This window comes from Lactuca saligna, chromosome 4 (assembly GCF_052625555.1).
Source record: "Lactuca saligna cultivar CGN05327 chromosome 4, ASM5262555v1, whole genome shotgun sequence".
Taxonomy (NCBI): Eukaryota; Viridiplantae; Streptophyta; class Magnoliopsida; order Asterales; family Asteraceae; genus Lactuca; species Lactuca saligna.
In genome coordinates, this window is record NC_136420.1 from 188,576,392 (window position 1) to 188,648,480 (window position 72,089).

The window sequence follows — 72,089 nt, forward strand, 5'->3', positions numbered from 1 at the left end:
GGTGGCGACCGGCGACGAGACACTATCCGGTGAGATGGCGGCGACCAGCAATGAGGCAATATCCGGTTGTAGATGAGACAATGTCCGTCTGCGTTTTTTTGGGTATGGCCTCTGTGTTTTTAGGTCACGATGGAACAAGGAAAGAAGAATAAAGAAGGAGGGGTAGAAGTGTCCTATTTCCAGTCAGCAATGTCTATTAATCTGACTGGGTAAGCAATTTGAGCCAGCTGTCTTACCGAGAAAGCCACAAATCAAACAAAGAATGTGTGACCGAGTCAGCCCAATTCGCTGATTCGACCCAGTTAGACGGGTTTCAAACACACCATAAGATATAAAAAAAGTAATAAATAAATAAATAATGAAATGACACTTCAACTTAGCGTATAATGTTAAATTACTTTTGTTGTTAAATAGTCACTTTTGACCAAAGGAATGGTAACCCAGTTATCCCTTTATATCAGCTCATTTAATTGATCTGATTATTTATTTGTTTATCATAAGAGTGGAGGGAGTCCTTCTCTCCCAACTCATTCAACCCACTGCCATGTCAACATTTCTCTCTCCTTTCTCTTCCATCTTTCTCAACCCACCATACATGGAAATCCTATCTTTCTCAACCCACTTAATTTTTTGTTTTAAAATAAACACAAACTAATAAAAATTATACAAAATTAATTTGCATAATATTAAAAATATACAAAATAATTTAAAAACTAATTAAATAGCATACAAAATTGATTTGGTACAAGTTTTGATACATAATGTACAAGTGATTAGTGCATGAGTTGAAATGATATATACGGGTTAGTGAAGCCGCATATGTAACCCACTCAACCTAAAAGTGTCAACCCGCTCAAGAAGGTTTCATACATTGGAGGTACTGTCGGTACCTCCCACAAAATTTTCCATGATACCCTCCTCCCTAAGAGAAATGACAATCTCTCTCTCTCCCTCTCTCTCTCATGGCCCTACATCGAGACATTCACCAAGGATGTCGTGAAAGAAGTCATCACCGAGTTGTAGGAAATCCAATTTGATCATCAGAAACTAAGGTGAAGGAAACATTGTCGCATCTTTGCTCGCTCACAAATTGCGTGTCTCTTAATGTATAATCACTCATGCCCTCAAGAAAACCAAATACTCTGATTTCTATAACTACTTCATATACCTACCGGAAGAACTTAGATGAGAAATATCAATTCTCCTCCCAGTTAATTTACTGCTGATCTTATCACCATTAATCACATCGACTTCATCATCACTGGTACCTTCCAAGAAATCACCACAAGGTATGTGTGTGTGTGCGTGTATATATATATATATATATATATATATATATATATATATATATATATATATATATATATATTGTCACACCCCAAAACCAGGAACGGCGGAAACGTTCTGGGGCGGAGGGCGTCATCTACAGTATCACAACAATGAAAAGTAGTAAACAAGCAACAACATCATCCATTTCATTAATAATATAATTATTATACAAGTGTGTTCTGTCAAATTATTATAGACACTAAAGCATAAATCAAAATGAAAGATGAGTCTTGAACAAGCTCCATCTTCTCTATACCTTGCATTGGTACCTGTCTATAAATGACCTGAGGATACAAGTAATTTTGAAATCGAGTATCAGCTTTGAAGCTGGTGAGATCATAAGTATTTTAGTGTCTTAATTTGTAAGTAAGTATTTGTATGTATGAATTTATATGTAAGAATTTGTAAGTATATGAATCGTAAGTATTGAAAGTGTATATGAACTGTAAGTATGAAAATGTTTGTAAAACAACTGTAAACGTTTGAAAAACCCTAGAAATTCCTATGATTCCTATTAGTAATAAAAGGAGTCTTCTACCAAGACTTAACTGTTCTCATGTAGTCTTCTACCAAGACCTAACTGTTCTGAATGTAGTCTTCTACCAAGACCTAGTTGTTCTGAATGTAGTCTTCTACCAAGACCTAACTATTCTGAATGTAGTCTTCTACCAAGACCTAACTGTAACAGTATCACCCTTTGGTACTAGGGCAAATAACAATGTTAACTGAAGACATCCGTAGATGTACATTTACCTCTGTTGCTAACAGCTGGGTATAGGAATAGTCAGTCCCCAAAAGTATACTTGTAATGGTATCAACCGTTGACATCCGTGGATGTGCTTTTACCTCTGTAGCTAACAGAGATTCTAGGAATGGTTAGTCCCGCAATGTATCCTTGGGTACTAGGATATTAAATCCAATCTATCTCATCGATTATGTGATTGAATCACAAGGTAAAGATAAGAATGAGGATTATATAACAGAATCTATACATATAAAATGTACTAGTAATTCCTGTAAGTGTACTCATGTACATGTGATCATGTGACCATATCTATGTAATAGTATGGTAAGGTACTGTAATGTTCTAGCTGTAGTGTACGTGCTCTCTATCTAGCAAGTATAGTAATATATTGTAATGTTCTAGCTGTAGTATACGTGCTCTCAATCTAGCAAATATAGTAATGTACTGTAATGTTCTAGAAAGTATGACTCATTAATGAACTGACTCATTGTATAGTATTGCGTTCTAGTAATAGTTCTATTATCTTCCTAAACTACCCATATGGTAGCTTACTAGTAATATAATTGGTACGTATGAACATGGATGTATACCCTTGCTACCCAAGGGCATTGGATGAACTGGAAGGGCCTTTATGACTTTATATGTACATATGATATATAACTAATATTTAAACGACCTTCAGACGGATACCCAATATCCCACCAGACCACATCTCAAGCGCGAAAAGGAAATAGGGTGGATAGCCTTCTTAAGTCTTTTAAACATTTCTCATATAACTATACATATATAGGCATGCAATTTATAATATAAAAGCATAAAGTAAGTTTTGTAAAACCTTTGAACATAATTATTATCTTAAGAAAAGATCGACTTGATGTCAATCTATAAAACAATTTGAAGTAAAAACAGTTTGAAGTAAAACGTTTGAAGTAAAAGCAGTTTGAAGTAAAACGTTTCGATAACAACTTGGAGTAAAACAGATCGGAGTAAAATGGTTTGAAATAGGATCATACAGTGTGTAATGAACCGTTTAATAAGGATTTTTAATCATATAAAACATTTAAGAAAATCATTTGAGGAACCTGTTTGGTAAGAACGGTTAAAGTGAAGTAAATCATTTGAATGCTCCATATTAATCACATGTGACTGATATAATAACTAGCATAATTCTACTTATTAATCACATGTGATTGATACAATAATTAGCATGATTCTACTTGTATCCACCCCCCCCCCCATAAAACATTTAAAAACATTTAAAACATTAGTTAAGGGGTATGAACTCACCTGTAGTAAGTGGATCGGAAAGAAGTGTCGGATAAGTGCTTGGTGTCAAGTGAAGACTTAGACACGCACAAAGATCCTAATAACATATAAGGATATATGTATATACTCAATTAGTCTTTAAACAACTAATAAACAAAGTCAAAACACTCTAAGACATGTTAAACACTTTATACAAGTGTTAAAAGTCTCAAGGGTTGCATCTAAGTGTTGTAGGGAAAGGCTAGTGTGTTTGGGGTTCAAGGGTAACTCTTAAAATGTGTTTACTCCCTAAGGATCAACACCCCTTGAGTTTACGGTCGTAAACTCTTGAGTTTACGACAGTAAACTCCTAATCTTTTGATCATTTGGTGATTTGAAGTCTTCTAGGTTATGGCCTCTGTGTTTTTAGGTCACGATGGAACAAGGAAAGATGAATAAAGAGGGAGGGGTAGAAGTGTCCTATTTCCAGTCAGCAATGTCTATTAATCTGACTGGGTAAGCAATTTGAGCCAGCTGTCTTACCGAGAAAGCCACAAATCAAACAAAGAATGTGTGACCGAGTCAGCCCAATTCACTGATTCGACCCAGTTAGATGGGTTTCAAACACACCATAAGATATAAAAAAAGTAATAAATAAATAAATAATGAAATGACACTTCAACTTAGCGTATAATGTTAAATTACTTTTGTTGTTAAATAGTCACTTTTGACCAAAGGAATGGTAACCCAGTTATCCCCTTATATCAGCTCATTTAATTGATCTGATTATTTATTTGTTTATCATAAGAGTGGAGGGAGTCCTTCTCTCCCAACTCATTCAACCCACTGCCATGTCAACATTTCTCTCTCCTTTCTCTTCCATCTTTCTCAACCCACCATACATGGAAATCCTATCTTTCTCAACCCACTTAATTTTTTGTTTTAAAATAAACACAAACTAATAAAAATTATACAAAATTAATTTGCATAATATTAAAAATATACAAAATAATTTAAAAACTAATTAAATAGCATACACAATTGATTTGGTACAAGTTTTGATACATAATGTACAAGTGATTAGTGCATGAGTTGAAATGATATATACGGGTTAGTGAAGCCGCATATGTAACCCACTCAACCTAAAAGTGTCAACCCGCTCAAGAAGGTTTCATACATTGGAGGTACTGTCGGTACCTCCCACAAAATTTTCCATGATACCCTCCTCCCTAAGAGAAATGACAATCTCTCTCTCTCTCTCTCTCTCTCATGGCCCTACATCGAGACATTCACCAAGGATGTCGTGAAAGAAGTCATCACCGAGTTGTAGGAAATCCAATTTGATCATCAGAAACTAAGGTGAAGGAAACATTGTCGCATCTTTGCTCGCTCACAAATTGCGTGTCTCTTAATGTATAATCACTCATGCCCTCAAGAAAACCAAATACTCTGATTTCTATAACTACTTCATATACCTACCGGAAGAACTTAGATGAGAAATATCAATTCTCCTCCCAGTTAATTTACTGCTGATCTTATCACCATTAATCACATCGACTTCATCATCACTGGTACCTTCCAAGAAATCACCACAAGGTATGTGTGTGTGTGCGTGTATATATATATATATATATATATATATATATATATATATATATATATATATATATATTGTCACACCCCAAAACCAGGAACGGCGGAAACGTTCTGGGGCGGAGGGCGTCATCTACAGTATCACAACAATGAAAAGTAGTAAACAAGCAACAACATCATCCATTTCATTAATAATATAATTATTATACAAGTGTGTTCTGTCAAATTATTATAGACACTAAAGCATAAATCAAAATGAAAGATGAGTCTTGAACAAGCTCCATCTTCTCTATACCTTGCATTGGTACCTGTCTATAAATGACCTGAGGATACAAGTAATTTTGAAATCGAGTATCAGCTTTGAAGCTGGTGAGATCATAAGTATTTTAGTGTCTTAATTTGTAAGTAAGTATTTGTATGTATGAATTTATATGTAAGAATTTGTAAGTATATGAATCGTAAGTATTGAAAGTGTATATGAACTGTAAGTATGAAAATGTTTGTAAAACAACTGTAAACGTTTGAAAAACCCTAGAAATTCCTATGATTCCTATTAGTAATAAAAGGAGTCTTCTACCAAGACTTAACTGTTCTCATGTAGTCTTCTACCAAGACCTAACTGTTCTGAATGTAGTCTTCTACCAAGACCTAGTTGTTCTGAATGTAGTCTTCTACCAAGACCTAACTATTCTGAATGTAGTCTTCTACCAAGACCTAACTGTAACAGTATCACCCTTTGGTACTAGGGCAAATAACAATGTTAACTGAAGACATCCGTAGATGTACATTTACCTCTGTTGCTAACAGCTGGGTATAGGAATAGTCAGTCCCCAAAAGTATACTTGTAATGGTATCAACCGTTGACATCCGTGGATGTGCTTTTACCTCTGTAGCTAACAGAGATTCTAGGAATGGTTAGTCCCGCAATGTATCCTTGGGTACTAGGATATTAAATCCAATCTATCTCATCGATTATGTGATTGAATCACAAGGTAAAGATAAGAATGAGGATTATATAACAGAATCTATACATATAAAATGTACTAGTAATTCCTGTAAGTGTACTCATGTACATGTGATCATGTGATCATATCTATGTAATAGTATGGTAAGGTACTGTAATGTTCTAGCTTTAGTGTACGTGCTCTCTATCTAGCAAGTATAGTAATATATTGTAATGTTCTAGCTGTAGTATACGTGCTCTCAATCTAGCAAGTATAGTAATGTACTGTAATGTTCTAGAAAGTATGACTCATGAATGAACTGACTCATTGTATAGTATTGCGTTCTAGTAATAGTTCTATTATCTTCCTAAACTACCCATATGGTAGCTTACTAGTAATATAATTGGTACGTATGAACATGGATGTATACCCTTGCTACCCAAGGGCATTGGATGAACTGGAAGGGCCTTTATGACTTTATATGTACATATGATATATAACTAATATTTAAACGACCTTCAGACGGATACCCAATATCCCACCAGACCACATCTCAAGCGCGAAAAGGAAATAGGGTGGATAGCCTTCCTAAGTCTTTTAAACATTTCTCATATAACTATACATATATAGGCATGCAATTTATAATATAAAAGCATAAAGTAAGTTTTGTAAAACCTTTGAACATAATTATTATCTTAAGAAAAGATCGACTTGATGTCAATCTATAAAACAATTTGAAGTAAAAACAGTTTGAAGTAAAACGTTTGAAGTAAAAGCAGTTTGAAGTAAAACGTTTCGATAACAGCTTGGAGTAAAACAGATCGGAGTAAAATGGTTTGAAATAGGATCATACAGTGTGTAATGAACCGTTTAATAAGGATTTTTAATCATATAAAACATTTAAGAAAATCATTTGAGGAACCTGTTTGGTAAGAATGGTTAAAGTGAAGTAAATCATTTGAATGCTCCATATTAATCACATGTGACTGATATAATAACTAGCATAATTCTACTTATTAATCACATGTGATTGATACAATAATTAGCATGATTCTACTTGTATCCACCCCCCCCCCCCCATAAAACATTTAAAAACATTTAAAACATTAGTTAAGGGGTATGAACTCACCTGTAGTAAGTGGATCGGAAAGAAGTGTCGGATAAGTGCTTGGTGTCAAGTGAAGACTTAGACACACACAAAGATCCTAATAACATATAAGGATATATGTATATACTCAATTAGTCTTTAAACAACTAATAAACAAAGTCAAAACACTCTAAGACATGTTAAACACTTTATACAAGTGTTAAAAGTCTCAAGGGTTGCATCTAAGTGTTGTAGGGAAAGGCTAGTGTGTTTGGGGTTCAAGGGTAACTCTTAAAATGTGTTTACTCCCTAAGGATCAACACCCCTTGAGTTTACGGTCGTAAACTCTTGAGTTTACGACAGTAAACTCCTAATCTTTTGATCATTTGGTGATTTGAAGTCTTCTAGGTTATGGCCTCTGTGTTTTTAGGTCACGATGGAACAAGGAAAGATGAATAAAGAGGGAGGGGTAGAAGTGTCCTATTTCCAGTCAGCAATGTCTATTAATCTGACTGGGTAAGCAATTTGAGCCAGCTGTCTTACCGAGAAAGCCACAAATCAAACAAAGAATGTGTGACCGAGTCAGCCCAATTCGCTGATTCGACCCAGTTAGATGGGTTTCAAACACACCATAAGATATAAAAAAAGTAATAAATAAATAAATAATGAAATGACACTTCAACTTAGCGTATAATGTTAAATTACTTTTGTTGTTAAATAGTCACTTTTGACCAAAGGAATGGTAACCCAGTTATCCCCTTATATCAGCTCATTTAATTGATCTGATTATTTATTTGTTTATCATAAGAGTGGAGGGAGTCCTTCTCTCCCAACTCATTCAACCCACTGCCATGTCAACATTTCTCTCTCCTTTCTCTTCCATCTTTCTCAACCCACCATACATGGAAATCCTATCTTTCTCAACCCACTTAATTTTTTGTTTTAAAATAAACACAAACTAATAAAAATTATACAAAATTAATTTGCATAATATTAAAAATATACAAAATAATTTAAAAACTAATTAAATAGCATACACAATTGATTTGGTACAAGTTTTGATACATAATGTACAAGTGATTAGTGCATGAGTTGAAATGATATATACGGGTTAGTGAAGCCGCATATGTAACCCACTCAACCTAAAAGTGTCAACCCGCTCAAGAAGGTTTCATACATTGGAGGTACTGTCGGTACCTCCCACAAAATTTTCCATGATACCCTCCTCCCTAAGAGAAATGACAATCTCTCTCTCTCTCTCTCTCTCTCTCTCATGGCCCTACATCGAGACATTCACCAAGGATGTCGTGAAAGAAGTCATCACCGAGTTGTAGGAAATCCAATTTGATCATCAGAAACTAAGGTGAAGGAAACATTGTCGCATCTTTGCTCGCTCACAAATTGCGTGTCTCTTAATGTATAATCACTCATGCCCTCAAGAAAACCAAATACTCTGATTTCTATAACTACTTCATATACCTACCGGAAGAACTTAGATGAGAAATATCAATTCTCCTCCCAGTTAATTTACTGCTGATCTTATCACCATTAATCACATCGACTTCATCATCACTGGTACCTTCCAAGAAATCACCACAAGGTATGTGTGTGTGTGCGTGTATATATATATATATATATATATATATATATATATATATATATATATATATATATATATATATATATATATATATATATATATATATATATTGTCACACCCCAAAACCAGGAACGGCGGAAACGTTCTGGGGCGGAGGGCGTCATCTACAGTATCACAACAATGAAAAGTAGTAAACAAGCAACAACATCATCCATTTCATTAATAATATAATTATTATACAAGTGTGTTCTGTCAAATTATTATAGACACTAAAGCATAAATCAAAATGAAAGATGAGTCTTGAACAAGCTCCATCTTCTCTATACCTTGCATTGGTACCTGTCTATAAATGACCTGAGGATACAAGTAATTTTGAAATCGAGTATCAACTTTGAAGCTGGTGAGATCATAAGTATTTTAGTGTCTTAATTTGTAAGTAAGTATTTGTATGTATGAATTTATATGTAAGAATTTGTAAGTATATGAATCGTAAGTATTGAAAGTGTATATGAACTGTAAGTATGAAAATGTTTGTAAAACAACTGTAAACGTTTGAAAAACCCTAGAAATTCCTATGATTCCTATTAGTAATAAAAGGAGTCTTCTACCAAGACTTAACTGTTCTCATGTAGTCTTCTACCAAGACCTAACTGTTCTGAATGTAGTCTTCTACCAAGACCTAGTTGTTCTGAATGTAGTCTTCTACCAAGACCTAACTATTCTGAATGTAGTCTTCTACCAAGACCTAACTGTAACAGTATCACCCTTTGGTACTAGGGCAAATAACAATGTTAACTGAAGACATCCGTAGATGTACATTTACCTCTGTTGCTAATAGCTGGGTATAGGAATAGTCAGTCCCCAAAAGTATACTTGTAATGGTATCAACCGTTGACATCCGTGGATGTGCTTTTACCTCTGTAGCTAACAGAGATTCTAGGAATGGTTAGTCCCGCAATGTATCCTTGGATACTAGGATATTAAATCCAATCTATCTCATCGATTATGTGATTGAATCACAAGGTAAAGATAAGAATGAGGATTATATAACAGAATCTATACATATAAAATGTACTAGTAATTCCTGTAAGTGTACTCATGTACATGTGATCATGTGACCATATCTATGTAATAGTATGGTAAGGTACTGTAATGTTCTAGCTGTAGTGTACGTGCTCTCTATCTAGCAAGTATAGTAATATATTGTAATGTTCTAGCTGTAGTATACGTGCTCTCTATCTAGCAAGTATAGTAATGTACTGTAATGTTCTAGAAAGTATGACTCATGAATGAACTGACTCATTGTATAGTATTGCGTTCTAGTAATAGTTCTAGTATCTTCCTAAACTACCCATATGGTAGCTTACTAGTAATATAATTGGTACGTATGAACATGGATGTATACCCTTGCTACCCAAGGGCATTGGATGAACTGGAAGGGCCTTTATGACTTTATATGTACATATGATATATAACTAATATTTAAACGACCTTCAAACGGATACCCGATATCCCACCAGGCCACATCTCAAGCGCGAAAAGGAAATAGGGTGGATAGCCTTCCTAAGTCTTTTAAACATTTCTCATATAACTATACATATATAGGCATGCAATTTATAATATAAAAGCATAAAGTAAGTTTTGTAAAACCTTTGAACATAATTATTATCTTAAGAAATGATCGACTTGATGTCAATCTATAAAACAATTTGAAGTAAAAACAGTTTGAAGTAAAACGTTTGAAGTAAAAGCAGTTTGAAGTAAAACGTTTCGATAACAGCTTGGAGTAAAACAGATCGGAGTAAAATGGTTTGAAATAGGATCATACAGTGTGTAATGAACCGTTTAATAAGGATTTTTAATCATATAAAACATTTAAGAAAATCATTTGAGGAACCTGTTTGGTAAGAATGGTTAAAGTGAAGTAAATCATTTGAATGCTCCATATTAATCACATGTGACTGATATAATAACTAGCATAATTCTACTTATTAATCACATGTGATTGATACAATAATTAGCATGATTCTACTTGTATCCACCCCCCCCCCCCCCCCATAAAACATTTAAAAACATTTAAAACATTAGTTAAGGGGTATGAACTCACCTGTAGTAAGTGGATCGGAAAGAAGTGTCGGATAAGTGCTTGGTGTCAAGTGAAGACTTAGACACTCACAAAGATCCTAATAACATATAAGGATATATGTATATACTCAATTAGTCTTTAAACAACTAATAAACAAAGTCAAAACACTCTAAGACATGTTAAACACTTTATACAAGTGTTAAAAGTCTCAAGGGTTGCATCTAAGTGTTGTAGGGAAAGGCTAGTGTGTTTGGGGTTCAAGGGTAACTCTTAAAATGTGTTTACTCCCTAAGGATCAACACCCCTTGAGTTTACAATCGTAAACTCTTGAGTTTACGACCGTAAACTCCTAATCTTTTGATCATTTGGTGATTTGAAGTCTTCTAGGTTATTCCAAGCATTCCTACTTCACGAATTAGCCTTAGGAAGTGATGTGTGGCATCAAAACACTCATAAATGGAGTTTACGGTCTAAGTGTTGGAATAGTGTCTAAGGCTGCAACTATATTAGGCAAGTATTTGACCCGGTTGTGCATGGTCCTTTTGGGTTGCCTTCACCATAGCAACTTGATGGGATGATTTGTTAAGAGAGAGTAAATATTATAAAGAATAATATATAGTTATTTGATTAATATAAGTCATAGAATTAATTGGAATTAATTTGGTGACTTAAAGAGATTAATTAAATAAGAGGGTATAAACTGTCAATTGTTTGATAGTTAAACTTGAGACTGTAAATCCATATAGATATGGATTGGACGAATTCTAGGAGCTAAACGATAGCTCAAAATCGTCCATGATGTTATCTAGGAATGGATTTGGATAGCCTTAAGAGAAGATTATCCAATTAGGGTTTAAATTGTAACCCTTAAGGAGTCTACAAGTATAAATAGACCCCATGGATAAGGGAAATCGGCATCTCATCTAAAGTAAGAGAACTCTAGCCGATTTCCTCCCCTCTCCTCTCTCCTAAATCATCTTCCTTGCTATTGGTGTTTGTAAGCCATTAGAGGAGTGACATTTGTGACTCTAGAAGCTCCAAGACAACAAGATCAACAAGGAATTCAAAGGTATGGTTCTAGATCTATTTCAATGTTGTTATTTAACCTAAATAGTCATTAGAAGTCTTGGATTCAAAGCATGTTTAATTAGAAAGCCTAGATCCAAGCATTAGGGTTTTGCATGCGCACATAGGAAAGTTCTTATGGTTAAAACCCATCAGTGGTATCAGAGCCTAGCTTGGTTTTCTTTAAATTGTTGCTTGATTAACTGAAACAAACCTGCAAAATTTGAATTTTTGGGTTCTGAGTCATGGACTCGGCGAGTTCCAAAGTGGACTCGGCGAGTTGGCCTTACTTGGCGAGTCCCTTTGTGTACTCGGCGAGTCCGGGCGTCAGGATTAGCCAAAACCGGGATTTTTTCATGTTTATCTTATGGAAACTTACCTTAATCATATTAGATCAACCCTAATCCGATTTTTTGATATATATGACTATAATCGTGATCTAATTAAAGATATTTATCATCTAATAAAATATTTAATTTCTTTATATGATAATTAATTAATTATTTTGATTATTTTGGTAATTATCTTAAAAGAAATCTTGGATAAATCAAATATAGATAATTAGGATATTAATTGTTAACTGGAATTATTTGTTGTTTGATCCTCCATGTTTTAAATGTTTAAAACTTGCCCTCACGTTTTGAAATTTATATTTGTGATTAAAAGTTTTAATTTAGACAACTTAAATTTCAAACCCTACGTTTTAAAAGGTTTAAAACACAACCCTATACTATTATGATATTACTAGAATAATATATATATGTATGACTAAATGCTAGTCTTACCGTTAGTAGGCCTCATTCACGAAGCCGATCTATAAGGTGGGTATAAGGTTGCAGCCTATAAAATGGCGCTTAATGGGTGTACACTCACATCCACCGCTTGCTTGATTGGTGGAGGGTCGTTAGCCGAACGGGTAGGATAGGGCAACCTCATCCTCTCATTAAAAGTATAATAAGTAATACAAAGTAACTACATGTTTTTAAAATTTCCCAATCTTAGTTACTTTAGGAAAAGTGAATTGATGCAATCCCATGAAATTACACTTTGCACCCTTGCTAAGAAGTTAGTGGAGCGTGTGTGGTTTACCGGCACACTAATTCGTTATAAGCAAAGGTGGCAAAGGGTGATTCATTGTTTATCATAGTTCGATGGAGCGTGTGTGGTTTACCGGCACATCGAATAGGTGATCGTTACAATGAAGGCACCATGTGAATTTGCATGGTAATTCACACCCGCTTTGTGATCCTTGGTATCCCAGTCACAAACAAGAGGGGCATATCGAGATTTAAACATGCCATTGAATAGTTTCAATGAATCTCATCCGAACCTAGGAATTCTCAATACACTTAGGACTAATAGTTTAGGTTTTGTGATGGAGAATTAGTGAATCGTCATTCACTTACCTTCAATTTATTTGCATGTTAGATTACGGCATCCCTTTTCTAGTATGTAAATGTTATTGTTGGATCCTAACCCTAATTTTTCTTATTGGGTGATAATTAGGGATTCTTATTCTAATCTATCTTTGTCCTTTCTATAGATGTCAAACGCAAACAACGTTGCTGCTAGTTCTTTCACGTTGATGAGCCTTTGCCAAAAGGTCACCTTCGATGGAACGAACTTTAGCGAATGGATAAGATACATTCGCACCATTGCTCGCTATGAGGATAAGGAGTATGTCCTCGATGAAAAGCTTGAGAAGATCAACCCCGAAATCGCTACTCCGGCCGAAATCACCGCTTTTGAGACTCATGAGCGAGATGCAACGAAGGTACATTGCATCATGATTGCCACCATGAACTCCGAATTCCAAAAGTCCTACGAGGACATGTACCCATACGAGATGCACCAAGACATATTGGAAAGATACCACCAAAACGCGAGACAAGAGCGTTATGAGATTTTCACTAACATGATTTCCGCTAAGATGGGTCATGGAGAATCTCTTACCGTGCACCTGCAAAAGATGCAAAGGTATGTCGACCGCCTTCGCAAGTTAAATGTTGACTTTGGGGAAGACTTGGTGATCGACATGGTGCTTCACTCTTTGCCTCCGATGTACAACCAATTTAGGATGACCTACCACATGACCAAAGAGGAGGTCACCCTAAGCAAACTCCAAGGTCTCTTGAGGGTCGCTGAGAGCAACTTCAAAGACAAGTCTGCTGCACCTACTCCCAATCCGCCTGCTGCTCCTGTCTTGGCAATTGGTCAAGGGAAGGGAAAGAAGAGGAAGGCTTCATCGAAGAACTATCGCAAGGTTAAAGCCTGAGATGGTGCCTCTTCTAGTGGGACCAAAGTTGATCCCACTAAGCCCTGTCCTAACCCGAAGGAGGCAGAGTGCCACCACTGCCACAAGATAGGACATTGGAAGAGAAGCTGCCCAGAATACCTGCAAGCAATCAATGAAGGAAAGATCAAGCCATCTTTCGCAGGGACTAAGAAGAAGTAGGGATGTGGAGCAAGGAAGGATCAATCTAATCATGGGGAACAGAAGATCGTCGCCTGTGACCATGATTGGAGTGTATTCTTTAGTGCTTAGGAATAATTTATGTTTAGATTTGAACAATTGTTGCTATTCGGCAGAAATGGCTAGAAACATCATTTCATTTCATGGTTTATATAGACAAGGATTTAGATTTTCTTTTAATAATGAGAATGGTTCTATTTTGGCTTATTTAAATGGTGTCTTTTACTTTGAAGCTATACCATGTAATGGAATATATGAAACTGTTATGATTGTTGATAACTTAGGAAATGATGTTTTGAATATTGATTCTTACACTAGTATGGATAAAGCATCCTTGTGGCATTGTCGTCTTGGACATGTCAACAAGAAACGCATAGCCCAACTCCAAAAGGATGGAGTGTTGGAGTCATTCGACCTTAGGGAAGATGACACATGCGAGTCTTGTTTACTTGGAAAGATGACTAAGTCACCCTTCACGGGTACTTGTGAAGGAGGTGAGGGGCTATTGGACCTAATACATACCGATGTATGTGGACCCTTTAGATCAACCACGAAGGATGGGAACCGCTTCTATGTGACTTTTACCGATGATTATAGTAGATATGGGTATATCTATTTAATCAAGAAAAAGTCAGAAACCTTTGAAAAGTTCAAAGAGTTCAAGAATGAAGTGGAGAATCAAATTGGGCAGGAAAATCAAGATGCTTCGATCCGATCGAGGAGGAGAGTACCTAAGTCTTGAGTTCCACGATTATCTCAAGGAGTGTGGAATAGTTTCGCAATTGACGCCCCCTAGGACACCGCAATTGAATGGTGTGGCAGAAAGGCGTAATCGAACCTTATTGGATATGGTTCGTTCTATGATGAGTCGTGCTTCACTACCTATCTTCTTTTGGGGGTATGCCTTAGAGACTGCCGCCCATATCCTTATCTGAGTCCCTACTAAGAAGGTTGCCAAAACACCTCACGAGATGTGGACAGGGAAAGCTCCCTCGTTGGCACACATCAAGGTTTGGGGTTGCGAGGCTTTCGTAAGACGAGATACTCACGACAAGCTTGAACCTCGAAGTGAGCGATGTATTTTCATCGGCTACCCGCAGACATCCTTTGGATATCTCTTCTATAGACCGAAGGACAACGTTGTCTTTGTTGCGAGGAGAGGAGTTTTCCGAGAGCGAGAACTCATAAGCCAAGGAGATAGTGGGAGGCAAATCGAACTTGAAGAGATTCAAGAGTCGATAGATGAAGGAACCTCTACCGCTAGCACTCAACCCGAGGAGGAAACTACGGTTGAACCGATTGACGAGTCCTTACCTCTTAGATGTTCCGATAGAGTTAGAGTTCATCCCCAGTTTTATGGTTTTCATATTACTACCGAGGGGGACACGTATATTAGTGATGGTACACTAGTAAATCTTGATGAACCTAATAGCTATAAGGAAGCCATGGCAGGCCCGGAGTCTGCGAAATGGAAAGAGGCAATGGATAGCGAGATCCAATCCATGTATGATAACCAAGTTTGGAGTTTGGTTGATTATGTGCCCGAACGTAAGACCGTTGGGTGCAAATGGATCTTCAAGAAGAAGACCGACGTGGATGGGAACGTACACACATATAAAGCGCGATTGGTTGCGAAGGGCTTTACTCAAACTCCAGGAGTTGACTATGATGAGACCTTCTCACCAGTTGCGAAGATTAAATCTATTAGAGTGATGCTAGCAATTGCCGCATTTCATGATTATGAAATTTGGCAAATGGATGTCAAGACCGCCTTCCTTAACGGAAAGTTGGCTGAGGATGTTTACATGGCTCAGCCAGAGGGGTTTGTGGATCCGAAGCATCCAAATAGAGTGTGTAAGCTTGAGAAGTCCATTTATGGACTTAAGCAAGCGTCTCGCAGATGGAATCTTTTCTTCGATGAGAAAGTCAAAGAGTTTGGATTTGTACGAAGCGAAGATGAATCGTGTGTATATGTCAAAGCCAGTGGGAGTGTAGTAAGCTTCCTCGTTCTATATGTCGATAACATATTACTCATAGGAAACAACATCCCGACTCTGCAGGAAGTCAAGTCCTGGCTCGGGAAGTGTTTCGCTATGAAGGACCTCGGAGAGGCTTCTTACATTTTGGGAATAAGGATAGTAAGAGAAAGAAGTAAGAGACTAACTGGACTTAGTCAGAATACTTACTTAGAGAAGGTACTAAAACCTTTTAGTATGGAAAACTCAAAGAAGGGAGAACTACCGATACAAGGTAATGCCAAGTTGAGTAAGACTCAAAGTCCGAGTACCGAAGCTAAAATAGCATAAATGAGCCGACTACCATACGCTTCCGCAGTTGGCTCAATCATGTACGCTATGACTTGTACTCGCCCTGATGTAGCCTTCGCTTTGAGCATGGTTAGCAGATATCAAGGGAACCCTGGAAAAGCACATTGGATTGCGGTGAAGAACATCCTTAAGTACCTTTGGAGGACAAAGGAATGGTTCTTAGTACTTGGAGGGAGTGATGACTTGAAGGTGCGAGGGTATAGTGACGCTAGTTTTCAGACCGACAGGGACAACTACCGGTCGCAGTCGGGCTGGGTCTTTACCCTGAATGGAGGAGTAGTAACTTGTAAGAGTTCCAAGCAGGAAACCGTAGCTGATTCAACGTGCGAATCAGAGTACATCGCAGCGAGCGAAGCGTCGAAGGAGGCAATATGGCTAAAGAACTTCATCGGTGATCTTGGAGTTGTACCTGCCATAAAGGAGCCCATGGAGATTTTCTGTGATAACGAAGGTGCAGTTGCCTTGACCAAGGAACCGAGGGATCATGGTAGATCAAGACATATCGATAGAAAATATCACTTCATTAGACATTGTGTAGAAGAAGGACAACTCATAGTTAAGAGGATATCATCAGAAGATAACCCAGCAGATCCGCTTACGAAGGGACTAAGTAGGGTTAAGCACTTGCAGCATGCTAGGAGTATTGGGCTGAAGGATGATATTAGTATAGATTAGATAGTATTAGAAACGTGTAATAGATAAATGTTATTAACATTTGGCGATTAAATAAAGGAGTTTTATTTATGAGTAATGTTACTGTCTTATGTTAATCGTTTAACTATTGTTTCACTTTGCATGTTTTGACTTCCAGAATAATTGAGTTTATTAGGAATAATCGAATTGTTCAAATTGTCCACAATCGTTCATATGTTGGAAGTAGATATGAATGAAGATTGTCATGAATTGGTGTGTAGATTGTCTAAATGGTGTTAGACATAGCAAAGGGTTGCTGCAACGTTCATAAGTGCTTATGAACTAGTTTTGAGCATTGGAACAAACCCGCGCTTGCTGGAATCACTTTATGGAATACGATATAAAAGGTGATCGCGAGATGATAATATTATATGGTCTTAAAACCTAGATATATGGTTCATTATTTGTTAATTGATTGTACATTGATAATGCGAAAACGCATCAGTAACTCGGTGTTATAAAACGCATTGTTGTGTATAGTTGGTTAATGAATAAGTAAATGCATATAAGTCGAGGTTTATCTGTAACTTTTATCCAAAGAAGGAAAAAGTGATATCTCGGCCGCTCGATGATTTGATTTGACTTATGTGCCGGGCCCGGTCAGAACTGAATTGATGTGTTCGATTAAGTTCTATGTCGAATAAATCGGAGATCGAGAAATCAAATGCTAGACTAACCATTCCATAGGATTGTTAGCATGATATCTAACAGAGGACTGTACGATCCCTTATCTAAAGGACAAGATTGATTAGATCAGAGTTTGACAGCGTCTTTGAGAGCTACGATTGCAAACCAAATTGTACTTGTATAGTTACTAGACTTATCCAAGTGGGAGACTGTTGGAATAGTGTCTAAGGCTGCAACTATATTAGGCAAGTATTTAACCCGGTTGTGCATGGTCCTTTTGGGTTGCCTTCACCATAGCAACTTGATGGGATGATTTGTTAAGAGAGAGTAAATATTATAAAGAATAATATATAGTTATTTGATTAATATAAGTCATAGAATTAATTGGAATTAATTTGGTGACTTAAAGAGATTAATTAAATAAGAGGGTATAAACTGTCAATTGTTTGATAGTTAAACTTGAGACTGTAAATCCATATAGATATGGATTGGACGAATTCTAGGAGCTAAACAATAGCTCAAAATCGTCCATGATGTTATCTAGGAATGGATTTGGATAGCCTTAAGAGAAGATTATCCAATTAGGGTTTAGACTGTAACCCTTAAGGAGTATACAAGTATAAATAGACCCCATGGGTAAGGGAAATCGGCATCTCATCTAAAGTAAGAGAACTCTGGCCGATTTCCTCCCCTCTCCTCTCTTCTAAATCATCTTCCTTGCTATTGGTGTTTGTAAGCCATTAGAGGAGTGACATTTGTGACTCTAGAAGCTCCAAGACAACAAGATCAACAAGGAATTCAAAGGTATGGTTCTAGATCTGTTTCAATGTTGTTATTTAACCTAAATAGTCATTAGAAGTCTTGGATTCAAAGCATGTTTAATTAGAAAGCCTAGATCCAAGCATTAGGGTTTTGCATGCGCACATAGGAAAGTTCTTATGGCTAAAACCCATCACTAAGGACCATTTCTCATGAGTTTACTACCTTAAACTCATGAGTTTACTACCTTAAACTCCTGAGTTTATGGTATTTGGGGTTTTCAAGTCCTTAGTTCAATGATGGCACTAGTCTAGGTTAGATTTAGCCATAAGAACCAAGTATGGGACTTTAAATGGACATTTACCCACTTTTTGGGGTGTTTACGGTTTTGGAACATCCCTAAACCGTGAACACATAAAATTGGGGGTTTTGGTGTTTACGGGATTTTTTAGTATCTTAATTTTGAATTCTGGTTATTTTAATTGATTCAATTTTAATTATGTCATAATGTTATTTTATTATAATTATGTAAGTATTGAAAATGTAAATGAACTGTAAGTATGAAAATGTATATGAATTGTAAGTATGAACATGTTTGTAAAATAATTGTAAACGTTTGAAAACCCTAGAAATCCCTATGATTCCTATTAGTAACAAAAGGAGTCTTCTACCAAGACTTAACTGTTCTCATGTAGTCTTCTACCAAGACCTAACTGTTCTGAATGTAGTCTTCTACCAAGACCTAACTGTAATAGTATCACCCTTTGGTACTAGGGAAAATAACAATGTTAACTGAAGACATTCGTAGATGTACATTTACCTTTGTTGCTAACAACTGGGTATAGGAATAGTCAGTCCCCAAAAGTATACCTATAATGGTATCAACCGTTGACATCCGTGGATGTGCTTTTACCTCTGTAGCTAACAGAGATTTTAGGAATGGTCAGCCCCACAATGTATCCTTGGGTACTAGGATATTAATCCCAATCTATCTCATCGATTGTGTGATTGAATCACAAGGTAAAGATAAGAATGAGGATTATATAACAGAATCTATACATATAAAATGTACTAGTAATTCCTATAACTGTACTCATGTACATGTGATCATGTAAACATATCTATGTAATAGTATAGTAATGTACTGTAATGTTCCACGTGCGCTAGCTGTAAAGTGTGTGTAACGTCATAAAATTCCAACCAAAAATTTTCATTTTTACAATCATCAAAACATGAGTAATAAGTTTAGATTCCAATGTAACAATTTAGTCACCACCGATTACATAACAAAAGATACCAAAATGATTTCCCCGAGTGTGTGTACGGTCACGCTGGCGCCTTCCCACGGTCCTCGCTAGTACCTGAAACACATAGTACAACAACTGTAAGCATAAAGCTTAGTGAGTTCCCCAAAATACAACCTACGCACGTACACCTTTCCAGGCCTTGATCTTCCGGTCCATGTGTCTCAGGGGACTTCCGTCCCGACTGGGTAAACCTTCCGGTCCTACCCACGTCAACCTTACAGTCCATATGACCACGCCTTCCGGCCCATATCATGTTGCCTTCCGGCCCAAATCAAACATATCATACATGACACATATAACGAATAACTTACACACATAAGGCATATATCTCATATCATATTCGACCTTCCGGTCACACAGTCAAAACCCTTCCGGGTACAGTATAGTGAGAAGACTCACCTCATATGCCTCGCTAAGTCGCTAATCGTGAATCCTGGAATCACTCGGGCTCGAACCCTCGAGCTGCAATCCTCCTATGATATTATAAATCTATAATTATTACTTGTACCACAAAGGTGGACCATCCTTATCAAGTCAACACAGGTTGACTTGGTCAACAGTCTTTAGTCAATTTGGACCGGACTCGACGAGTGCACAATAGTGACTCGGCGAGTCTACGCATTTTAACCAACTCTCAAGGTTTTCCCCTTTGACTCGTCGAGTACTCCCCCGACTCGACGAGTTCCTCCTAGGCCTGAATCACAGGGCCACCGCGACTCAACTTGCTGAGTCGAAGGTCAACTCGACGAGTCCCAACCTGACTCGGTCCACCTGTCAAAACCTTTCCAACTCTCTGCGACTCACTGAGTCGCCCATAGCTCGGTCCGGACTACACACAGGGTGGTCTCAAGTACAATCTTCAAGTGACTCGTCGAGTCTGTTCTTCAGACTCGGTGAGTCCATGCCATGCACCAGCTAAAACTGGCCTTTGCGGTCAGATCCGTTCCATACATACATAGATCTGGCCTTCCCAAGCTTATTTGTCACGTAAAGTCTCAGTCTTGGTTGCCATGCAATGCATACAACGCTTATTTTGAAGAAACAACCTCTAATATGGCAAGTTAGCTTCTAACTCAAAAGAATGGACATAAAGCTTGACATATGGGGTCTCCTGGACCTGCTAAGGTCCAGATCTAGGTTCCATATCTCCATGGGACCTCTCATACTTCCAATTCAAGCCAAGAAATGCAAGAAGAAACCCTAGATTTGGCACATCAACACAAAACACGAAGTTTGGCTCTAAAAATTACCTCAAGAAGACTCCCTTGATGAAATAGCAACAGATCCAAGCTCCCCAACTCTTCAAGCTTGATCCTCTCCCTCCTTTGCTTGCAATATCCCACAAAATGATGAACAAAAAGCCTCCAAACACACTCACAAGGGCTTACAGACGTATGGGGGCTCTTAGGGTTCAAGGTGGCCGCAAATGAGGGCCATAAGGTCCTTTAAATAGGGCTTAGGACTGGGAAATTAGGGTTTCATTAAACAGCGTGGACTCGCCGAGTCCGGACGCGAACTCGCGCCGAAAACCGCGACCCGACTCGGCGAGTTCGTCCTCCAACTCGCCGAGTCCCCTCACAGAAAGTCAAAAAAATATGAAATGAAGGTACCTGGGGATCCGGGCTGTTACAATTCTCCCCCACTAGAATAAGACTTCGCCCTCGAAGTCCCGCTAGGCAAAAAGCTCCGGATGCTGCTCCCGCATCTCACGTTCCGGCTCTCAGGTCATCTCTGATCCCTTCCGATGCTGCCACTGAACCAATACCAGGGGTACCTCCTTGTTTCTCAAAACCTTGATCTTCCGATCTCTGATGGCTACAGGTCTTTCAGCATAATTCAGGCTTGCATCCACCTGAATATCCCCTAATGGAACCACCGTTGATTCGTCGGCTATACACTTCCTCAGTTGCGACACATGGAAAGTATCGTGAATCTGTCCCAACTCTGCTGGCAAGTCTAAATGGTAGGCTACCCAGCCCACCCTCGCGATCACACGGAAAGGACCAATGTATCGGGGCCCCAACTTGCCCCTCTTCCTGAACCGAATCACTCCTTTCCAAGGAGAGACCTTCAGGAGTACGAGATCACCAACTTGGAACTCAAGCTCGGACCGTCGCCTGTCTGCATAACTCTTCTGTCGGCTCTGAGCGGTCAACAACCTTTGCCTGACCATATGAATTTGCTCGGTCGTCTGAAGCACGATCTCCGTGCTACCCATAACCTGCTGTCCCACCTCTACCCAACAGATGGGGGTGCGACACCTCCGCCCATACAACAGCTCAAAGGGCGGCATACCAATGCTCGAATGATGGTTGTTGTTATATGAGAACTCTGCTAAAGGTAGATAGGTGTCCCAGCTCCCTCCGAAGTCCAACACACATGCCCGAAGCATGTCCTCGAGTGTCTGAATTGTTTGCTCACTCTGACCGTCTATCTGAGGATGATATGCCGTACTGAAATGTAACCTAGTACCCAACTCCTCATGGAACTTCTTCCAGAACCTGGAAGTGAAACGCACGTCGCGGTTCGAAATAATCGAGATCGGCACCCCGTGCCGAGATACTACTTCCCTCACATATAACTCGGCCAACTTCTCCGCAGAAGAGCTCTCGCTAATGGCTAGAAAGTGAGCGCTCTTTGTCAGCCGATCCACGATCACCCAAATCGCATCGACTCCTCTCACCGTTCGCGGTAACTTGGTGATGAAATCCATAGAGATTTGTTCCCACTTCCATTCGGGAATCTCTAGCGGTTGCAGCTTACCGTGCGGTCGCTGGTGCTCGGCCTTGACCTGCCGACAAGTCAAGCACCTCTCGACAAACCAAGCGACATCCCTTTTCATACATGGCCACCAGTACTCCTTCTTGAGATCCAAATACATTTTCGTAGCACCAGGATGAATCGAGAATTTCGATCGATGTGCTTCCTCCATCAAAATAGCGCGCACACTGCCCACAAACGGCACCCAAATCCGTCCGTGAAAAGTCATAAGCCCTCGACCATCCGTAACAAACCCTGATACCTGACCTACAACCCGTTCCTTCTTCTGGTGTTCCGGCTTTGCAGCCTCCACCTGAGCCCCTCGAATAATATCCAGAATCGGGGTCAAAACCGTCAATCTCATACAAATATCTCGGATCGGGGCGCTATCCGCCCAACGGCTCAATGCGTCGGCTACCACATTAGCCTTGCCCGGGTGGTACAGGATCTCACAATCGTAATCCTTCACCACATCCAACCACCTCCTCTGTCGCATATTTAGATTTGGCTGATCCATCAAGTATTTCAAGCTCTTATGGTCCGTGTAAATCGTACACCGAACCCCGTACAAATAGTGTCGCCAGATCTTGAGGGCAAACACCACTGCCCCCAATTCCAGTTCGTGCGTGGGATATCTCGACTCATGAGGCTTCAACTTTCTCGAAGCGTACGCTATCACATGACCCCTCTGCATAAGTACCGCCCCCAAACCCGATATAGAGGCATCACAGTATACCACAAAATCCTCCATCCCTTCCGGGAGTGCAAGCACTGGAGCCTCGCACAATTTCTGACGAAGCGTCTCAAATGAAGACTGCTGCTCCGGTCCCCATGAAAACGTAACACCCTTCCGGGTCATCCTAGTAAGTGGCACATCGATCTTGGAAAAATCCTTGATAAATCTGCGGTAATATCCAGCCAAACCCAGAAAACTCCTGATCTCGGTGGGCGATCTCGGTACCTCCCACCTCAACACCGCCTCAATCTTGGCCGGGTCGACCAATATCCCTTTCCGGTTCACAAGGTGACCGAGGAACTGGACCTCTCGTAACCAGAAATCACACTTGGAGAACTTGGCATACAGTCTCTCCGATCTCAAAACCCCAAGAATCTCCCGCAAATGTTCCTCATGCTGGTCCCTAGTCCTCGAATACACCAAAATATCATCGATGAATACGATCACCGATGAATACGATCACCGATCGATCCAGCATCGGCCGGCACACCCGATTCATGAGATCCATGAACGCGGCCGGGGCATTGGTGAGCCCAAAAGGCATCACCGCAAACTCGTAATGTCCATAACGAGTCCTGAAAGCAGTCTTTTGGATATCCTCCTCGCGAACCCTCATCTGATGATATCCCGACCTCAAGTCAATCTTGGAAAACCAAGATGCCCCCTACAACTGATCGAACAGGTTGTCGATCCTAGGTAACGGATATCGGTTCTTCACCGTCAACTTGTTCAACTCCCGATAATCGATACACATCCGATGGGAACCATCCTTTTTCTTGACGCACAAAATCGGTGCTCCCCAAGGCGAGCTACTCGGTCGAATGAATCCCTTTCCCAACAGCTCCTAAAGCTGCAAGGATAATTCCTGCATTTCCGGCGGAGCGAGACGATAAGGCGCCTTGGCGATGGGCGTCGCTCCCGGAACCAAATCGATACGAAACTCCAATTGCCTCTCCGGAGGCACACCTGGTAACTCTTCAGGGAACACATCCGAAAACTCACATACGACCGGAACGTCATCAATCGAATTGGGCCTCTCCGCGGTCACACGAGTATCCATCACATAGGCTATGAATCCATCACAGCCCTGCGGCAAACTCTGCCTCGCCCTGGCAGCCAAACAAAACGCCGACCCACACCGGGTCCCCTCGCCATAAACCATGAGTACTCCCCTACTAGGGTCTCGAATCATCACCAGCTGCCTCTCGTAGTCAATGACTGCTCCAAACTTGCTCAACCAATCCATGCCCACGATAATGCAAACATCCCCCATAGCTATAGGGACCAAGTCTATAGGAAACTCGACCCCAAAAATCTCGAGCACGCATCCTCGAATCACTTCGGTGGCGTATACCGCTCTCTCATTCGCTATAGCAACTCGCAGGGGATGACTCATCGCCTCCCGATCGATATCGATGTGTTGGCTAAAAGCCAACGAAACAAAGGACCGACTCGCATCCGAGTCGAATAATACCAAAGCAGGCACATGATTCACAAGAAAAGTACCTACGCATATAATAATATAAGCATAATATCTCAGTATAAATGTAAATACATGAAAGAATACATACCGGCCATGACATCAGGCGCCGCGCGGACCTCCTCCGCAGTCAATTGGAAAGCTCTCCCACGAGCCTTCGGAGCCTCGGTCTTCACCGGCCGAACCTCAGGAACCCTGGCAGCAGGCGAAGATCCCTGGCGAAGTTGGGGGCACTCGGCCTTCCGATGGCCAGTCTGGTTGCAATGGAAGAAAACCATGAATCCTTTAGGGCAATCCCTAGCAATGTTCCCCTCCTTGCCACACTTGTAGCAAGCACCCGATCGACATGCCCCCTCGTGACCCTTGTCGCACTTCCCACAAGTGCGGCTCTTCTGACCTCCGGATCTCAAATCAGCGGACTTGGTCCGCTTGGCTGCCGGCTGAGACTGAGCCGGCCGCCGATCCACCCGTTGAGACTCGGCCTCCTCCCTGGCCTAGGTCTCCGACTCGATCTCACGCTTCCTTGCATTCGCCTGAAGCTCAGCAAAAGTCTGATATGACGAGTTCGATACGAACTCCCGGATATCTCTCCTCAGCACTCCCAAATACCGGCTCATCCGAGCCTGCTCCGTGGATACCTGCTCGGGGCAGAACATCGCCCTCTCATGAAACTTCCGCATGATCACCGTAACCGAATCATTACCCTGCTTGAGGGTCAAGAACTCCTGAACCAACCGTTCCCTCTCCACCGGGGGAACATACTCGTCTCTGAACATAGCTGTAAATATCTCCCAAGTCACGGCTGAAACCTCCGCAAGAGTGTAGTTCGCCGTCACGAACTTCCACCAATCCTTTGCTCCCAGGCGGAGCTGGTTCAAAGCGAACCGTACCCTCAGATGCTCCGGACATGAACAAGTATAGAAGCATCCGTCGATATCAGCAATCCATCTCATCGCAGCAATCAGATCCTGCGTCCCGTCAAACTCTGGTGGCTTCGTGTTGCTGAACTCCTGGAACAGCAACGAGTCACCCCCCTATGGTCTGGCAGCAGCCACAGCTGCGGTAGCTGCAGCGGCGACAGCCTCAGTCAACACGGGATACCGCTCATCAAATGTCTCCATCAGCGTGGTCTTAATAGACCCAAACATCTCCGGAATCTCGGCCCGGATCGCTGCAGCTACCTCCTCATGAATCATCTGACGAAGCTCGTCGTCAGTCACTCCACTCGTACCAGGTCTATGTCGTGGTCCAACCATGATGTCTCTGAAATACAACATAAAAATATCAGAGACTCTATCGGGCATAATCGCACTCGATAACGCAGTCCTACTCCATCTCCGATGCCCAGGGATTCTTACTTGGGCTGTCCACTGACCCGGTGTCCTTGGTAGTACGGGCCCAATACTACTAATTACACCGCGTCGGTATTCACCCCAAGTCCTCCTCCCCAAACCCCGAATCATGAGTACTCAATTCCTGCCATACACTAGTTACCCACTCGCTCTTGAGCACTTCATAGAAACAGGTTTCCCTAGACTAAGGCATCACAAAATCAGGCCACTCTAGTCCTAATATGTATACCTAGTCTACTAGCATGCGTATCATATCATATCATATCTCATAACACATATTGTAAGAGTATTTTGGGGATTTACCGTTCGGGCGCTGGCTGACCGTACACACTCTCTCTTCTTTGGTTGTCTCAAAATCACTTAAATTTTTTTTTTGATTTATTAATTAAAATTTTCTCAAATCCCCGGTTTGAGTTCAGTTACGCCCGAAGGTGTACCCGAATCCCTCAAACCAAGGCTCTGATACCAACTTGTAACGTCATAAAATTCCAACCAAAAATTTTCATTTTTACAATCATCAAAACATGAGTAATAAGTTTAGATTCCAATGTAACAATTTAGTCACCACCGATTACATAACAAAAGATACCAAAATGATTTCCCCGAGTGTGTGTACGGTCACGCTGGCGCCTTCCCACGGTCCCCGCTAGTACCTGAAACACATAATACAACAACTGTAAGCTTAAAGCTTAGTGACTTCCCCAAAATACAACCTACGCACGTACGCCTTTCCAGGCCTTGACCTTCCGGTCCATGTGTCTCAGGGGACTTCCGTCCCGACTGGGTAAACCTTCCGGTCCTACCCACGTCAACCTTACAGTCCATATGACCACGCCTTCCGGCCCATATCATGTTGCCTTCCGGCCCAAATCAAACATATCATACATGACACATATAACGAATAACTTACACACATAAGGCATATATCTCATATCATATTCGACCTTCCGGTCACACAGTCAAAACCCTTCCGGGTACAGTATAGTGAGAAGACTCACCTTGTATGCCTCGCTAAGTCGCTAATCGTGAATCCGGGAATCACTCGGGCTCGAACCCTCGAGCTGCAATCCTCCTATGATATTATAAATCTATAATTATTACTTGTACCACAAAGGTGGACCATCCTTATCAAGTCAACACAAGTTGACTTGGTCAACAGTCTTTAGTCAATTTGGACCGGACTCGGCGAGTGCACAATAGTGACTCGGCGAGTTTACGTATTTTAATCAACTCTTAAGGTTTTCCCCTTTGACTCGTCGAGTACTCCCCCGACTCGACGTGTTCCTCCTGGGCCTGAATCACAGGGCCACCGCGACTCAACTCGCCGAGTCGAAGGTCAACTCGGTGAGTCCTAACCTGACTCGGTCCACCTGTCAAAACCTTTCCAACTCTCTGCGACTCACTGAGTCGCCCATAACTCGGTCCGGACTACACACAGGGTGGTCTCAAGGACAATCTTCAAGCGACTCGTCGAGTCTGTTCTTCAGACTCGGCGAGTCCATGCCATGCACCAGCTAAAACTGGCTTTTGTGGTCAGATCCGTTCCATACATACATAGATCTGGCCTTCCCAAGCTTATTTGTCACGTAAAGTCTCAGTCTTGGTTGCCATGCAATGCATACAACGCTTATTTTGAAGAAACAACCTCTAATATGGCAAGTTAGCTTTTAACTCAAAAGAATGGACATAAAGCTTGACATATGGGGTCTCCTGGACCTGCTAAGGTCCAGATCTAGGTTCCATATCTCCATGGGACCTCTCATACTTCCAATTCAAGCCAAGAAATGCAAGAAGAAACCCTAGATTTGGCACATCAACACAAAACACGAAGTTTGGCTCTAAAAATTACCTCAAGAAGACTCCCTTGATGAAATAGCAACAGATCCAAGCTCCCCAACTCTTCAAGCTTGATCCTCTCCCTCCTTTCCTTGCAATATCCCACAAAATGATGAACAAAAAGCCTCCAAACACACTCACAAGGGCTCACAGACGTATGGGGGCTCTTAGGATTCAAGGTGGCCGCAAATGAGGGCCATAAGGTCCTTTAAATAGGGCTTAGGACCGGGAAATTAGGGTTTCATTAAACAGCGCGGACTCGCTGAGTCCATCCCTTGGACTCGCCGAGTCCGGACGCGAACCCGCGCCCAAAACCGCGACCCGACTCGGCGAGTTCGACCTCCAACTCGCCGAGTCCCCTCACAGAAAGTCAAAAAAATATGAAATGAAGGTACCTGGGGATCCGGGCTGTTACAGTGTGATCTCTCTCTATCTAGCATGTATAGTAATGTACTTGTTCTAGTATCGTTGTATATGTTCTTCTCTATTATAGTTGTATATGTTCTTCTCTAGTATAGTCGTATATGTTCCTCTCTAGTATTGTCGTATATATTCCTCTCTAGTATTGTTGTATATGTTCTCATAGTAGTAAGTATTGACTCATGAATGAACTGACTCATAGTATGATATTGTGTTCTAGTGATAGTTCTAGTATCTTCCTAACTACCCCTATGGTAGTTTACTAGTAATCTAACTGGTATGTATGGACATGGATGTATACCCTTGCTACCCAAGGGTATTGATTGAACTAGAAGAACGTTTATGACTACATATGTACACATGATATATAACTAATATTTAAACGACCTTCGGACGGGTACCCGATATCCCACCAGACCACATCTCAAGCGCGAAAAGGAAATAGGGTGGATAGCCTTCCTGAGTCTTTTAAACATTACTCATATAAATATACATATATAGGCATGCAATTTATAATATAAAAGCATAAAGTAAGTTTTGTAAAACCTTTGAACATAATTATTATCTTAAGAAAAGATCGACTTGATGTCACTCTATAAAACAATTTGAAGGCATGGGTTTGATAAAACAGTTTAGTATAAAGAAAAATTTGTTTGAAACATAATTGTAAATAAGTTTGAAATGTAATATACAGAGTAAAATGTATAGTGTAATAAAGAGTTGTAAACACGTAAAGTGTTTATGAAAAACATTTGAAGGAAACTGTTTGGTAAAACGGCTAATGAATAGCCAATCATTTGAATGTTGCTTACTAATCACATGTGAATGATATAGTAACTAGCATGATTCTACTTGTATCCCCCCCCCAATAAAACATTTAAAAATGGTTAAAACATTGATTAAAGGGTATGAACTCACCTGTAGTAAGTGGATCGGAAGGAAGTGTCGGATAAGTGCTTGGTGTCAAGTGAAGACTTAGACACACACAAAGATCCTAATAACATATAAGGATATATGTATATACACAATTAGTCTTTAAACAACTAATAAACAAAGTTAAGACAGTCTAGGACATGCTAAACACTTTATACAAGTGTTATACGTCTCAAGGGTTGCATCTAAGTGTTGTAGGGAAAGGCTAGTGTGTTTGGGGTCCAAGGGTAAACTCCCTTGGAGTTTACGGTTTTGATGGTCATGACACAAAGAGTTTACGGCAGTAAACTCCAGAGTTTACGGTCGTAAACTCTAGTCCTAATGACTAGGTGTTGTTTGGTGGTTTAGCAAGCCTCTTGGAGCAATTCTAGTAAGTGGTTTGGCCTTTGGAAGGGACTAGGGCAACAAAACACCTCCTTTGAGGAGTTTATGGTCTAATGGCATTTTCCTTTGGGTTCAAAACCATAAACCCATATGGAGGAGTGTATAGCCATGTTTTCAAGTCCCTAACACAATTAGGTAATTGTATGTGCTAGATTCTAAGCCTAAGGAAGGAAAATAACCCATTTGGACACCCTTTAGGGTGTTTACGGTTTTGGGAGATCCCCAAACCGTAAACACCTAAAAATGTTGGATTTTGGTGTTTGTCAAGGCTTAGATACATCAAACTAAGGTTCAATCAATTCATGGAAGGCTTAAACATCAAACTAGGGCTTAGATTTGGACTTAGGCACACTTTGGTGCACTTTATGGTGTTTACGGCCCAAGAACATTCTTGGAACGTGAACACCTCCAACCTTGTGTTCTTGACATTATTTATTGATATTCAAATGTAATACTAGCTTAAAATCACTCAAGGATGGAAGTACTTACATAAGGAAGCTTGAATTGAGCTAAAAGGCCAAGAACACTTAGTGTGTGTTCTTCGTGTTCTTGGTGTTTTGGAAAATCTAAACAAAAACCGGAAATGAATGGATGAATAGATGCACAAACACTATATTAAGTGTTTTATTAACTTGAAAGGGTTAAAACACTTACAAGATTGAAGATTTGGAATTAAATCTTGGATGATACTTGAGAGAATATTTTTGGAGTTTACTCTTTTGATAATTGGGGAGTAAATACAAATGGGGAGTAAACTCATGTATAAGCATGAGTTTACGGATTTTTGGATGATTTTTAGACCCGAACATAAAAGTTTGGTCGGGTGTTTCTAATACGTGAAGTGTTTGCGGTTTTCAAAAATCAAAACCCGAGACGACACTTTCTTACACCCGTTCGCTTAAAAATAATATTAAAATAATCAAACGAACTTTATATTTCTTAAAAATAAGAAATAATTACATTGACTTATGCTACGAAGTGGTTGACTTTTAGGGTTTGACCGAATGGAAATTTCGGGTTGTCACAAGGGAAAATATCGACTTTCCTGGTGATTTTTTGTGCGATCGACTGGAGAGATGGGGTGGGGCGAGATGGTGGCGACCGGCGACGAGACACTATCCGGTGAGATGGCGGCGACCAGCAATGAGGCAATATCCGGTTGTAGATGAGACAATGTCCGTCTGCGTTTTTTTGGGTATGGGCTCTGTGTTTTTAGGTCACGATGGAACAAGGAAAGAAGAATAAAGAGGGAGGGGTAGAAGTGTCCTATTTCCAGTCAGCAATGTCTATTAATCTGACTGGGTAAGCAATTTGAGCCAGCTGTCTTACCGAGAAAGCCACAAATCAAACAAAGAATGTGTGACCGAGTCAGCCCAATTCGCTGATTCGACCCAGTTAGACGGGTTTCAAACACACCATAAGATATAAAAAAAGTAATAAATAAATAAATAATGAAATGACACTTCAACTTAGCGTATAATGTTAAATTACTTTTGTTGTTAAATAGTCACTTTTGACCAAAGGAATGGTAACCCAGTTATCCCTTTATATCAGCTCATTTAATTGATCTGATTATTTATTTGTTTATCATAAGAGTGGAGGGAGTCCTTCTCTCCCAACTCATTCAACCCACTGCCATGTCAACATTTCTCTCTCCTTTCTCTTCCATCTTTCTCAACCCACCATACATGGAAATCCTATCTTTCTCAACCCACTTAATTTTTTGTTTTAAAATAAACACAAACTAATAAAAATTATACAAAATTAATTTGCATAATATTAAAAATATACAAAATAATTTAAAAACTAATTAAATAGCATACAAAATTGATTTGGTACAAGTTTTGATACATAATGTACAAGTGATTAGTGCATGAGTTGAAATGATATATACGGGTTAGTGAAGCCGCATATGTAACCCACTCAACCTAAAAGTGTCAACCCGCTCAAGAAGGTTTCATACATTGGAGGTACTGTCGGTACCTCCCACAAAATTTTCCATGATACCCTCCTCCCTAAGAGAAATGACAATCTCTCTCTCTCTCTCTCTCTCTCTCTCATGGCCCTACATCGAGACATTCACCAAGGATGTCGTGAAAGAAGTCATCACCGAGTTGTAGGAAATCCAATTTGATCATCAGAAACTAAGGTGAAGGAAACATTGTCGCATCTTTGCTCGCTCACAAATTGCGTGTCTCTTAATGTATAATCACTCATGCCCTCAAGAAAACCAAATACTCTGATTTCTATAACTACTTCATATACCTACCGGAAGAACTTAGATGAGAAATATCAATTCTCCTCCCAGTTAATTTACCGCTGATCTTATCACCATTAATCACATCGACTTCATCATCACTGGTACCTTCCAAGAAATCACCACAAGGTATGTGTGTGTGTGCGTGTATATATATATATATATATATATATATATATATATATATATATATATATATATATATATATATATATATATATATATATATATATATATATATTGTCACACCCCAAAACCAGGAACGGCGGAAACGTTCTGGGGCGGAGGGCGTCATCTACAGTATCACAACAATGAAAAGTAGTAAACAAGCAACAACATCATCCATTTCATTAATAATATAATTATTATACAAGTGTGTTCTGTCAAATTATTATAGACACTAAAGCATAAATCAAAATGAAAGATGAGTCTTGAACAAGCTCCATCTTCTCTATACCTTGCATTGGTACCTGTCTATAAATGACCTGAGGATACAAGTAATTTTGAAATCGAGTATCAGCTTTGAAGCTGGTGAGATCATAAGTATTTTAGTGTCTTAATTTGTAAGTAAGTATTTGTATGTATGAATTTATATGTAAGAATTTGTAAGTATATGAATCGTAAGTATTGAAAGTGTATATGAACTGTAAGTATGAAAATGTTTGTAAAACAACTGTAAACGTTTGAAAAACCCTAGAAATTCCTATGATTCCTATTAGTAATAAAAGGAGTCTTCTACCAAGACTTAACTATTCTCATGTAGTCTTCTACCAAGACCTAACTGTTCTGAATGTAGTCTTCTACCAAGACCTAGTTGTTCTGAATGTAGTCTTCTACCAAGACCTAACTATTCTGAATGTAGTCTTCTACCAAGACCTAACTGTAATAGTATCACCCTTTGGTACTAGGGAAAATAACAATGTTAACTGAAGACATCCGTAGATGTACATTTACCTCTGTTGCTAACAGCTGGGTATAGGAATAGTCAGTCCCCAAAAGTATACCTGTAATGGTATCAACCGTTGACATCCGTGGATGTGCTTTTACCTTTGTAGCTAACAGAGATTCTAGGAATGGTTAGTCCCGCAATGTATCCTTGGGTACTAGGATATTAAATCCAATCTATCTCGTCGATTATGTGATTCAATCACAAGGTAAAGATAAGAATGAGGATTATATAACAGAATCTATACATATAAAATGTACTAGTAATTCCTGTAAGTGTACTCATGTACATGTGATCATGTGACCATATCTATGTAATAGTATGGTAAGGTACTGTAATGTTCTAGCTGTAGTGTACGTGCTCTCTATCTAGCAAGTATAGTAATATATTGTAATGTTCTAGCTGTAGTATACGTGCTCTCTATCTAGCAAGTATAGTAATGTACTGTAATGTTCTAGAAAGTATGACTCATGAATGAACTGACTCATTGTATAGTATTGCGTTCTAGTAATAGTTCTAGTATCTTCCTAAACTACCCATATGGTAGCTTACTAGTAATATAATTGGTACGTATGAACATGGATGTATACCCTTGCTACCCAAGAGCATTGGATGAACTGGAAGGGCCTTTATGACTTTATATGTACATATGATATATAACTAATATTTAAACGACCTTCAGACGGATACCCGATATCCCACCAGACCACATCTCAAGCGCGAAAAGGAAATAGGGTGGATAGCCTTCCTAAGTCTTTTAAACATTTCTCATATAACTATACATATATAGGCATGCAATTTATAATATAAAAGCATAAAGTAAGTTTTGTAAAACCTTTGAACATAATTATTATCTTAAGAAAAGATCGACTTGATGTCAATCTATAAAAGGATATATGTATATACTCAATTAGACACGCACAAAGATCCTAATAACATATAAGGATATATGTATATACTCAATTAGTCTTTAAACAACTAATAAACAAAGTCAAAACACTCTAAGACATGTTAAACACTTTATACAAGTGTTAAAAGTCTCAAGGGTTGCATCTAAGTGTTGTAGGGAAAGGCAAGTGTGTTTGGGGTTCAAGGGTAACTCTTAAAATGTGTTTACTCCCTAAGGATCAACACCCCTTGAGTTTACGGTCGTAAACTCTTGAGTTTACGACCGTAAACTCCTAATCTTTTGATCATTTGGTGATTTGAAGTCTTCTAGGTTATTCCAAGCATTCCTACTTCACGAATTAGCCTTAGGAAGTGTTGTGTGGCATCAAAACACTCATAAATGGAGTTTACGGTCTAAGTGTTGGAATAGTGTCTAAGGCTGCAACTATATTAGGCAAGTATTTGACCCGGTTGTGCATGGTCCTTTTGGGTTGCCTTCACCATAGCAACTTGATGGGATGATTTGTTAAGAGAGAGTAAATATTATAAAGAATAATATATAGTTATTTGATTAATATAAGTCATAGAATTAATTGGAATTAATTTGGTGACTTAAAGAGATTAATTAAATAAGAGGGTATAAACTGTCAATTGTTTGATAGTTAAACTTGAGACTGTAAATCCATATAGATATGGATTGGACGAATTCTAGGAGCTAAACAATAGCTCAAAATTGTCCATGATGTTATCTAGGAATGGATTTGGATAGCCTTAAGAGAAGATTATCAAATTAGGGTTTAAACTGTAACCCTTAAGGAGTCTACAAGTATAAATAGACCCCATGGGTAAGGGAAATCGGCATCTCATCTAAAGTAAGAGAACTCTAGCCGATTTCCTCCCCTCTCCTCTCTCCTAAATCATCTTCCTTGCTATTGGTGTTTGTAAGCCATTAGAGGAGTGACATTTGTGAGTCTAGAAGCTCCAAGACAACAAGATCAACAAGGAATTCAAAGGTATGGTTCTAGATCTATTTCAATGTTGTTATTTAACCTAAATAGTCATTAGAAGTCTTGGATTCAAAGCATGTTTAATTAGAAAGCCTAGATCCAAGCATTAGGGTTTTGCATGCGCACATAGGAAAGTTCTTATGGTTAAAACCCATCAGTGGTATCAGAGCCTAGCTTGGTTTTCTTTAAATTGTTGCTTGATTAACTGGAACAAACCTGCAAAATTTGAATTTTTGGGTTCTGAGACATGGACTCGGCGAGTTCCAAAGTGGACTCGGCGAGTTGGCCTTACTTGGCGAGTCCCTTTGTGTACTCGGCGAGTCCGGGCGTCAGGATTAGCCAAAACCGGGATTTTTTCATGTTTATCTTATGGAAACTTACCTTAATCATATTAGATCAACCCTAATCCGATTTTTTGATATATATGACTATAATCGTGATCTAATTAAAGATATTTATCATCTAATAAAATATTTAATTTCTTTATATGATAATTAATTAATTATTTTGATTATTTTGGTAATTATCTTAAAAGAAATCTTGGATAAATCAAATATAGATAATTAGGATATTAATTGTTAACTGGAATTATTTGTTGTTTGATCCTCCATGTTTTAAATGTTTAAAACTTGCCCTCACGTTTTGAAATTTATATTTGTGATTAAAAGTTTTAATTTAGACAACTTAAATTTCAAACCCTACGTTTTAAAAGGTTTAAAACACAACCCTATACTATTATGATATTACTAGAATAATATATATATGTATGACTAAATGCTAGTCTTACCGTTAGTAGGCCTCATTCACGAAGCCGATCTATAAGGTGGGTATAAGGTTGCAGCCTATAAAATGGCGCTTAATGGGTGTACACTCACATCCACCGCTTGCTTGATTGGTGGAGGGTCGTTAGCCGAACGGGTAGGATAGGGCAACCTCATCCTCTCATTAAAAGTATAATAAGTAATACAAAGTAACTACATGTTTTTAAAATTTCCCAATCTTAGTTACTTTAGGAAAAGTGAATTGATGCAATCCCATGAAATTACACTTTGCACCCTTGCTAAGAAGTTAGTGGAGCGTGTGTGGTTTACCGGCACACTAATTCGTTATAAGCAAAGGTGGCAAAGGGTGATTCATTGTTTATCATAGTTCGATGGAGCGTGTGTGGTTTACCGGCACATCGAATAGGTGATCGTTACAATGAAGGCACCATGTGAATTTGCATGGTAATTCACACCCGCTTTGTGATCCTTGGTATCCCAGTCACAAACAAGAGGGGCATATCGAGATTTAAACATGCCATTGAATAGTTTCAATGAATCTCATCCGAACCTAGGAATTCTCAATACACTTAGGACTAATAGTTTAGGTTTTGTGATGGAGAATTAGTGAATCGTCATTCACTTACCTTCAATTTATTTGCATGTTAGATTACGTCATCCCTTTTCTAGTATGTAAATGTTATTGTTGGATCCTAACCCTAATTTTTCTTATTGGGTGATAATTAGGGATTCTTATTCTAATCTATCTTTGTCCTTTCTATAGATGTCAAACGCAAACAACGTTGCTGCTAGTTCTTTCACGTTGATGAGCCTTTGCCAAAAGGTCACCTTCGATGGAACGAACTTTAGCGAATGGATAAGATACATTCGCACCATTGCTCGCTATGAGGATAAGGAGTATGTCCTCGATGAAAAGCTTGAGAAGATCAACCCCGAAATCGCTACTCCGGCCGAAATCACCGCTTTTGAGACTCATGAGCGAGATGCAACGAAGGTACATTGCATCATGATTGCCACCATGAACTCCGAATTCCAAAAGTCCTACGAGGACATGTACCCATACGAGATGCACCAAGACATATTGGAAAGATACCACCAAAACGCGAGACAAGAGCGTTATGAGATTTTCACTAACATGATTTCCGCTAAGATGGGTCATGGAGAATCTCTTACCGTGCACCTGCAAAAGATGCAAAGGTATGTTGACCGCCTTCGCAAGTTAAATGTTGACTTTGGGGAAGACTTGGTGATCGACATGGTGCTTCACTCTTTGCCTCCGATGTACAACCAATTTAGGATGACCTACCACATGACCAAAGAGGAGGTCACCCTAAGCAAACTCCAAGGTCTCTTGAGGGTCGCTGAGAGCAACTTCAAAGACAAGTCTGCTGCACCTACTCCCAATCCGCCTGCTGCTCCTGTCTTGGCAATTGGTCAAGGGAAGGGAAAGAAGAGGAAGGCTTCATCGAAGAACTATCGCAAGGTTAAAGCCTGAGATGGTGCCTCTTCTAGTGGGACCAAAGTTGATCCCACTAAGCCCTGTCCTAACCCGAAGGAGGCAGAGTGCCACCACTGCCACAAGATAGGACATTGGAAGAGAAGCTGCCCAGAATACCTGCAAGCAATCAATGAAGGAAAGATCAAGCCATCTTTCGCAGGGACTAAGAAGAAGTAGGGATGTGGAGCAAGGAAGGATCAATCTAATCATGGGGAACAGAAGATCGTCGCCTGTGACCATGATTGGAGTGTATTCTTTAGTGCTTAGGAATAATTTATGTTTAGATTTGAACAATTGTTGCTATTCGGCAGAAATGGCTAGAAACATCATTTCATTTCATGGTTTATATAGACAAGGATTTAGATTTTCTTTTAATAATGAGAATGGTTCTATTTTGGCTTATTTAAATGGTGTCTTTTACTTTGAAGCTATACCATGTAATGGAATATATGAAACTGTTATGATTGTTGATAACTTAGGAAATGATGTTTTGAATATTGATTCTTCCACTAGTATGGATAAAGCATCCTTGTGGCATTGTCGTCTTGGACATGTCAACAAGAAACGCATAGCCCAACTCCAAAAGGATGGAGTGTTGGAGTCATTCGACCTTAGGGAAGATGACACATGCGAGTCTTGTTTACTTGGAAAGATGACTAAGTCACCCTTCACGAGTACTTGTGAAAGAGGTGAGGGGCTATTGGACCTAATACATACCGATGTATGTGGACCCTTTAGATCAACCACGAAGGATGGGAACCGCTTCTATGTGACTTTTACCGATGATTATAGTAGATATGGGTATATCTATTTAATCAAGAAAAAGTCAGAAACCTTTGAAATGTTCAAAGAGTTCAAGAATGAAGTGGAGAATCAAATTGGGCAGGAAAATCAAGATGCTTCGATCCGATCGAGGAGGAGAGTACCTAAGTCTTGAGTTCCACGATTATCTCAAGGAGTGTGGAATAGTTTCGCAATTGACGCCCCCTAGGACACCGCAGTTGAATGGTGTGGTAGAAAGGCGTAATCGAACCTTATTGGATATGGTTCGCTCTATGATGAGTCGTGCTTCACTACCTATCTTCTTTTGGGGGTATGCCTTAGAGACTGCCGCCCATATCCTTATCTGAGTCCCTACTAATAAGGTTGCCAAAACACCTCACGAGATGTGGACAGGGAAAGCTCCCTCGTTGGCACACATCAAGGTTTGGGGTTGCGAGGCTTTCGTAAGACGAGATACTCACGAAAAGCTTGAACCTCGAAGTGAGCGATGTATTTTCATCGGCTACCCACAGACATCCTTTGGATATCTCTTCTATAGACCGAAGGACAACGTTGTCTTTGTTGCGAGGAGAGGAGTTTTCCGAGAGCGAGAACTCATAAGCCAAGGAGATAGTGGGAGGCAAATCGAACTTGAAGAGATTCAAGAGTCGATAGATGAAGGAACCTCTACCGCTGGCACTCAACCCGAGGAGGAAACTACGGTTGAACCGATTGACGAGTCCTTACCTCTTAGACGTTCCGATAGAGTTAGAGTTCATCCCCAGTTTTATGGTTTTCATATTACTACCTAAGGGGACACGTATATTAGTGATGGTACACTAGTAAATCTTGATGAACCTAATAGCTATAAGGAAGCCATGGCAGGCCCAGAGTCTGCGAAATGGAAAGAGGCAATGGATAGCGAGATCCAATCCATGTATGATAACCAAGTTTGGAGTTTGGTTGATTATGTGCCCGAACGTAGGACCGTTGGGTGCAAATGGATCTTCAAGAAGAAGACCGACGTGGATGGGAACGTACACACATATAAAGCACGATTGGTTGTGAAGGGCTTTTCTCAAACTCCAGGAGTTGACTATGATGAGACCTTCTCACCAGTTGCGAAGATTAAATCTATTAGAGTGATGCTAGCAATTGCCGCATTTCATGATTATGAAATTTGGCAAATGGATGTCAAGACCGCCTTCCTTAACGGAAAGTTGGCTGAGGATGTTTACATGGCTCAGCCAGAGGGGTTTGTGGATCCGAAGCATCCAAATAGAGTGTGTAAGCTTGAGAAGTCCATTTATGGACTTAAGCAAGCGTCTCACAGATGGAATCTTTTCTTCGATGAGAAAGTCAAAGAGTTTGGATTTGTACGAAGCGAAGATGAATCGTGTGTATATGTCAAAGCCAGTGGGAGTGTAGTAAGCTTCCTCGTTCTATATGTCGATAACATATTACTCATAGGAAACAACATCCCGACTCTGCAGGAAGTCAAGTCTTGGCTCGGGAAGTGTTTCGCTATGAAGGACCTCGGAGAGGCTTCTTACATTTTGGGAATAAGGATAGTAAGAGAAAGAAGTAAGAGACTAACTGGACTTAGTCAGAATACTTACTTAGAGAAGGTACTAAAACCTTTTAGTATGGAAAACTCAAAGAAGGGAGAACTACCGATACAAGGTAATGCCAAGTTGAGTAAGACTCAAAGTCCGAGTACCGAAGCTAAAATAGCATAAATGAGCCGACTACCATACGCTTCCGCAGTTGGCTCAATCATGTACGCTATGACTTGTACTCGCCCTGATGTAGCCTTCGCTTTGAGCATGGTTAGCAGATATCAAGGGAACCCTGGAAAAGCACATTGGATTGCGGTGAAGAACATCCTTAAGTACCTTTGGAGGACAAAGGAATGGTTCTTAGTACTTGGAGGGAGTGATGACTTGAAGGTGCGAGGGTATAGTGACGCCAGTTTTCAGACCGACAGGGACAACTACCGGTCGCAGTCGGGCTGGGTCTTTACCCTGAATGGAGGAGTAGTAACTTGGAAGAGTTCCAAGCAGGAAACCGTAGCTGATTCAACGTGCGAATCAGAGTACATCGCAGCGAGCGAAGCGTCGAAGGAGGAAATATGGCTAAAGAACTTCATCGGTGATCTTGGAGTTGTACCTGCCATAAAGGAGCCCATGGAGATTTTCTGTGATAACGAAGGTGCAGTTGCCTTGACCAAGGAACCGAGGGATCATGGTAGATCAAGACATATCGATAGAAAATATCACTTCATTAGACATCGTGTAGAAGAAGGACAACTCATAGTTAAGAGGATATCATCAGAAGATAACCCAACAGATCCGCTTACGAAGGGACTAAGTAGGGTTAAGCACTTGCAGCATGCTAGGAGTATTGGGCTGAAGGATGATATTAGTATAGATTAGATAGTATTAGAAACATGTAATAGATAAATGTTATTAACATTTGGTGATTAAATAAAGGAGTTTTATTTATGAGTAATGTTACTGTCTTATGTTAATCGTTTAACTATTGTTTCACTTTGCATGTTTTGACTTCCAGAATAATTGAGTTTATTAGGAATAATCGAATTGTTCAAATTGTCCACAATCGTTCATATGTTGGAAGTAGATATGAATGAAGATTGTCATGAATTGGTGTGTAGATTGTCTAAATGGTGTTAGACATAGCAAAGGGTTGCTGCAACGTTCATAAGTGCTTATGAACTAGTTTTGAGCATTGGAACAAACCCGCGCTTGCTGGAATCACTTTATGGAATACGATATAAAAGGTGATCGCGAGATGATAATATTATATGGTCTTAAAACCTAGATATATGGTTCATTATTTGTTAATTGATTGTACATTGATAATGCGAAAACGCATCAGTAACTCGGTGTTATAAAACGCATTGTTGTGTATAGTTGGTTAATGAATAAGTAAATGCATATAAGTCGAAGTTTATCTGTAACTTTTATCCAAAGAAGGAAAAAGTGATATCTCGGCCGCTCGATGATTTGATTTGACTTATGTGCCGGACCCGGTCAGAACTGAATTGATGTGTTCGATTAAGTTCTATGTCGAATAAATCGGAGATCGAGAAATCAAATGCCAGACTAACCATTCCATAGGATTGTTAGCATGATATCTAACAGAGGACTGTACGATCCCTTATCTAAAGGACAAGATTGATTAGATCAGAGTTTGACAGCGTCTTTGAGAGCTACGATTGCAAACCAAATTGTACTTGTATAGTTACTAGACTTATCCAAGTGGGAGACTGTTGGAATAGTGTCTAAGGCTGCAACTATATTAGGCAAGTATTTGACCCGGTTGTGCATGGTCCTTTTGGGTTGCCTTCACCATAGCAACTTGATGGGATGATTTGTTAAGAGAGAGTAAATATTATAAAGAATAATATATAGTTATTTGATTAATATAAGTCATAGAATTAATTGGAATTAATTTGGTGACTTAAAGAGATTAATTAAATAAGAGGGTATAAACTGTCAATTGTTTGATAGTTAAACTTGAGACTGTAAATCCATATAGATATGGATTGGACGAATTCTAGGAGCTAAACGATAGCTCAAAATCGTCCATGATGTTATCTAGGAATGGATTTGGATAGCCTTAAGAGAAGATTATCCAATTAGGGTTTAGACTGTAACCCTTAAGGAGTATACAAGTATAAATAGACCCCATGGGTAAGGGAAATCGGCATCTCATCTAAAGTAAGAGAACTCTGGCCGATTTCCTCCCCTCTCCTCTCTTCTAAATCATCTTCCTTGCTATTGGTGTTTGTAAGCCATTAGAGGAGTGACATTTGTGACTCTAGAAGCTCCAAGACAACAAGATCAACAAGGAATTCAAAGGTATGGTTCTAGATCTGTTTCAATGTTGTTATTTAACCTAAATAGTCATTAGAAGTCTTGGATTCAAAGCATGTTTAATTAGAAAGCCTAGATCCAAGCATTAGGCTTTTGCATGCGCACATAGGAAAGTTCTTATGGCTAAAACCCATCACTAAGGACCATTTCTCATGAGTTTACTACCTTAAACTCATGAGTTTACTACCTTAAACTCCTGAGTTTATGGTATTTGGGGTTTTCAAGTCCTTAGTTCAATGATGGCACTAGTCTAGGTTAGATTTAGCCATAAGAACCAAGTATGGGACTTTAAATGGACATTTACCCACTTTTTGGGGTGTTTACGGTTTTGGAACATCCCTAAACCGTGAACACATAAAATTGGGGGTTTTGGTGTTTACGGGATTTTTTATTATCTTAATTTTGAATTCTGATTATTTTAATTGATTCAATTTTAATTATGTCATAATGTTATTTTATTATAATTATGTTCTATGATGTTTTGTCATAATGCTATTTTAATAGAATATTATTGAAGAATAACAAAATTCTTGAACCTGCGGTTGAATAATAAATACAAATTAATAAATATTCTTACAAACTAATAGTCTTATACATTTTAATATAATTATATATATATTAACATAATGTTATCAAAATAAATAAATTTTTTAGAATAGCATTCTCAAATATACAATTATTGAACAAATACACAGTCTTTTTCAATAGTTCAAATAATTGACTTGTTTACAACCATTCTTTTGAAAATGTGATGTATTATATCATAAGTAAGTAACCTATTATTGAGCTCAAATTCAAGTCTTTTTCTGGTATTATCAATTTTTAATTCTTTCTTCAAACTATTCTAAAAGAATGAAAAATACAAGCAGGTACATTTTCCCAAAAAAATATCATAAACTTCTATTCTTTTAGAGTTTTATAATCCGATAAACATTTTAACTAGTTTATTGTAAAAGAATTATACCTTTGATCCATCTATCTGACCTTATCCTTCTAAAGAAATGTGTATTCTTACATGGTTAGAACCTAGTTCACATATCAAATAGTCAAATAAACATAAAAAAGTAAACATAAAACATTGATCTTAAACAAATTTGGCATATTATTTAAAATAAAAAAAAACAATTAAAAAAAAAAAACATTGTAAGATAAAAAGCAAAATGAGTAAAGGGGAAAGCAACATCAATTCCAAAAAGTGGGAGCAAAAAAATTGATTCTAGAAGTAGAAATTAATTGTGTTCAAGAAATCGTTAATTAAAAACCAAATTGAGTGTCAAATTAGAAATTAAGATCAAGAACATACTAGGTCTGGAAATTTGCAAGGTAACTAGTTCTTGGTGCCAAATCCAACCTTGTGTTTCCTACGTGTACTAGCTTTCGCTCACCTAATATCTACCATAAAAATCATACAAGGAGCACAAACAATAAAACCAAAATTGAAGGTTGCAACTCTAAAAACACAAGAAAAACTAAACAAGAAATCACATTGATGAGCGGAAATTGATTCAAAAAATATAATATAGATAACTATTTTGACTAATAATCAAATACCTATAATATTCCTTGATAAGAAAAAAAATGAGAAATTAAATTACAGACTCAATTGTATACATTATTTGTGATTAAATGCAATTATTCTTGGTAAATTATAAACAAAGGTAAGTAACATACAACTACTTTATAGAAAATTGAGATTGATGAGGACATGAAGAAATAAAAAGATTTGTAATTAAATGCGATTTTTATAAACTGCTTAGTTCATGCGTGAAAAAGAGAATAAAGGAAGAAGTTTGGCCTTCAATGCACTCATCATTCTATTAGTCGGCAATCGGCAAAAGCAATATATATATATATATATATATATATATATATATATATATATATATATATATATATATATATATATATATATATATATATATATATATATATATATATAGGAGTAGAATCAAATGAGAACACGTAAAAGGTTGAGAACGCGATAACAGATCTGGACCATCTAATTTTTAAGATATGTGGCTATTATTAATTGTTAATTTTCTAATTATTAATACATTTAAATTTTAATTTTTAAATTAAAGAAAATTATAAAGGCTATTAAAGTAAATAAGCATTACTCTAATTTTGTAAACTCCTATAATTACTCTTTGCCTCTCTTGACCTAATCGCCGTGTGTAAATCGGTAGTCTTCTTCCCCAATTGCGCATGATAAACGAACGCAGACTCAAAACTACTCGTGAAACACAACATGAGTTCTGAATCGAAAATGCAATTAACTCCGAGCAAACCTTCGTTCCGAGCACACAATTACGAATGTTAGGCGATCAACATCTCATTCTGATTTTGATCCGACAAGAACCCGATTCCGAGTACAATTGAACATCGCAACAGTGAATAGTCGGTTCCAAATCTGATCTTAACTTTGATGTTCGTGGGAAAAATGAGTTTGAGCCCAGATTATCAAGCTCCGATCGTTCGCAGGTGAAATAGTTTTTAATCCCAATTTCATTTGTTCTGAACATCACACTCCCGATTGCGAATCTATGTCAAGACCTGAATCCAAGCTTTCCAAACATAGGCTCGATTCCGATTGCAAATATGAGTTACGATTCCGAGACCTTGTTTCTAATTACAGGTGAGACATTGGAACCAAAAAGTCCACAAATCCAATTTTAACTTTTTAATTGACCATCCCGATTCCAAGTCAGCCGACAATATACTCCATAAAGTCAGTTGAAGAGAAGAAGAAAAGAGAATGGAAGCAGCGGGATGTGGGGTTTACCATTGGTTTTCGGTGACAAAGCCCCGATATTGGGTTGTTTGGTGATCGAGAAGGGCAGCAACGCTTCAAAAATAGGTAAGGGTTCCTTTTTTTTTGTTCTTGTTTGATTTGGAAGAACTCGATAGGCTCAAGTGGGTCTTTGAAGGCTCAAGTGGCAGCCCTTACAATTGATGGAAGAGTTAGCCACACAAAGTTGTAATCAGATTTAAGGTAAAAGGTTTTGCACATAAGCTGTTTGATGATATGCGTGAGAGGGGTATTCATTTATGAATAGGAGGGTATTCATTTGTTAATAACAATGTATTCATTTATAAATAGCAGTGTAATCATGTGTGAATGAGTGTATTTTATTTATGATTAGAGGTATTGTTTTATTCATTTGTGTATACCAGGGTTTACATTTGTTAATAACAATGTATTCATTTGTAAATAGCAATGTAATTATGTGTGAATAAGTGTACTTATTTGTGATTAAATGTATTCTTTTATGAAGAAATGATAATTTTCACACCCCTTTTATTTTCAGTTGATTAAAAGAAAGGAAGTGGATTACTTGTAAATTGATATGTATTCATTTGTGATTGCAGTAATATTAGTTTTTTTGAAAAAAAAAATCGTTTATAAATACAAATGTATTTATTTGGGATTGAATTTTTATTAATTTTTTTGAAAAAAAAAACGTGAAATATGAGAAAAAAATTTAAGAAAAAAAAATTAAATTTTTTTAGTTTTAATTTTGTTTTTGATAAAAATATTTTTTTATATTTCATTAATAAGAAAAATAAAAAATCAAATATCTCATTTTTTGGTAACTGATCCTAAATTTAAGGGAATTTGATTGACTTTATTTTATTTTAATTTAATTAATATATGAAATTACTTATATACCCTTATATATTGATTGGTTCAGAACTGTTCTCGCGTTCTCAACCTTTTAGGTGTTCTCATTTGATCTTTTCCCTATATATATATATATATATATATATATATATATATATATATATATATATATATATATATATATATATATATATATATATACATTCAGGTTCATTTGAAACCATTTTAATTTTATAATACCGTAAAACCAAATATAAAAATAATTTTAAAATGCAAAATAAATAGAAAAATCCAAAAATTCTTTTTTTAAGTATTATTTTCGGAACTTGAATTAACTAATAAAAATAAAAATAAATAAATAAAATCCCGTTTTTTTTTTTTTTTTAAATACGTGAAATATTCTAATAGAATATTACACTAACATATTCTAAAAAATATTTTTAAAATGCAAAATAAATGGAAAAATCTAAAAATTCTTTTTCTAAATATTACTTTTGAAACTTGAATTGACTAAAAAAAATTCCATTTTTTTTGAAAAATACGTGAAATATTCTAATAGAATATTACATTGTACATATTCTAAAAAATAATTTTAAAATGCAAAATAAATGGAAAAATCCAAAAATTCTTTTTTTAAATATTATTTTCGGAACTTAAATTAACTAAAAAAAATAAAAATAAATAAAAAAAATACGTCTCACGGTCTTACAAAATTAAGTCGTCTCACATTAACCTAACCGTGTATATATATATATATATATATATATATATATATATATATATATATATATATATATATATATATATATATATATATATATATATAGTGGAGGGTTCAATTGAGAAAAAAAAGGTTAAAAATGGGGGAATCATTCTCAGCTACTTATTTTTTTTTTTTTACCACAAAAGTTTGTACCAGCGGGAATGAGAAATGAATAGATATTTGTTTTCCAACAAAATATATTTCCTTAAACTATGCTAATCATTACCTTAATATATATACAAAAACTTAGTTTTTTTCGTTTTTTTTTTAATTTTTAGAAGCTATTTTTATCAAAAAAATGTTTTTAAATATACCAAAATTCATGATTTTTTATTCTCCGTAAATAGATATCCATATTGATATAGTTTTAAGATAAAATAAATAAATATATATATATATATATATATACATATATATATATATATATATATATATATATATATATATATATATATATATATATATATATTTCATCTATCGTTATTCATAAGTGAATAAAAATGCATTAGGTTTTTAGTACATTCATTATTCACTTATAAATAAAAAACATGATTTTTTTTATGTACAATGTAAGTATCATTCATATATGAATATAGCATATAATAAACATAATATATTCATATTTTAATATTGGACGATGCATTTACTTGTGAATATTAACATAGTATATTCACTTGTGAATATTATATGATATATTCACTTATGACTACTAAATGATATTCCATATGTGAATATTACATAGTATTACATGGTATATCACATGTGAATATTACATAGTATATTCACTTGTGAATATTAGATGATATATTCACTTATGAATATTACACAATATATTCACATATGAATATTACAAGGTATATTCACTTATGAATATTTGAAGGTATTTTGACAAATATATATAATTTTCATATGTTATTCACATATGAATAACATACAGAGTTGCATATTTGTTTTATGTTTTTAATAATCATATACTGATTCAGGTGAGAAAACATATTCATATGTGAATATAACGTGGTAATTTAGTTTATGAATTTCATCAAACAGTTAGAGTGCATACAAGTTAACTATTTTAAAAATGTTAAAAACATAAAGTTATCAATTCCAAATCATCATATACTTTCGATTTTGACTTCATATGCGACATCCTATGTCTGATCGATTTCTCATTTTGATTTTGATTTTCGAAAATCCGATTAGGAAACTGTGAGTACCGATTCTGAGTCCTTCAGTGTCGACTGTGACTGCGAGTCTAGAACTCTGATTCCAATTTCATGAACAACAAAGAAATTTCGATTTAGTTGAAGAAATCTAGATGATTATTGAAGGCTGGAGCAAAATTTTCAATGATGAACGAACTGTTATCGATTTCTCTATAGTTACATATTTGAGATTGAAGCTTGTTAACATATTTACAAGTTTGCCACCGTGTCTTTTTATGCTTAGATTAAATGAGTGATTGAGAATGATTCTCCCATTCTTAACCTTTTTTATTTTCTCAATTGAACCCACCTCTCTCTCTCTCTCTCTCTCTCTCTCTCTATATATATATATATATATATATATATATATATATATATATATAAGTAGAGGTTCATTTGAGACTACCTATATTTTGTGAGATATGGGGACTAAATCTTAGTCTTTCATCAAATTTGATCTTGTGGCTTATAAAAAAAAGGGGATTAACACTAATTAATCTAACTGATTAGTTAATTATGGGAAGATTAGTCACTAAGTTACATATAACATCACTACCAGATCTGATACACAATTAGCATCATATTCACGTCATCTTTAAGAACATCTTCATCTACCCTGATTCTTCTACCAAGATTATCGCTCCTATGTGATCAACATTCCTTAATCTTCTCATGTAATCGATCTTCAATCTCCTTAAATCATCACTTATTTCAACCATATCATCCTTTAATTTTTTAGATTGATTGATCGAAGAATGATTGTATCCTATCTAAATCATAGCTTCTAACTTCATGATTTTTGTATTTTTCGAGTTCATCTTCTTCATTCTTCTACATTTGCAATTGATAATCAAATTGATTAGGGTTGATTTCCATCTATCGCCATCTGGGGGTGATCATCAGATAGAGGCTATTTTCAACAACCATTCTTCTACATCTGCAATTGATAATCGAATTGATTGGGGTTGATTTTTAGCACCATAATCATCCATTTTCAACGAAAAAAGGTTAGTTTTTTCTTCGTTGATCTTCAATTTCAACAATTCTTCATCAAATCACATTTGTTTAGTAGTTTTAGATCTATTTTGAGCACTTTCAAGATTCGATTTTTATTTATCACATTTATGTTTTGTACAATTTGTGAAGGTTTGACTTTGAGCACTTTTAAGGTTTGATTTTCAACACTTTTCAGGCAATGTGTTTTGTAAAATTGCCAAGGTATCCAAAGTAATTATTGTTATTCAACAAATTCACTTAAACTATACATGCATTCTTCCTGTTTGATGAAAGTCCTGAATGAAAAAAGAGTTAAATGTATCACCCCTTCTCATAACTAATTTTTTCTTTAAGAATATGAGTATATTTCCAAAATATGAGTCACAGTTAGTGAAAACTATTGCAATGTTGACTACTTTTATTAAATTTAGCATAGTTTTGTTAAAAGTAACTTTTTTACTTATTCAAACACATAATGTTAAAGGTCTATTCACCATAGTTTGGTTTGGATATCTTCTTGTTAGCTTGCAGAAAAAGGGTTATCCTAAAGAAAATAACTGCTTTTCTTATATCTGTTTCTAGAATATGATCGTTACCATAATTGTGTAAAAAAAAAGTTTCTTCGAACACAAAAGGTTAGAGATGTCTCTTTGAACAATATTGATTGCTCTTATTGATGTGTAGTAACTGGTTGTACTCAAGAAACGAACATTAGATTCAGAGTATTTTTCTTATAAGTGTTTGCATTATGTGTTTTATGACCAATTACATTACATACTACATTATTATGTTGTATCATTAATTATATTACTATAGCATGTTGACTTAAGTTTGAAATATTTGTTTTAACCCTACTCCATTCTAATAATTCTTTCATTTTTTGTTGCAGGTAATTTTAACTAATGAATCCCTACATGAATGTTTCAAATTAGAAGTTTTTAACAAGTGCTGAGATGAATGAATATTTAATAGATCTTACAAGCATGTGACAGATTTTTAAAGGTTTTTGGTATTATGTTATCTAACTATAATTTAGAAGAATTTTATTCAAGTACTGAATTCATTTCAACTGATGGTTCTTTTGTTTGGATTCCGAATATTCTAGTTTGATTATTTTTTGTTGAAATAATCAACTAGTTTGTTTCAATATATATATTATATATTCTGTTGTTACATTTCTAACTTTGTCATATTACACGTCTAATATTATTATGTTATTGTTTAATATTCTAAAATCATGTTTTGTATAGGTAGTTCTTTATAATTGAAATGTTATGGATATACTTTATAAATCATAATCCATGTTAAGTTTTAATCACTTTGTAAAAATGTATTATTTTTATTTAAGTTTGTTTTTTTTAATTTTTTTTTGTAATATTATAATTTTATTGTTAAGAGAAATATTCTATAAATGCTATTTTTACTTGTAAAATACCCTGTAACAATAATATTTATTAATGACAAGGTTGTAAGTTAGAATATCATTCTATTATTCTATATTCAGAATAAATAACATTGTTATATATCACTACTAATGAATATAATTCAAATATTCCAGTGTATTTAACTAGAACATTACTCTATTAGAATATTTTACATATAACTTATTTGGTTTCCTATAGATTATTTATATATTCTTGTTAATCTATAAATTATAAATTCAAAATATTACATAATGATATTATAATATTACATATAATATTAGAATCTTACATATTGTAAGTTAACTGTACATATTACAACATAATTTCATAATATTATATTTTAACAACACAATATTAATTATTGAATACAAATACCTATTAAAAAAAACCTAAATTTAATTACGCTTCATTGCATTAGAATATTCTACTTATAACTTAGAAAATAATAGACCATTATTCTATTGAAATATTCTACATGTAGATTATGAAAACATACAAAATATAACATTATTCTATTAAAATAAAATATACTACATATAGATTATGAAATCATACAACATATAACATTATTCTATTAGAATATTTTATATGTGCATATTGTTTTTAGGTAACAAATCAAATTTTCAATCAAAAACCTACAACATTATTTGAAAACATACAACATATAACATTATTATATAAGAATATTCTATATATATACAATTTTTTCATGTAAATATATTAATTTATTTAAAAAAAAAACATAAAATATTATTTTATTATATTATCAACATCATACATCACAAACTGCAACATTCTAATGATTTAAAACATCATACACTCTACTTATAAAATTTAGCTTGACTTATGACGTAAATTGTAAACAAGACAAAAGCATCAATTTAGGATAACAAATGACACATAACATTATTCTATTAGAGTATTATACATATACTTACTATAACTGGAAAACATAAATTATTATTCTAATAGAATATTATACGTACAACCTTTAATTTTAAACTCATCTAATATGTGAAAGATATTACTATCATTACATTATATGTATTATTCCTTAACATATAACTATTACCCAACCAAAATATTGTTTTATTAAACATTCACTTATCTTCAAACCTTCAAACCATAACTATTGTTTATCAAACATTCAACCATACATATTTTTCAAAATATAGAAAATATAGCCAAAATTCAAAGAGACTAATACTCCTAAAAACGAATAAACTCTTGCAAATATTTTATCAAGTCCATCAACAATCCTCATTCCCTTACATCCCTTCTTGCACCATGTTAAGATGCTTTCCTCAATTATATTTTGCAAACTCCATAGATTGTTCAATTAGTGCATATGCAGGTTAGCATTTAGTTGCCTGCATCATGAAAAGTAAAATCAGTGTAATCAAATATTTATCAGAACAAAATATCCATAATATACAGACTACATTCAATTAATAACAAACATAAAAAAGTTGTAACATTATAAAATAATTAACAATAAGATTTTATTCTAATTTTTTTTGCATAAAAAACAATAACTTAAAACGTCTAATGAAATCATAAACAATAGTGTGAATATTAGAACACTTTTGTTTATTTTGAGTTTACATAATAACTCAAAATCTATAATCATGATAGTTTTGAGTTACCTATAGAGTTAAGATTTAGATGCAAATATATTGATGATTTCACATATTCTACATAAATCAAGGTTTAAAGGACATGTATAATACTATATTCCATTACATTATGACTTTTTAGAGATAACTCTATAGTAAATATCTAAATTAGAATCCATGGTGGAAGATACATAATGATTTTAACTAAAAACAATAGTATAATCAGAATATAGAGTTATATAAAATATTTCATACATGAATACATTAACGCAAAATCATAAAGAAAGATAAATTCGATGATTACAACACAATAACTCAAAATCACACGCTAAGATAAAACGGTGAAGAGATTATAATATTATACGTTACCTATAATAACTCTAGATGCAAAATTTAAATCCGATTGTGTAGAATAAGCCATTTGCTAGAATAACAAGCTTCAGTTTCTTTAATTTAGGAATGGTTGATAATCTAAAACTTGATCTAATTTCAGAATCAGAATCACAAGGTTGAAAACCCAAATGAAAAGGAATCAAAAATTGTGTTAAATCAGAGTGCCTAGAATATTTATGTATTAAACCTTATTTTAATGTATGTGTACTACATTATCTAATTAATCAACAGAATAACATTAGAACTCAAGTTTTACTAATCATAATACTTAGAATATTACATATTTAAAATCAGAATATGACATATAATTTCAGAATATATGACATTGTTTCATTATTTTGACTGAAAACTATACTATAATTAGAAAATATAGTTTTATCGAATATTTCATAGGTGTATACATTAACTCAAAATCATGCAGAGAGATAAATTCAACGATTATAACACATTAACTCAAAATCAAATGCTAAGATAAAACAGTGAAGAGATAACTCTAGATACAAACTTTGAATCCAATTATGTAGAATAAGCCATTTGCTAGAATAATAAGCTTCCATTTCTTTTATTTAGGAATGGTTGATGACCGGAAATTTGATATGGTTTCAGAATCATAATCACAAAGTTGAAAATCCAAATGACAAGGAATAAGAAATTGTGTTAAATCAGAATGACTAGATATTTATGTATTAAATCTTATTTCAATGTATGCATACTGCATTATCTAATTAATTAACAAAATTTCATTTAAACTCAAAACTAATCAAAATACATAGAATATTACATATTTTAAATCAGAATATGATTCATAAATTTAGAATATGTGGAATTGCTTCATTATTAACCAAGTAATATCACAATACTTCACAAAAAGGTTTAAAGCGAAGTTGTTTCCAATAAAACAAGAATGTATAAGATCATATATTACACATCATTTAACAAAGATGATACAAGAAAGTTGTTTCCAACATAATCGTAATGTTTAAAGTTGTAATGTCACACATAATTTCATAATATTTCACATTATCTCATAGTGAAAGGTTTAAAGAAAGTAGTTTCTAACAAATAAACATCCAAAATCTAAAAGGGAAGCAAGATCTGACTTATCTAATCATAATATGTATAATATCAAGTTATCTAGCACAAAATTACTTAACTTTCACTAGACCATCAAAATTAATCAAACAAAATAACACCTAAAATCAAATTATATTTAAAATACATGCATTCTGACTATGATTCTATTGAACCATCGATAATATATAATGAATGTGCAATTTCTAGTGTTTTTCACTGCTAAAGCTCGAATAAGAGGCTATGGTTTTTCACCAGATCCTCTAATTAATCAATCAAAATAACACCTAAATCAAATTATATTTTAAAATACCTGCAATCTGAATATGATTCAGTTGAACCATCGATAATTTATGATGAAGCTGCGATATGTAATGTTTTTCGTAGCTAACACTCGAATACGAGGCTAGGGGTTTTCAATCATATGGTTTTGTCGATGCTAGGGGTTTTCTGAGTTCTGATCCATTCGTTTTCTTGATGATGAGTGCGATTATTAGGGGATTTTTTTTTGAAAAGATATGAAATGAAGATTGATGAATGATTTTGATCGAGAAGAATTTGAAGGGGAGAAGGATATTAACAAACTTAAAGAAATTGGGGAGAAGAAGGAAGTGAACGGTAAAGTGATCAGATCCAATCTATTGAGTGAAAAGTACTACTCTACCCCTCCGTGTATTTCAATTTAGCACAGATTTGAAGATAATTTCAATTTTGCCACCGCCTCCATCAAATTTTTCGTTTTAATCTCAACCCACTTTTTTTTTCTTAATCAATGGTCATCAATTGGTCCTCTCATCTCACAAAATCATTTTGTTTCACAGGAACCCAACCCTATATATATATATATATATATATATATATATATATATATATATATATATATATATATATATTTAAACATCCAAAAAATACGGTCCAAAATTTCATTTTAAATGATTAATAAAACCATAGTAATCCAAACATCATATAAAACCATAAGTCATATATCCCAAAATATCATAATATCTATCAAAATATATCAGAGTAAAACATCTCAGGCTAAACTCCTTAGTGTGTGCCATGCAGTCATCCTAGGCTCTTCCCTCGTCTACCGAAAGTACCTGAAACCAAAACTGAAAACTGTAAGCACGAAGCTTAGTGAGTTCCCCATACTACCACATACCCTGCACATAATCACATATTGAAAACATTGGGCCTAGCCCGCTACATCGGGACCCGCCCAGCATCGGATGAATCCGGCATCAGGTCCCACCTAGCATCGAGCCCCTCTCGGAATACATATCTGTTTCTACTAGGCCACACCTGTCTTCGGGCCCTGCCTGCTTTACACATACAAACAATAACATATTATCATGCTAATACATAACAAAAAATCATTATACTATAACTGCTAGTCTCAAGGCCCCGCCTATCTTGGGCCCCACCCCTGTTCTGCTACTAATGAGATATGGAACCCCGTCCACACTCAGTTACTAATGAGATGCAGGCCCCAGCCCACACTCATCTCCCTACCCGGTACATACAAGTATTACACATGCAACAAGTATAACTAAACATACATTACTGCCTCGGGTACCACCCGACATCGAACCGTGGCTCGGAAACATACATATGAATCTTCCTTGGGCCTCACCCATTGTTGGATCGAAATCCAGAACATATAAGCTACATCGGGCTATCCTCGGAATCAGATCTAAATCTGGTATATACTAACATACATAAACGGGCCGGCATTGGTGCCTTCGACCCTTTTCCTACTGGAGAAAACTCACCTCAGAAACTAACTGTAGAACCCTGCGGATAACCCCTCGCTGCTAGCTGGCAGATCCCTGAGCTGATCTCTCGACTCCCCGAGCTACCATTATCCAAAAATAACAATGAGTCCAACCAATAATTCTACTTAGGGTAAAATGACCCTTTTACCCCTGCTCTAACTTGGACAATACCCAAGGCCCAATTCCATCTAATCTTTATATGTCCACTAATGGCCCAATTTGCTAAATTGGACCCAATGCCTCTAATGGGCCTTATCCTAAGCCCAAACATATTCTTGGACCCATTTATCTGACTTCTGATGCCCACTCAAGCCCAAAGACCCAAAGTCCACTACTTGGCCTAACCCGAGGCCCAAAACACACCAAGCCATAACTGATGAGTACGCGGGGCGTACTCCTCTGTACGCTAAGCATACTGGATAATGGCATGTACTCTGTGCGTACATGCATGTACGCCCAACGTACTCCCCTGTTAAGTCACTTTTCCCATTTAGTGCTTAATACTCCATTCCAGAAGCTATAATCATAGATCCAAGTCCTTACTAACGTCTTAATCCATAAAGTCGATTACTTGGTGGCTTGCAACCCACCAATTGAGTCAAAACTTGAAATGTGACAACAAACTTCCATGAAAAGGGATAGATCTCACGTATGGTCACAAGTGAACCCTAAAGATTGAAACTTTACTGTTTATGTGACTTAAATGACACTAACGGTGGCAACCCTAAACCTAGGAAACGAGTTGAGTCATAAAGGTCCATTCTTGGGACCTAAAAGGTCCAAAAACTCCATTAACATAGATCTAAGCATTCTTGAGGAAAGTTTCAGACTTTATACCTCAAAATGATCTAAAATGGAACCACAATCTTGGATCTACTACTTACCCTTTGATCCACCTCCTTGCTATACTCTTCACTTGCTTGAAAAATGGCCTCACAACACCAAAATGCTCTCTAATGGCCTCCAAAGCTCCAAGAACACTCAACAGAGGATTAGGGTTTCGTGGTGGCTGTCTAAAAATGAGAGTGGGGCTGATATCTAGGGTGTTATGTTCTTTATATAGTGACATACCCTAAAAATTAGGGTTTAGGGACTCAGAGTGTATGCTGGGAGTACTTCTTGTACGCTGGGTGTATACCTCTTTGCACCCACATCCATTTTCCCTTATACACTAGGCGTAACCCAACTTACGTTGGGCATACCCTTACGCTTACCACCTTGCATGCATGGTACTTACTTGCCAAACATTTCCATTTAAGGAGCAATTCTGCCAACAACTTCAAAGTACTATAATTTCCTCGTTCTAAGTTCGCTTTTGACGAATTTTATATTTACGAAAAGGTGGCAGGAAGCCCTACTCTCCTAGCAACCTCCAAGTCTAAAACCTTCTGAATAAACCCGAGACCCAGAAAAGACTGAATCACCCCTACCCTTTGGCTTCCAATATCACAACCGAGTACTTCCGAAGCAAGCTTTTTTTTTCTATATGTATATTTGAAGACATTGAAACAAAGAAAAAATTTTATTTTTTATGGTCCTTATTTCATGATAACAAACAACGTAAACTATATAATCCACTTCTAGATACATGAATTTGCATATAAACTATTCTTGGTTTTTGGTTAATGTAAACCACATGGATCCAAAATAATATTTGGTTCTATGAAAATTAGTCAAAATTATATAGAACACGTACGATGATACATGTTATAATTATGTGAAGATGAAGAAATCAAGAACAAAGAAAAGGAATTACTAAAATTCTGATGGTGCCGGCTTGAGATAGAGATGAGAACAGGAAAGAAACTTAGTGTCGATAAGTCGATTTCTTGGTGTATATCTTCGATTTGGAGGAGACCGACTGCTCTACGCATTTGGAAGAACTGGAGATGTGAAAAAAAAAATCGGATGCAGAGATGAAGGTTTATGACGGAAGTCTATTGAACATGATGGATATCCGTTAGGGTTTTATGATACATTGGGATTTAAATAGAAACTAGCATTTTTCTTAGGGATTTTCCATATATAATAAATTTTATATTTGTTTTTAAAAAATTATTATATATAAAAATACAAAATTATCCTTTTGAAATGATTGAGCTACATTGATTCCTATATCCACATAATAAATAGTTAGAACATATGAACATGTCTATATATATAATCTCGTCAATATTGTTGATTCACCTATACAAATTACAATGCACTAATTTGATTTTGTTTTTAGTAAGGGTAGTTTGATGATATGAGAGCCATACAACTTTCATAATGTGTGGATTATATAGAATTATCCATGGAATCAACGTTTTGACCCTAAATTCGATATCGTTTCACCTGGTGCCGACATGGGGATCTACTACTCTTACAACGAGAAAGAAAAGAGGCTCACAACGCTTCACCTTGAAATCGATGAACTCCTATTTAGTTCCATTCAAAACAAAGAACATTTGTACATTACACATTTAAATATTACATGTAACATCCAGAATCCCAAGTATAACATTTTGATTATTTATTTTTGATGTTTATAGAGTGACTCAACGAGTTGGTGCTATGACTTGTCTAGTCGTATCGTGAATGGTCCCGTGGGTTTAATGATCTACTCAACAAGTCCGAGATGCGACCCGCCGAGTAGGCGCTGAAATGAGAAACCCTAAATCCCTAGGTTTGGGACCTATTTAAAGGCACTTATAGCCTCCTTATGCGGCCACACTTCACGAGGAGAAACCCTAAACCTGCCCATTCGTTGTGTAGAGAGAGAGACCAAATTAATCATTCTTGTGCTTTTTGAAGGAAGATTTGAGGAGCATTGTGGATCTTATCAAGGAGAGGCTATGGATCTAGTGTTATTCTATCATTAGCATCTGTTTAGAGGTAAAAAGCTCTCACATTGGCCATATTTTTTGTTAGATCTCATTTTTGGGAGTTTTTAGGATTTTCTTCCAATCATTTTGGTGTCCTTGCGTTATTTGAGCATGGCTTGAGGTTAGAGCCTCAGATCTGGACTATAGGAGGCCTTGAGAGTCCAAAGATCTGAGCTTTATTGAGTTAGGGGCAGGCTCATGAGCATCTAACCTTCCTTTGGGGCTTGTAATAGCATTATGGAGCAAATATGGCATGCATGAATGTAAAGATCGAAACTTTACGTGACAATCGAGCCTATGAGCCTAGATCTAGTAGTTGGAGTGATAGATCTGCCCAAAAATGTTTGAATAGGAGTAAAGACTGAATGAGCTCGCCGAGTCCATGAGCTGACTCAACGAGTCGCTTAGGGTTTATCTCGATAAGTCTGAGCATGCTGTAACTCGTTGAGTTAATAGGTTAACTCGACGAGTAGAGTTGGTTTTATAAGGTCTCTGAGGGAACGAGGGGACTCGACGAGTCCTCCTAATGTACTCGTCGAGTTAGGTCAACAAGGACTGTTGAATCAAGTTTGACTTTGGTTGAATTTTAGAGTTTTGACCAAATGTGAGTAACTGAGACCTTGGGAGGGGTAAAATGGTATTTTACCCTTACCAATAGTTAAAAAGGGGTTAATATGAGTTTATTAGAATTATGGTCTAATTAGAGATAATCATCACATGTATTAGGCGGAGGCTAGATCGGTGATTCGTGTACGAGGTGTTTTAGCTTGCTTGATTTGAGGTGAGTCTTCTCACTATACCTTACCTAGAGTTGTAATTATGTGTGACTAGAGGGTTTTACGTGCTTGCTTGGGTTATGCATTTTTTGTGTGATATATATATATATATATATATATATATATATATATATATATATATATATATATATATATATGTTGTATGCTATGTTATGTGATATTTAGATCAGACCAGAGGGTCTAACGAACTATAAGACCGGAGGGTTCTCAACCAGACCGGACAAGAGGTTCCAACGAGCCATGGGACTTGAGGGTCCTAACCAGACCGGACCAGATGGTCCGACAAGCTGTGCGACTGGAAGGTCCCACTAAGACACATTGACCGGAAGGTCTTATAGAGCTATAGCCTTGAGTGGCTAGTCATTTGTGCGTGGTATTTTGGGGAAGTCACTAAGCTTCGTGCTTACCGTGTTATGTGTTATGTATTTTAGGTACCTCCGAGGATCACGGGAAGGCACCGGCTTGATTTTATACACACACCTAGCTGGAGTTATGTTTATTATGGATCCTGGAATTGTGAAAAACTAATTTGAAATATGTTTTGACATTGATACTTCAAGTTTTGAGAAATATGATATGTAATTTACCGTGTTTTAAAAACGAAAAATTGGTTGAAAATTTTACGTCGTTACATTACACATTCTCCATTTTTTTAATATTCGAATCGATCAAGAATATTATTTGTTATAGATGTGTGCTAAAAGCCAAGAATAAGTCAATTATGTTCACAATGGCTTGATTGGATAATGTGAAGAACTTGACCAGACTTGTGGAGTGGTACGTGAAAAACATTCGCCGTCGTTAGTGGGTGAATATGGTGTTATTTGGCTAGCTTAATTTGGAGATGATAATTCAAAAAAAATTTGTTCTGATTGCTCTTGATGGGACATGGAAGCACGAAAGGAGATGGTGTCCACTAGCTTTCCATTCTTGTCAAAGTTTGCAACTCATGTACATTTGAGTTATGATGTTAATTGTAACACCCAGTTTTAGGTATGAGTTTTATTGTAACGTCTCAAAATTTTTCAAACCAAAAGTTTCGTTTTCATAATAATAAAACCCATCAACCAAAACATGTTCATAAAACCATAAAATAAAATTAGAGTATGTTAACCAATCATCATAATACATTAGAGTGAAATAAAATGAAAATCATGGTATGTGTGATGTGATTATCCCGAGTTCTTCACCTTTGATCCGAAAGTACCCAAAACATAAATCGAAATTCGTAAACATGAAGCCTAGTGAGTTCCCCAGAACCCTCATACCATACATATCAACATATAATGGGCCATACCCGACAAACATTGGGCCCCAACTGGCATCGGGCCCCGCCCGACCTCAAGCCCCACTCGGAATAGATATGTCAGTAACATGTAAAGGTCCCCACCCCATCATACTCGTCAGGCCCCGCCTGGAATATATACAAACACATAAAATACATGCAAGAATCATTAAGATAAATAACATGCAATACAATCATCAAGCCCCGCCTGGCATCGGACGTCGCCCGGTATACATATCACATACCACCCATACAAGAGTTACATAGGGAAATAGTATCCTAATCATAATAAATCATGGGCTGACATTGGTGCCTTCCACCTGCCTAACACAGTGAGGAGACTCACCTTAAACTGCTGAAAATCAGATAAATGCTCGGACAACTAATCTGGAAAATCCCTACGTTAATCAATCAAATAAAACCCCAATTAATAATTAGTCTATAAACAATAGCTAGGAATCTAATTCATTTTTCCAACACCTAGGGTAAAAGACCATTTTACCCTTTCTTCATTTGGCCAAATAACCAAGGCCCACCACAATGGCACCAAAAGCTCAATATGGCCCAGATTCCTAAATGATACCCATAGCCTATTATGCGCCTAAATCTAAGAAGGCACATCGCCTAAAAATGGCCCAAAGTCTAAAAGGCTAGTGGCCCAATAAGGCCTAAACCCTAATAATCCATACATGACCCAAATCACAAAAGGCAACAAAAGTGAACATCTGTTGAGTATGCCCATCAAACTCAGACTTACCCCTGCATATGCCACCTTTGGCCAGTATGCATTGCATACGAGCTGGGTACACCCAACGTAATCCATAGCAATCCCAAATCGCCATTAAGTGCTAAATTGGTTAAGCCATTAAGTCTGATTCTCATATCTAATCATAAATGATGTATTAACACGTAAAGTTGGCAACTTTACTCCTTTTCATGTCTTAATGGGACCCAATACTTGATTTTGACCAATAAAATATATAACAAGAACCCTAACTCATGCATGGTCCAATATAACACATAAAGATTGCATTTGTATGCATAAGGGACCTAAAAATGCTAAGATCTACCATCCCTAGCTTCTGGAGTAGCTCATACTCTCAACACGACTTAAAGGACCATAAAAAGCACAAAACAAGCCCTAACTAGATATATCAAAATGAACCATCAAGTTAAGATCTCTATACCTCCAAAAGTTTCCTGAGTTGGTGATGACTTTGGATCCATAAGCTTCAACCACACCAATGCAATTTTCAAGAGCCTTACTTTCTTCAAGATCATCAAAACCTTCTCAAATATCACTTCCAAGCTCAAAACACTTAAAAAGCATTTGGGGATTTGTTCTCAAGCTTTAGAGAGGTGGAGGCTGGTCATAAGAAGGTCCAGGGGCAACTTAAGGTGTTTAAATAGGGCACACACCCTAAAGTTTAGGGTTTGTCGTAGGCGGTCGTAGGCCATGCGTACTCCATGTACGCCCAGTGTATGTGGGTTTCCTCCACGACCAAGCTTCGACCCAGTACGCCCAACATACTCGGCTAGGGACCAAAATGCAAGGATTTTGAATTAAGGGCAAGAAGGAAAATACTTGGAATGCAAATGTTACAATTCTCCCTCACTTGAATCAGACTTTATCCTCGAAGTTCGTCACTGCGAACAACTCCATATAATACTCCCTAATCTCGACCTTGGGCTCCAGTGTCCATTCTAAACCCTTGCAGTGCTTCTATTACACCTTTACTAGATCTACCAACTTGTTCCGTAGAACATTCGTCTTTCTGTCAAGGATGGAAGTAAACGGGACATCCTTGTCTGAAACCATTGAAACCGGAACCCCATGTCATGCCTCAACCACCCTAATGTAAATATTAGCCAGCTTCTCCACCGAAATACTCTCCTGAATTGAGATAAAATACGCGCTCTTGCTCAATGAATCGATGATGACCCTTATTAAATCCACCGTGTGCGTCGTCCGTGGCAACTTTGTGATAAAATCCATTATAATCTTTTCTTACTTCCAAACGGGAACTTCTAACGGCTCCATTTTTCCATGGGGCCGCTAATGCTCGACTTTGAATTTCCTAAAAGTCAAACACCTCTCTACATATCAGGCCACATCTCGCTTCATGCATGGCCACCAATAGTCAGGTTGGAGATCCCTATACATCTTTGTCGCTCCAGGATGAATAGCGAATCTCGACTTGGGCGCCTCCTCCTTCAAACCTGACACACACTACCCCAATACGGAACCCACACCCTCCGATGAAGGGACAATAAACCTCAATTATCATAAATGAAGGAATCCACCTAACCCAATATGCGCTCACTCTTCCGGTGCTATTCCTTCATAGCCTCAACCTAAGCCTCTCGGATCTACTCTAAAAGTGGAGTAATCATCGTTGTCCTCAAACACATATCCTTGATTAGAGCCACGACCGCCTTATGACTGAGAGCATCGGTCACCATGTTTGCCTTCCCTGAGTGATAAAGGATCTCATAATCATAATCCTTCACAACATCCAACCATCTACGTTGCCTCATCTTCAAATTCGGCCGATCCATCACATACCTTAGGCTCTTGTGATCCTTGTAGATAGTACAATGGACTCCATAGAGGTAATATTGAAAAATGTTAAGGGCAAATAGGACAACCGCCAACTCCAAATCATGCATAGGATAATTCGCCTCATGAGGCTTCAACTATCTCGAAGCATAAGCAATCACATGACCTCACTGCATCAACACTGCACCCAAACCGATGATTGACACATCAAAATAAACCACAAAATCCTCAATACCTTTCGGTAGGTTCAGAATTGGAGCCTCACACAATCTCTGCCTCAAGGTCTCAAAAGTTGTTTGCTGCTGAGTGAGGATACTCACCTGAATCATGAGGTCAACTAATCCACAACTCACAGCCACACATTCGATGCTAAAACTCACCTATCAAATAATACAAGGTCTAACCTTAATCCAAAAGCCTAAATCTAACCATTGGGTCCAAAAGGTCAGCCAACGGCCAAATATCAAACCTCACGTCGTGACCAATGTTGGTAATGTTAAGAGAAACTATCTGATCAGCTTCCAGTGACTAACTCCCCACTCATATAACTCAGCAACTCGGGTTCTTCGTGATCACGTAATGGGACCTCATGTCTCACACTGTTTCGAATCGTTCCCATTTCAGGGTGGTGATCAAGGAGTGGGCATTGGCTGATTTAGAAACCTTGACGAGATGAGTTTAGAATCATTTGGAGGTAAATGATGCGGTTTGAATGATGCATTTATTCAGTTTGTGTTTGGAGCCCAAATGTATCGGTAAAGGCGTTGGCTCGGGCCATTTATGGATTTTGGATTTAAGTTCGGTTAGCTTTCAGGTTAAATAAGGTTGATAGATGCGTAGGGCTTCTCGTTAGCTTTCTGTGGAAATAAAGAACATCAAAATCGGAGTTATAACGAAGAAGTTATGGCTATTTTAAGTTAGAAGGGTTTGGGCCAAACCGTGTACGCATGGCGTACCAAGTAAGAACGCATGGCGTTCAAGAGCAAAATGGATGCGGGTGCATATGGGAACATGCTGAGTTTGTCTGGGCAAACTAAACCCTAATTTTTGGGTCTTGGACCCTATTTAAATAACATAACTCACCCCCAACGCTTATTCCCCTCTACCCCCATCCTATCTAACCCTAAGAACGAAACCCTAAACCTCTTGCATGCTTTTTAAGCTTACCTTGAGTATTATTGGTGTTGTTTGAGTGATTTGAAGAAGAAGGTGTTTAGAAAAGAAGGAAGAGATTGAAGAGAGCTTGTAGATCCAGAGTTTTTGCATCATTTCCAATCTATTGAAGGTATAAAGTTCTCATGTTGGTGCTTCTACATCATAGATCTAGTTTCTCATGGATATTGTCCCTTCTTGGTTTCAAGAATGGATTTTTATGTTTCAAATCCATTTTTGGACTTAGGATTGCCACCCATGAGGCTATTTGAGTCCCTTAGACAGGAAAGTTGCCATCTTTAAGGTCCTAATGGGTCCATGCAAAAGTTGTGACCATCTTTATGGAGGTTGATTGCTATTTCTCGAGATTGGGACTTTTGGGTGCATGCAAAGTCGACAAGTCCATGACTTTATGATTTAAGAGGTCTTAAATAGCTTGGATCTATGTTTGGATAGCATGGCTTAAGCATTAAGTCCTTAATGGGCAGTTTTTGAATAAGGACACGAACGTGCCGCGTAAGGCTTGGGAGTTAGCCATTAGGTGAATACGTCAAGTCACATGTGATCAGTGTTGAATAATATTAGAGTGTGATGTGTGTGAAACGAGCTAGTTTTAATCCTACTTTTGGTTGATAAATTAAGCACACAAAGGCAATGAACCTGTCTTTTAGTGGTATAGTTGGATAAGTAGGGTGTCGAACTCAGGGAATAGAAATTAATCTAATAACTAATTTTAACTAAGCAAGTAATAAAAGTAAAAGGGTTTTTCTCTAGTTTTACAAGACTAGAAACTTAAACACAACACTTAAGCACTTAACTAACTAAACAATTAAAGCAAATGACAAATTCACCAAATTTAATAAAGGGTTTTTGTTTAGGTTCAACCAATTCACTCCTATGGTTATTTAAATGATAAATCAATTATTATTGGTTACCAACTATAGTGGTTAGGTTCATGTTCATTACTCCTAACCCTTAGACAATTAATCAATTCAATTAGTGGCCAATTGTTTAAACTAATTAATTCCCTAGTTCAATTGTTTGGAATAAATAAGATTTGTAATTGGTTAATCAAGTTGGTGTTTCAATTAACCTCTTGTTTGTTGGTTTCTCAAACAAGATCACACCTTAAGTTACCCATTCTCTAATTAATCCTAGTTTCATATTCATTATTCCTAGGCATATGATAAAGTGTTCACATAACATATGAGGTTAACAACTAAGAGATGTTCATGCAGCTTAATTGCCTTCCAATTAACAGAAAATAGTTGTTATTAATGCATAAGGTTCTTTAATAAACTTAATTAAATAAAATCACCACAAACAATCAATCAAAAAGTATAATTAAACCATAGGAGTAACTTGGTCTTCCCCAACAGAAACAAAACGAATTTAATTCATAGTTATAGCAAAAACAAACTCAAAAACAAATTCAACTAAGCTAAACATGCTTAATTCCTAAGGCTAAGTGGAATGAATAACCTAAATTGCCTTGATTCTTCAAAGGATTGAAGGTTAGGGTTTCTCAGCTCTTCAAGGGGTTCTTTTTCGCAGGTGCAACTCTCAAAATTGCCAAAAGTCTTTTCCATTCGGATAATGGTTCGTTATTTATAATTATCACAAAACAGGGTGTACTCGGCGAGTAGAAGACCCAACTCGCCGAGTAGATGCATAAAATCTGTCTCATGCCAGGAGTCTTGACTTATCTTCTGGAATATTCTTGGGTACTCGCCGATTAGCCTCGAGAACTCGCCGAGTAGCTATGCTTTTTTCCCTCATTCTTCATTCTTTGGTCTCTAATTGCTTCTCCTTGTTCCCTTTCACTTCCAAGCATGTCTTTTGGACTGAAAACAGAATTTAAGCATTATTAAGTACCTTTTGTCCATATTATATACATAATAAGCTAAAAATAAATAAAAATGTATGCTAAATATATGACTAACTATGCAAATATCAAAATACCCTACACTTGACTTTTGCTTGCCCCCAAGCAAAACTGAATTTTTACATATTAGAACCACATATGACAACTCCAATCTAACCCAACCATTATGCTAAGACCGCAATGCATGCATTTGTGTCTAAAATTTCCCTAAATACCCCCATACTCCAAATACTCACAATCCTCATAAACATTCGCCCACTCACCCGAACTATGCTCATTTTATGCATCCCTCTGAATCCATCCTCAGAAAACCTCTTAACCTCAAGGTATTTTTGGTTGAGCAACCCAAGCATACATAATCTAGATAATTACAATTTATGATACCACATTGGAGCTTCTTTGGAATTCTTTATTTCTTTGACATTTGATCTTTGATCTCTTTGAATTCACCACCTTGTTGTTTGGTTTTTGGTATCTTCAATCTTTTGAATTTCTTCGAAATTTTTGTTCTTCTAATTTCATATTTGATGATGCTCCAAAAATTCTTCAAACTTTTCTTGTAATTTCCTCTCACACTTTTTTTTTTTTTTTTTTTTTTTTTTTTTTTTTTTACATGTACCTCACTTTTTCACTCAAAACCCTACATGCTTAGGCAGGGGCACTCAACTTCAACCTTTATTGGTTAACGATAATAATTTTCCTGGATACATTTCTGGTACATGATGCTAAACATATTGCATCCCTCAGGCTGAGCGAGGTCGTGTTTTTGTCCCATGATTTCAATGGAATAAGGAAGCCACAAATGCACTATAATGTATATAGGCTCAACTAAACATTTGGGTTTTCATGCAATTATCAACACAATTCTAACATGGAATCCTAATTGCTTTTTACCAAAGTTTTCTAAATTAATTCCTAAGTAATATTCTTGGTATGCAAAAGTTAAATTTTTTTGAAACTTAGCCTAAATTAAGATTCTAAATTTACTAATATGTGACCAACCCCGTACCCCACACTTATTTTATGCAATGCCCTCATTGCGTATCATGCAAAAATAAAAATGCAAACTATAGAAAGAATTGGAACAAACTCCCCTGGGGTAGCAGTCGCTAGGTTGATAGCTCTTCTCTTCAACTCCATCTTCAATTGAATTTAGACATGGGAACAGCTCATCCATGTCTTGGGTGTCATTCGTGTCGTGTGGTTGACAGCTCGAAAATATCAAGGAAAAAGCTTCTTAGAAATCTCCAGTAACAACTCTTCATGAAAAATGGACAAGTACTGCAGTGAAAGTGCTCAACACAGCTCTGGAACTCGAAAAATGTCGATTTACTCGGCGAGTAGTATCGTGTACTTGGCGAGTAGCTCTTAACTTGCAGTTATTACGTGTAATGACCCATGTACTCGCCGAGTAGAAGTTGTGCACTCGGCGAGTAGGCGCTTTATTGCCAAAACTGATCTAACTTGTGTTCTTCTTGATTCAGGTTTTGAATTTGAAAAATTCATTGACCCTTCATCTAAACCTTTCAGTAGCAACACCCTCCATTACTCTCAACTCTAACAGACTCAATCCTAAGGACAACACTTCGCAATCTTACTTGAACATTCCTCACTTCCTTACTTGAACCTTGACCCTTAACACTTTAATATGCTTCCTAACCTTCCAATCCTGAAAAATATGCAATCAAAAGTGAAAGCAATAAAAGTCCTAAAAGAAACCAAACCATCCAAGTTCAACATTTGTTCAAATCAAACACCATAAATAAAAAACATAAATCACAAAACATAAAATCTTCAATCCTCTTCCTCCATGTCAGCTCCTCCTACTCCGCTTCCTCCTCCTTCATTGCCCCTCATCATCCTTTCCTCCCAATTCATAATGTAGGGATATTCGGGACCGAGTCTTGGTGCGATATGCGTTTGTTCGAAGAGGTATTCAAATGATTGATTGTTATAATTGACCCCTCTTCCAATATCATCCAAATACCACCGGTACTCCACTTGATTCCATCCATCGTTCTCTTCCTCCACCGGAATAACCGGTGGATCCTCTTGTACCCGCTCACTACGTTGCCTCACTCGCCTTCCTGGCTCCTCGGGGATAGCCGGCCCATCCGCATGTGGAATAGAAAAAGAATCTCGAAACTTCTCCACAATCCTTGCCCTCCTATATAATTCTGTGTTGAACGGAGGGGGAGAAATGACCGTTAGCTCCCTTGCCTCTTGCAAATCTAATATTCCAAATGACCTTGCAAGACTCGTCACAAACATCCCTCCATTGATCTTGGAGTTCACCTTCTCCTTAACAACCCCTTCCGCAAGATACTTGGCTATGCAGTAAGGGAGATTGCAGAAAACATCGGGAGTAATAATACTCCAAAGATAGAAGATGTCAAGGGTCGGGACCTTGTCCCAGTCCTTCCGCATATTAATCGTGCTGACAACGAAACGATGAATGAGATGGTGGATCGGTGAATGAATGTGACTCTCCTGTGCGGTAGATGGGATGTATACCTGGTTAGCAATAGTATTCCACCAGGTAGAAGCAACCACTACCTCGGGGAGATCTTTGTGGCAATTCTCCAAGAAAGCTTCAAAGTCCTCATTCAACATAGTGCTTTGCTCATAGATTCCAAACCTCCATGAAAATTCATCCATGCTGCATTGTCGCAGCTCCCCACCAAGAGAAAAAGAAATTACATTGGGATTGTAGTACTCACTACCACCTTGGAATGAGATGGTAGCAAAAAACTCTCAACATAATTCAGCATAGACCAGTTCTTGAATTTTGAATAACTGTAACCAACCATCACATATGATGGTTGAATCCCCCATATTGCACTCTTTCACCAAATATGGTGTCAGCTCTTCTTCCAAACCAACCTTCCCCGGCCAATCCCAGTCCACTGTATTGGGTAAGTGAATCGCTTTCTGTTTCAAAGACTATAATTTGTTTTTGGCACGGGCTTGAGATGATTTGGATGTGATTTGGTGGAACAAGAGCCACGGGATGTCCCCTTGGTTCCCCCTCTTGAAGTCTGACCTCTTCTGGACATGGTACCTACATAACAACATTAAGAAAGCACAAACGAACAACACCCATCAATTAAAATCGAATAAAACAGATCTGTATAGCACCCTACTCGCCGAGTTCATGTCCTACTCGGCGAGTAGGATGAACATCGGGACCATATTCCTGCCGAATATATATGGGTTATCCAAAACACCCAATTTTGCATAGGGGTTTGCTGTACTAAGTCCAATAACCACTAATCCAAAAGAAATATCTCATAACACCTCCTAATTCATGGTAAAATCAAAACCCTAGAAATTGAGGGAACCCCCAAATCCGATTTTAAACAAAATAAGGGCAAAGAAGTGATAAAGATTTAACCTTTTACAAGTTTTAAGTGTAAAAATCATACCTTTTCTCTTGAAAGTCAAAGATTGAGCCAAAAATCAAAGAAATCGCTTGAGGGTGGTTGTGCACGGCAAGTGTGTGGGTAAAATGGGTGAAAACCCTTATTTCACAGATTATAAACCGTCTGGGTAAGTTGGCTACTCGCCGAGTAGAACTACATTTATGCGTTTTTTGGGTTATTTAGACAAGTACTCGCCGAGTACATGTACCTACTCGGTGAGTAAAGCTTGCAGTTTCACAAAATTTGAATTTTTTTCTAATCTTTAACCCACCACCCCACACTCTAGGCATTGCTTGCCCTCGAGCAATCATTTAGAACATATTTTCAGAAGAAGATGAATGAAAACGATCCTAAGAAATTAAAAAGAAAGTAAAGGAAAAAGAAATGCAAACTCTAAACTCGGGTTGCCTGCCGGAAGCGCTTCTTTTTAAGGAGTAATTAGCTGGACTCCTCCCATTCTACGTGGCTACAATCCCTTCCAGCAACATCAACTATTCCATGCCTTCATTCCGTGGGACTCCTTCTTCATACTTTTTGACTGTATGTCCATTGACCTTGAAAGGGGTTCCATCTTTTGAAAATAGCTTTATAGCACCATGTGGAAACACCTTCTTCACCAAAAAAAGGACCATCCCATCTTGATTTGAGTTTGCCCGAGAAGAGTTTTAGCCTTGAATTAAAGAGCAACACCTTTTGGCCTTAATGAAATTCTTTATTTTCCTTGATCATCTTGTCATGCCAACTCATGGTTTTCTCTTTATAGATTAAAGAACTAATGTAAGCATCATTTCTATGTTCCTCAAGAGCATTCATTTGGATTAACCGGTTGTTATTGAGCTCCTCCATGTTGAAGTTGGACATCTTTAAAGCCCAAAAAGCTTTATGCTCCATCTCCACCGGTAAATTACATTGCTTTCCATAAACTAACCTATATGGTGTAGTACCAATAGGTGTTTTGAAAGCTGTACGGAAGGCCCAAAGTGCATCGTCTAGCTTATCCGACCATTCTTTTCGATTGCTCCCCACCGATGTCTCCAAGATTCTCTTTAAAGCTCTATTTGTCACTACGGTTTGTCCACTAGTTTGTGGATGGTAAGATGTAGAAAATTTATGGGTTACCCCATATTTCCTTAGCACATTCTCTAGTTGATCATTGGCAAAATGAGTGCCTCGGTCAATTATAAGAACTTTTGGGACCCCAAATCTTGAAAATAACTTCTTTAAAAACCGCACCACCACCCGATCATCATTAATTGGCAAAGCTTGTGCCTCCGGCCACTTGGATACATAATCCACCACCACTAATATGTATTTGTTGCTTTGGACATGGGAAATGGTCCCATGAAATCAATCCCCCACACGTCAAATACTTCGCACACTTGGATACTATGTTGTGGCATTTCATTTCGAGATGAAATGTTTCCTGCTCTTTGACATGCATCACATTCATTGACAAATTGGGTTGCATCTTTAAAAATCGTGGGCCAGTAAAACCCAATGTCAAAGATCTTCTTAGCAGTGTAATGTGCTCCATGATGTACACCCGTGGGCCCGCTATGACAATGCTCCAATATTTTCCGGTTTTCATTCCCGAACACGCATATTCGTATGATTCCATCTGCGCAGCTTCGGAAAAGATATGGTTCATCCCAAAAGTAATACTTTATTTCGGAAAAGAACTTCTTCTTTTGTTGACTTGTGAGATCTTTTGGGATGTATTTGCTAGCTATGTAATTTGCTATATTTGTAAACCATGGTTCTTCTCCCACGGTCACCATAATATACTCGTCCGGAAAATCATCTCCAACTCTATCTTCTTGCAATCGCGGGTTTTCAAGCCTTGACAAGTGGTCAGCTGCTACATTCTCCATTCCCTTTTTGTCTCGTATCTCTATGTCAAACTCTTGAAGAAGTAGAACCCATTGTATCAATCTTGGCTTGGCATCCTGTTTGGCAAACAAATACTTGATAGCAGAGTGGTCAGTAAAAATTGTTGTTTTAGATAAAACTAAATAAGGGCGGAACTTATAAAAAGCATACACCACAACTAATAATTCCTTTTTCGTGGTGGTGTAATTTTCTTGGGCCGGATTTAAAGTCTTGCTAGCATAATATATGGCTCGAAAGTGCTTATCAACCCTTTGAACAAGGACAACTCCTAATGCAAAGTCACTAGAATCACACATTATTTCAAATGTTAAATTTCAATTTGGTGCAATAATGATCGGGGCATTAGTCAATTTTTCCTTTAAAAATTCAAATGCCTCTAAACACTCTTTAGTAAAATTAAATGGTGCATCTTTTAAGAGTAATTGTGTTAGAGGTCTAGTTATTTTAGAAAAATCTTTTATAAAACGCCGGTAAAAACCCGCGTGACCTAGAAAACTTCTAATGCCCTACACATTAGTTGGTGGGGGTAATTTGGCAATGGTGTCAATCTTTGCCCGATCCACTTTAATTCCCATTTTGGAAACCTTGTGGCCTAAAACTATACCCTCCTTGACCATAAAGTGACATTTCTCCCAGTTGAGGACCAAGTCGGTTTTTTCACACCTGGCAAGCATTAAGTCAAGATTTGTGAGACAATCATGTAAGGAAGATTCAAATACAGAAAAATCATCCATAAAAACTTCCATGAATTTTTCCACCATATCGTGGAATATGGCTGTCATACACCTTTGAAATATCGCGGGTGCATTGCATAGCCCAAAGGGCATGCGTCGATAAGCAAAAGTCCCACTTGGGCAAGTAAATGTGGTCTTTTCTTGGTCCATTGGGTCTATGGGTATTTGAAAATAACCCGAGAATCCGTCTAGAAAGAAATAATAACTATGGACCGATAATCTTTCTAACATTTGATCAATAAAAGGTAAGGGAAAATGGTCTTTACGAGTGGCATCGTTTAGCTTTCGATAATCGATGCATAGTCTCCAACCGGCTATCGTTCGTGTCGGAATAAGCTCATTCTTTTTGTTGGTTATGACCGTCATCCCTCCTTTCTTGGGCACCACTTGGACCGGACTCACCCACGGACTGTCGGAAATGGAATATATAATTCCCGCATCTAAAAGTTTGACCACTTCCTTCTTGACCACTTCTTGCATATTTGGGTTTAATCTTCTTTGGTGCTGTACAATCGGCTTTGCTCCTTCTTCCAAATTGATCTTGTGAGAACAATAAGAGGGGCTTATTCCTTTGATGTCGGTGATGCTCCATGCTATGGCCCGCTTTCACTTCTTCAAAACTTGAACTAGTTCTTCCTTTTTAGATTTAGAAAGGTCAGAGGCTATGATTACTGGCTTTTGATTGCCATCTTCAAGGAAAGCATACTCCAAATGTTTTGGTAACATCTTGAGCTCAATTTTTGGGTTCTGTTGGTTGTACTCACCGAGTGCAGGTAAGGGACTCGGCGAGTTGGTATCTGAATTTACGAATTCTGTTT

At 37.2% G+C, this 72,089-nt stretch overlaps 1 pseudogene; it reads left to right on the forward strand.

Annotated features, from left to right (window-relative positions):
- The first annotated feature begins 31,805 nt into the window (after positions 1-31,805).
- On the forward strand, positions 31,806-59,148 carry LOC145040392 (sucrose synthase-like; annotated as a pseudogene).
- Positions 59,149-72,089: the final 12,941 nt, after the last annotated feature.